We start from the raw sequence: 72,089 nt of genomic DNA, 5'->3' as shown, positions 1-72,089 counted from the left end.
TTGAGGGCAAAAGTGTTGCAGGATTCAGAATATTACAACGTCTGATCTCTATGTGTGGTTGAAATAATGTCAGTTCATATCCTGTCAGTCTTGCTACAGTCAAATGTTGTGTCTGTGTCCTGTTTAAGAGAACTTCCACTGCATGTGGTACACTAAAACATGTGGTCGCTAAAACTGGCGCTTGACATAATGCTCTTTTTAATTCCTCAAATGCCAAGGTATGTTCTTGTGTCCATGGGAGGACAGTCAAAGTGGCTGCCTCCTGTGTTGTCAATTGTATGAGTGGTTTGGCTAGATAGGCATACTGGGGAATCCATTGCCTACAGTATGAAGTGAGGCCAATGAAGGCCCGTACTTCTTTCTGTGTCTTGGGCTGTGAAAGGCTAGAAATTAACTGAATGAAAGGTTTGTGTTAGCTGTATACCCTCCTTGGAAAGTAAGTGTCCAAGGTACACCACTTGCTTTTCACAGAATTGCAACTTGGAAGGGGACACCCTGTGCCCCTTGTCAGCCAGAAAGTGTATAACTGTCAGTGATGCATTTGCGCATTCTGGTTCTGAACGTGCTGTAATTAGGATGTCATCTACGTACTGTAGTAGGGCAGTGTTGGGAGGCATATAAATACTGTCTGCGTAATGAGACTGAGCGTGTGTGAGACCGCACTACAGGACGCACGGCTGTAACTGAGTGAGCTGCAGAGCGGGGGGGCGAGACTGATGCACCTCACACAGGGCTCTAACTGAGACTGAGCTCCAGGGCTGAAGGGTGTGTGAGACTGGGCTGCAGGGCCCTGGCTGTCTTTTTAATGCCTGACTGTAAATGCTAGGACTCATTGCAAGAGCGAAACTCCCGCCAATTATTCTGTTTACACTACTAGGGAAAAACTATTCATTTGCAAGCATGCTCTTATCTGAAGTCAATGAAGCTTTCAGTGCTGGCTGTAAGGAAGAGCAACTTGACCCCCACCTTTTATAAACATTCTCTCCGCGGCTCATCAAGTTTTTTCTCTACACTGCCTTCCCCTTCACCATGATGTCACCCACAGGGCGGTTCCTCCACCCTTTCAAAACTCGGAGAGCTAAGAACAGCTGCCAAGTGTCCGCGAAAAAGAATTGGAGTATGGCCAATGAGAACAAGACAGGCACTGCTCGGAGCTCCAAGAGGGAAAAGCCCTCCCTTTACAAAATATCTTTCCCTGCGAGTCAGGCAACCTCAAGGTCGAAAAACACATTCTCTGTAATTCAAAACATATCTGTACCCAGGCTAGGGAGCTAATCAACATTCTCTAACTTAACTGAAGCAAATTAAAAACGTGATAAAAAGCATCCTAAAATCAGTAATTAATAAGGACATATTTTTTTCTTATGTAACCTAGACACATGCTAGCATTTGAAAATAATTATATCATAAAATATTGTTACTAGCTGCACAGGAAAAAAAAAAGGAAACAGAACATGACATGGAAACACATCACATTTTAATTTTTGAAAATAACATGTGAAAACTCCATAATTTTGCATTGCAGAACCAGGATTTTCATAATTAAATGTGCAAGCTCTTCTATACTACCTATTAAAAGGGCCAGATTCATCATTTTTCAAAGAACCATGTTTTCTAATTGAGGTTAAAAAAAACCATGTTGTCTAATTGAGTGGATTAACTGTCACACGCTATTCTAAAGGGCAGCTTGCATTGGGAAAAAACTAATAATGTATATTTTGTAGAACAAATTTTAATTAAAAAAAAAAACACACGGTTGCATTACACTAATTAAAAGCACATTCTATGATGGGTCTGTTTTATATTTCCTTCTCAACCGTGAAAACATTAAAGCACCCTCCGTGCAAACCCTTATCTCAATCCGACTGGTTTACTTTCCATGCAAGATGTTACCATTCAGTCAGCAAACTGACAAAGCACATAGGCAGACCCAGCAACCACTGAAAAAGTTAAATCAAACCATCAATCAACTAAAACACTTACTGACATTTAGTGTCAGCTCACATAACCATGCATGTTAAACAGCCATGAAATCGTGCCAAAACGCACTTCCAAACTACGCCAAAAAGACATCTTCCCCTCCACCAATTTCCTTCAAACTACTTTGCCGCAAAACTAGACACTCCCAAGTTTCAGCCGATCCCGCAGACTCAGTTAAGAACTACTTAGCACACCACGAAATCTCGGCCTAAAAGCACGCACAAATCAAAACAGCTCCATTTTCCAAAAATACACATTAGCCAAACACACCCTTCCGCCCAAGCCAAAAATCCCCAAAATTCAGCACACCTGGCCATCCACCTCCTCTACCGCTGATCCAACCCCCAGGCCTCTAGCGCACCTGGAACACCCCCAAAATTATTTCTCAATTTTCAGAAAAACGCCCATTGGATAACATGGCAAATCGCACCTCCGGACAAAACATGCTTTTTCCACCACTTCCACAGCTCAGATCCTTTTCAAATTTGGCATCACAGTAGTCCAAGCAATTCCCTAAATCCTCACCAAAAAGCAACCAAATCCATCCACTGGAACGGGTACGAATTTCCGCTCAAAAACACGCCCCCCGCAAACACCCAAAAACGCCAAAATCCCTCAACACCTTGTTAAACAGCATGTTAAAACAAATACTGCCCTCTCAATACAAGAAACCAACTCTTTGGCAGCTGAACGTAGACACTGAAGGCTGAAGCACAATCATTCCCCAATGACTGCAGTACATGGGAAAGTCATGAACTCGTCTCTCCACGTTATCACATAACACGTACGCACATCTTCAAAACGTTTTCTCCAATCACTTGAAAGAGATCCAGCTCTCTCCTGCCTAACGTAATGATAACAAGCTCTGCACAAACCATAACCACATGGCGCTATTCACAAGCCATATTCACAAGAAACTCAACAAGTTATAATAATGACATGCTCTCCATAAACCATATTTACAAGGAGCTATTTACAAGGAACTCTGATGCTGTTAGCTTCTTTCTACATACTCTAAAGGGTACAGGTGGTGGCGTTCGCGACCTGCTGGGTGTTTCTGAGGAGGTCACTCTAGCTAGTTCTTTTTCTTTCGCTTTTTCCGCTGCTTGTTTAGTTCTCTCTACTTTGTTCAATTCTTTTTCTGTTCTCCTATGTGACTCTTTGCGCCACAATTCAATGGAATCTTTCTGAGAGGGTCTTGATTTCTTTTTCCATAGCGATTCCTCTACTCTCATAATGCATTCAGAATCCCATGTTCCTGAGATAGGCCATCTATACTTTTCCTCCAGGTCCTTTGTATAGTCTACCCATAAATCTAAAAACAAGATGGCGTCTAATCCATGCTTATTATACATATAATGACCAGGTGTGTCTCTAGGCGGGATGTTAACTGACTCTTCTAGTATACCTTTTCTGGTCCCTATCTGACGTAATTTCGAAAACAGTGGCATGTTGAAACCAACACAATGGAAATACAATACACAAAAATAGACTGAAACAATCAACAATCATTCACACTAAAACATCATAACATTAAAACAAACATGATCTAAACCAATACAGAGAACTAAACATGTACTTGAAAAACTATATGCACTGGAATACAGTACAACCATACCGGTCTCAAAAATGAGACACGTCTTGACCGTGCCCACGTTTACCATGGACCCGTCTTGACCGTGAACCTGTGAATGGACACGTCTTGACCGTGCTCATATAAATGAGACACGTCTTTACCGTTTTCACGAATAACGTGAACCCGTCTTGACCGTTTCGACGAATAACGTGGATCCGTCTTGACCGTGTTCATATAAAATGAACACGTCTTGAAACTTTATGCATTCCCCATAGTGGTACTCACCGGGAAGCAGAACTTGAAGGCCTCGGAAACTTGATACTGGATACTTCTACTTCTACGCATGCGCCTTGGAACAGGTGGACCTCTGGAGACCTCGGACCTTGCTCTCTCACGGGTTGGGCTCTGGTTGGGATGATCCGCGATCCTCACCGCCTCGTGTGGACGCCTGGTCGCAGTCCGTCTCCTCCGTCGGCCTGAGGGAGTAAGCAGGAAATCCCGCTGCGTGCACTTCGGAGTCCGTCACGGCTGTAGAAGGGGGCAAAGCTGGACCTACATCGCCGGCGCGTGGGGAAAGGGATAGTCCCCGTTCGGGCGCCAAATTAATGTGGTAAATAAAATAATTACCCTGGCATAATTTCTAGGCATTAACAATTAGCATGTATCAAATGAGAGGCAGAGAGTCCGTGGTGTCCAAGTTAAAAGGGCTTTATTCCAATAACTCGAGTTAAGGGAGAATCTGTTCCATCAGAGGAACGCTCGAGGCATAGCAGAGAAAAAAAACAGATAAGAGCATATGGGCGTACATGTGGGTGTACACTTTATGAGTCATAGGTAGGTGATAGGTAGGTGTTATAGGTGGGTGGTACACAGAGGAGGAGTTTGCATGACCAGCTGGAACTTTGCCCTACTTGTGTGCAACTTGGTCATGACGTGCAATTGACGTGTAACTGGGAGGAGAGCTGGCTTTAAGTCTACTAGGGAGACCTTCAGTGTCAGGGCGACCAGCACGTCTTGTACTATCTGATATCTTAGAGATATCTAGAGTCGGGGATGTATTATCTGAAGTAAAGGTTGCTCGTCACTAGGAATCAGAAAAAGCATATATTTCTTCGTTCATTGCATGGGGGCTGTGAGCTTTTTACAGATGCAAGTACTGTAATTTCATTTAACCAGAGACAGAAAAGCTGGGCCCTATCTCAGCAGACGGGTTCTGTTTACCTTTTTCACCGGGCATGCAGATAACTGTTAAGCAAAATATACTGTCTTGGCAGCCCTTGCTGGATTTCTTTCGGCTGAGCTAGAAGCATGCGAGGTCAGAGATACGTAATTGCAGCTTTCAGTGTGTCAGGAGTCATGAAAAACCCTTATTTCAGAAAGTGGCTCAGCTGAACCACAAAAAAGGTTTCATCGTGATTTATTTAAAAGTGCACAATGTAAATATATGGGCCTTCATGTTAGCTTAATATTTCTTACATGGGAGACTTGATTTCTGGCATCCTAAAGCAGGACGTGATTGCAGAGGCCTCTTTGTTCAGACCACTGAAAGAAATATGCATGGGTGACATGCACATATATGTAACACACATGTAACATAGGGTACACGTAGGGGACACATTGGTCAGGCAAAATTTCATTTTCCTCACACTCACACACCGAGACACTCATTAATCCATTCACAGACCTACTCATATACTCACACACTACCTCACAGACCCACACAAATACTTACCCACACACTCACATAACCGTACAGCCACTGTTACGTTCACACTTCCTCTTTTACATTAAAGTTGGGAAATTCACTGAACAAATACAGGTTACAGGGTTGTAACCAGAATTTAAAATCCCATAGAAATTCACTGAAAAAGACAAAGTTTAAAGGGACGTTATATTTTGGAAATAGCATTATAAAAAACCTTAGAAATTCCTTGAAAAAATAAAGGTTACAGTGATGTTATAGTGAGGCTCAGATTTCATTTGTACAAAACCATTAAAATTCAGCAGTTATAGTTACCTAAGCTAACTATAACGTATGTCCCTGCAATGCACTGCTTAAGACCTCACATATTAAATCAATTATGACATGGGCAGTGATATAAATGATGACATCATTGGATAAGTTAAATTACTATTCCTTTTGTACTACTATTGAGTGATGCTGTTTCTAATATATGTCATCCCAGTGGCACTATGACTGTCTGTATCAGTGTGGGAGTGGGTGTCTGAGTGGCTGTAAGGGTGTGTGAGTGGGTGTTTTGTGGCTGTATGGGTGAATACGTGGGTGTGTGAGCAGTTGTATGGGTGTGTGAGTAACTCTGTGCGTGGATGAATGAGTGGGTAAGTGGGGCACCCCAGGACATAGCAGGAGCTAACCCTGGGGGGTAGCAGTCCCCAAGGCCATTATCGGCTCAAGGAAGGGGCCTCGCAGCCCCCCTCCTTCCACTTTCATGGGCTTTCCCCTGAGAGATGATTGTCCTCGGGGCCAAATGGTCTCCCTCCTTCTTTAAAAAAAGGCCAGTGAAAGTGGTGGTCCCCGGGGCGTGGGGGTCTGTGCGGCCCCCACTCCATAATTAAGTTATAAATGGGTGGTGGGGTTCTCCGGGGGTCAGGGGAGACTATGCATCCCCTAAGCATTTTTTTAATGCCCCAGGGAGGTAGTGGTCCCCAGTGCCTGTTGGGTCAGTGCATTTTGTAATGCCCCGTGGAGGTGGGGGTCCCTGGGGTTTAAAAAGCCTCAGGAGGGAATCCCCAAGTAATTCCTCCTTTTTTAAAAATAAATTGCCCCCGGGACCTGGCCCAGGTGGGGTCCCTTTTCATGGAAAGTGGAAAATCGAAAGTTAAAGGGTGATCCATGAAGTGAGAGAGAGAAAGGGAAGTGGTAAAAAAAAGTGTGTTTCCCATGTTAATTCCCATAGAGTCTTTATAGACGGCTGCAACCCAAACCACAGACAGAAAGATAGATTTTGTTCCGCAGATCTCGTTTTTGTTATTTATTGTAAATCTATTCAGTAGTTTTGAGAAACTAAAGGAATTTCAAATATATATATCTGGGCGAAGCCTAAGCACGGACCTCATGGTGAAATATGATTGGCTGTCAGCACTTCACCAAGAAAGTAATGGCAGCCATCTTGGGACTAATATATATGATAGGACCACATTGAAATGCATTGTAGTGAATTTCAGGTTTTGAGGATCACAAAAAATAGAACGTATCAAGGATGATTACAGATTTTCGTTCAAATTGAAACCCTTTGTTGCTAAGGTGATTTTAGCCTGTGAAAAAACGTTCTGCTGGGATTTAAAGAATCATCTTTCGAAGCATTTTTGTCATGATTTTCTATTAGAGGTTAAAGAAGGTGTTCCAGAAGCTAAAATGAGATCAAATTTTCTGTAAATTCCAGGCCTGGGAGTAGTTCACAGAGTTTTGCTACACGGAACTCTGTGAAGTTACAAAAAAACTCAGCAAAGCTCCGCGAGTGGCGGAGTGCAGTGCGAACTGCAGCTTGTGCTGGTATTTCTGCAGAACGGGTAAAAATTCTACCAGAGCGGCAGATCATGCCTGCGAACTTACCGCTCGCGATCGCAAACTTACTGTTCCTGGTCCCGAGTGGAGGAAAAAACTCCACTGCACATCTCTCCACTGAACTTTCTGCACTCCGCAAACTCCTCAGAGTCCATCATCTCTTTCTTTCTTATATAGTCTCCCATGCTTTTTGGGGTGTTTCTGCGGCTGATTCATGCATCAGTTCTGCTTTTTAAGTTCTTGATCATATGTCCAGAGTTTTTGCCATTGTTAATTCCAATTATTTGTCATTGTTTACATATTTTGTTCTTTTCAATCAACTTTATTGATAATGACAATTTCCTCGAATATCAAACTCTCAGTGAGTATATTCTTTTATTGTTATTATTCATTGGCATGCATGTCATTTTGTTATTGTATCTGGTTGTATAGAGCTTAATGCTCTCAGCTGGTATATTCTTTTATTCTTATTATTCATTGACCTGCATGTCATTTTGTCATTGTCTCTGGTTGTATAGAGCTCAGTGCTCTCTCTTTTATAGTTGTTATTAACAACATTCTCTTTTCTTATGGCTTCTCTGGGATCCCAATTCTTTATTTCCTTACAGTTTCTCGACCTTCCTGGTTTGTCATAGATGACAGTACAGTTCTTCATCCCCGTTCATTCCGAAAGGGATTTTAGTCCTGAATCTTATTATCATGCGTGATTCCAATCTTTGCAGTTTCAAGGTTCTATTCCCTTCTCGCTCATTCTTTGGTACCGTTGTCAAGCCAAAATATTTGATGTTTTTTCTTTCTTTTACAATGGCGTAATTTGTGTCTTCATTCTGTATCGCCCGCAGATGTTTACAGAATTCTCTTTTTCAAGGGGCATATGGTACTGCTTATGTACCAAAGCCCGCAGTAGCATACAATCACATATACCACATATATTGACTCGCACGTAATTCGGTCTGTAATTTTGAACGTTCTTCCCATGAAGTCCTTCACCTCCTTCATATGTACTCCACATTTGCATGCTTTGCACTTATTGCAATGCACAAATCCAGTTTGTTGACTCTGCAGCCAATTCCTTTTGTCGTTCTTCGTCGATGTCAAATGACTGTGTACCAATTTATCTCTTAGGGAGGACGCTTTGCAATAGGAACTATTCGGTCTATCACCTATTTTTGGTCCAATATCCATATCTTTCTTTAGAATATTCCAGTGTTTTTGTAAGATGTTGATTATTTCATAGTTCTCTTTACTGTAAGTACCATACGAATTGTTGTTTCTTCCACACTTTTCTCCTTTCTTTCCAAAGTTTTCGATCTTTGGACCGATCTTGCCCTCTCCGCTCCCATTTTGAGATCCTTTTCCAGGTAGCTTCTTTCCCTAAATTGGTTTGCGGTTTCCACAAAGGTCTTCTCCATTTGTTCATCATCTGAGCAATTCCGTCTCATGCGCTAAAATTCACCATATGGAATACTTTTCTTTAGTTGGGGAGGGTGAAAACTGGTTCCATGCAAAATGCTGTTTGCTGAGGTGGGTTTTCTATAAATCTTTGTTTTCAGTTCATTGTTCTCAATGTATACCGTTACATCCAAGAACTGGATTTCCTAATTGCTGATGTTAAACGTGAATTGCAAGCCAATATCATTGTTATTCAGCGCGTCCATATATATCCGACAAATTCCTTCCGGCTGCCACTCCAGATGATGAATAAGTCGTCAATGCAACACAGCCAGATCTCTGTTTTAGCTGTGTGCCTCTCATTTTCGTCTCTCCAAGCTACTGTTTTCTCCCACCAACCAATGGTGAGGTTGGCGAAGCTTGGAGAGAACGAAACTCCCACCACTGTACCACATTGTTGGGAGTAGATCTGGCCATTAAAGATGAATACATTGTTGTAGAGACACAGTTCCACCATTTTCAACAACATCCTAGTTTGTTTCAATTGAGAGATATTTCGCTGTCTGAGGAAATATTCTATGGCTTTTAGTCCTACCTCATGACTGATCGAGGGGTATAGGGAAACTACGTCGATTGTAGCCAAAAAGAACCCTTTTGCCAACCAGTGTTCGAAAGGATTCTTAAAAATTCTCCTGTATCTTGTATGTAGGATGTAAGGTTCATGACTATAGGTGCCAAAAAATAGTCTATGTAGTCTGACAGGTGGTTGGAGGACTGCATGGGTGGTACACAGGAAATGTAGCACTGCATGTGTTAGTGCTTGGATCATTGCATGACTGCATGGGTAGTGGCTGGATGATTAGTGTACTGCAAGGAGAGTGCACAGTGGATATGTAAGTGCTTGGGTTTTGGCGCAGTGATTGGAAAAGGACATAGGACTGGCTGGGTGATTGGAGGACTGCATAGGTGGTACCAGGAAGATAACTGGATCCTCAATGGATTGCTGTAGTGCATGTGCTAGTGACTGGGCCATGCCATGAGTACATGGGTACTGACTGGAAGATTTGAGTACTGCAAGGTGAGTGCATGGTGAATTTACAATTGCTTGGGTTTTGGTGGAGTGATTGGATAAGTACATGGTGCTGGCTGGGTGATTGAAGAAGTGCATGGGTACTGACAGGGCGGTGGCTGGACTGCATGGGTAGTGCTCAGTGTATTGTAGCAATGCATGAGTTAGTGCATTAGTCATTGTATGAGTGCATGGGTACTGACTGGATGATTAGAGTACTGAAAGGAGATAGCATGGTGAATTTATAAGTGCTTGGGTTTTGGCAGAGTGATTGGATAAGTACACACATGTCACATTAGTCCCACCCCTTCCCTTCAACACTGTGCAAACGCGCCCACTGGTAGGTTTTACATTTGGGGATTCATTCCCCCAACTTAAAACCTTCCTGGGGTTAGGTCCCTGTGGGCCTACTAGCCTACCAGGTACCTCCAGTAAGCGCCACAGAGCTGCGTTGCAGAGAGGTGGTCCAAGACCACGCCCCTTTTTACACCTCTCTGCAAACGCAACTCTGTGGCGCTTACTGGAGATACCTGGTGGACTAGTTGTCCCCTTGAATCCTGAGGGTCCCTGGGGGCCTACTAGCCTACCAGGTAGCGCCAGTAGGTGCCACAGAGCTGCATTGCAGAGAGGTGGTCCGAGGCCATGCTCCTTTTTTCACCTCTCTGCAATGCAACACTGTTGTGCTTACTGAAGGTACCTGGTGGGCTAGAGGGGACTTAGTCCCCCAACTTAAAACACGCCACAGAGCGCATTTGCACACTTGTCGCATCAGGTCCCGACCCTGCTCGTTTTAAGTTGGTTGGATTAAGTCCCCCAACTCCACTACGGTCCCTGCCAGCTCCCCGCCTCCTGCGAGAGCCGGCGTTGCTTTTGGTCACGGGGAGCTGCTAACATGCAGCTCCCCTTGCCCAAAAGCAATCCTGCTTTGCTTCATTAGAGCGAGAGCAGGTTTTTCTGCTCTCGCTTCAATGAAGCAAAGCAGTGTTTGCTATGGCACAGCAGGAGCCATGCTCCCACCCTGCCATAGCAAATGGCAATGTCCCGGGGGTGGGCACCCTGGGACATTGCAGGAGCCTGCCCTGGGGGATGGCAGGCCCCAGGGCCATGAAGGGCTCCAGGAGGGGGGCCATGCGGTCCCCTCCCTTCCAGTGCAAAGCCCCGGGGAGGTGGTGGTCCCCGGGGCCCGGAGGTCTGTAACGGACCCCAACATTTGCATACATAGTGCCCCAGGGGAGGAGGTGGAGCGTGAGTCGTGTGGGGGCTCAGGCCCCCCACACAGGTCCTTAATTTAAAATGTGAGAGCCCCTGGGAGGTGCTGGTCCCCAGGGCTGCGGGGGGCTGTGTGCCCCCGCGTATTTATTGGCAAAGCCCTGGGGAGGTGGTTGTCCCCAGGGCATGTGGGGGGCTGGACCCCCCCACACAAGTTTTTTTCAAACAAGAGAGCCCTCGGGAGGTTGTGGTCCCCTGGGCTCAGGGGGGTTGCGTGCCCCTCCACAAATGAGTCACTGACCATGTCATGAATGTAATATGTTATGGCATAAAACAAGGACCCCCTGAGTGAGATCAAAATCCTGGATCAGGGCAAAGCAATTTTTAGCAACAAAATATATCCAGGCATTGACAAAGTAGACAACTGGCACAAATTAAATATATCACATGAAACACAAGTAAAGAATACTAACAAATAATCATGATATCGTAAAATTTAATGATACTGATAAAAATAATGAGCATATTCAATTACACACTCAAAATGATAAAAGATGCAAAGGATAATAAAAAGAGAATATCATATTCAATTATTATGTTCTCTATAGGTTAGTGAGGAGAAATGAGTTGTAATAATTTCCCCAGCTGATTGAAAAGATTGATGTCTGTCTGCCGGACGGACATCAATCTTTTCAATCAGCTGGGGAAATTATTACAACTCAGTTTGTAACCGTGATCAAGGACAGTTTACCTGTCTGAAACGCGTAGGTGGGGTACCTACAAGAAATAAATGAAAAAGTCACATAATTGAGGTGGTGTGCGGCGTCTTCTTTTGAAGAAACTTTGCTGTATTCATTGTTTTGCGAGGGTGTCCCGAACCTCGCCGCCAGCACCAGCTTTTTGCTGCTCCTCTCATATTGGGACATTTGCTGTAACAATATATATATATATATATATATATATATATATATATATATATATATATATATATGTATATATATATATATGTATATATATATATATATATATATATATATTACCTACTGGCGGTCGCCAGTAGGTATATATAGTTAGGATTTTTTCTCTATGGGATTTTTGAAAATTCTATGTCTAATAACTTTGGCGTTTGTGGACGGAATTGGCTGAAATTTTCAGGAAAATGGCACATTTTGTTTCTGAGCAGCCCTTGAAAATTTGGGGGGGTTCGTCAAGGGGGGGCCGAGAAAAAAGGGGGGTCCCAAAACGTGTTTTTAACATTGAGTTTTCCATAGGGCGGTTGGCCTCACTTTTAGCCAGAACGGCTGAATGGATTTGCACGAAACTTGGCAAAATTGTAGGGACTGGTAGCCCGATGTGCCTTTGCTAGGTCTCAATATATGTGCTCCAGTGGATTTTGAGAAATTAACGTTCAAAAAAAGATATATATCTGTAACAGCGGACCGGGCAGCGCTCCGGTTCGCGGACTTTTCGCGGTACGGAACTTTGTGAAGCGAAGCTGATTGGTTCTCCGGCGTCTGTGAACATTCCAAACAGTCCATAGCGGCCGCCATCTTGTCTCTCGGTAGGATCGAGAGACAAGAGGAGGCCAAAGCGAAGGGGCAAATGACCATAAGGGGGCATAGTAGATCCTCGCTGACCCCCTAGGTTTGATGTGGAGGTTTTAAAAGGGCCCCGCGGGGCAAAAAAAATAAATAATAATAATAATCGAACGGCTGAATGGATTTGCACGAAACTTGGTAAAATATTAGGGACTGGTAGCCCGATGTGCCTTTGCTAGGTCTCAATATATGTGCTCCAGTGGATTTTGAGAAATTAACGTTCAAAAAAAGATATATATCTGTAACAGCGCTCCGCTTCGCGTAACGGAGGTTTGCGAAGCTGATTGGTTCTCCGGCGTCTGTAAACATTCCAAACAGTCCGTAGCGGCCTCCATCTTGTCTCTCGGTAGGATCGAGAGACAAGAGGAGGCCAAAGCGAAGGGGCAAATGACCATAAGGGGGCATAGTAGATCCTCCCTGACCTCTTAGGTTTGATGTACCTAAGAAGGTAAATATCGCTTAACTTTGGTAATATGCCCCAACGTCTGTTAACGTTCGATTCGAAGGAAATCAGGAAGTGTTGAAAAACATTGTCTGCGCCATCTTGCCTTTTTTCAAATGCCACACTTTTGTCGTGCACGGCAGTCATTTTAGATGCCTTGACCAGACCCACTCTCTGCACGCTGTCGATCCTTAGCATGGCTCCCCACCCTCGCAAGCATCTTCCCCAGGCACTGGTCACCCCCGCTCTCTGTCTTATGCATGGGCAATAAACCTCCCCCCATCTGCGCTGCTCTTTCCTGAGAATCACACTCTGTGCCCGCCCGACACCTCCCTTTCGCCCTATTCACTACCGCACCCTCTGACACTCCTCTTCCTCTGTGTCCGATTGTCCAGGCTATCAGCTAGCCCTGCAGATGTAGTTTATGGCTCCAGCTGTAAAGAATCACCCCTCTTCAAAGGAGTTATAGTAGATCAAGGCCCACACCCGATGAGATCCGTCACACCACACGTGTTCCTACTATCTGAAAACCATCCTGTATTGTGATTGGGGAGGGGACCGAGCCTGAAGCGGAAGATTCCAGGAATGACTCTTTGTACATCAAAGTTTTTACAATTATGTGTCACATTAAAAATATATAGCACTCTAACAAAGTAGTAGGAATATAAAACTTTAATAACATATAAATATATACAACAAAACAAAAACAGTAAAAACATTTAAACAACGAAGAGACCGTGGCAATTTCTTTTGAATTCCTGATGAGGACATGTTACTAGTTCTTTCAAATTATGAAAATTCAGAAGATGTTGCCTGGGGGTGGGTCGTCAGTAGCAGTCTGTTGTGCGAATAGTTCCAAGGCAGCAGAACGCGCTGAAATCTAGATGGCACGAAAGTGATGTCTAGTAAGTTGCCGCCCAGCAAATAACGGCGTGGGGCGCCGCGGGGGTGAGTGAGTCCAGTAGGCACCACAGCTATTCTTACCGGCATTGCAGAATTACTGCTGGGGACAATGCCTGTGCTGTAGCAGGGTCACAGCAGAAACAAAAAGGATTCTGTTGAAGATGTTGTTGGTTTTCAATTTGAAAACAGTTCTGGTGTCAACTGCTATGGTAATGTAGTGGTTAATGTTTTGTTTTCTCTAGAAAATGTAAAAGAGGGGGAGGCAGTCCAAAGTTCCGTTAAAAGGGCAAAGGAAAGGATCGGTGGTTTGAACTATCACTCAAAAAGGGGAGGGGGTGCAACAATATTTCCTACCGGGTCACACTGTGCTTTCACCGGAACTGAGGTCTGCAGGATTCTAGTAATTCAAAGTGAGGCTGGTGCCAGCATGGGAGCGCCGACATCCCGTGGATACAGTTTCGTCACTCCACGGGCGATCATGGCAGTCATTCCCCATCGGGGGTCGGAGACTCCTGCGGCTCCTCTAGAATCTTCAAGGTCGTGGAGGACTACGGTGGTGGAGTCAACCAGTGACCGGGCCATTTCTTCATGCTGGGCCCGCTCTTGCCAGGTCGATCGCCATTTTGAGAGTTCGGCAGCTACCGGCGATCGCGGGGTCACATGAGCGGACGGGCTCCACCCTGCCGGGCGAGACGTTGCAGCATCGCCACAGTGGACGAACCCTTTTCGGGGCGCCTGGAGCGCTGAGGGTGCAGCTGGGAAGCCTTCACCTGAGGAGGCGGGAGAGGCCTGTTCGCACCGTCTCTCCCTCCCAGTGCACCCCACGGCGCCGCGCTTGACATTTGTTATGGCCGGTGGCGATGAGGACGGGGGGGGGGGTCGGAGGCATGTGCAAGACATCCCCCCCAGTGTTGTCAAAGCCATTTTTGAAGAAAGAAGTGGTGCCTGGCGTGTTGCCGCTGCTATTACGAAGGAGAAAAGAAAAAATGTCCCGTCCGTCTTTGGGCCGGGCTTCCGGTGGATGTCGGCCGGACGCCCCTGGCTCTGGCCCCATGAACGGGTTCCTTGGTTTATCGGCTGCAGCCGGATCCCGTCGGCCTCGGCCCCCCGACCGTTGGTGGCCGGACCGGAAGAGCATGTGGCGGGACTACCTGAAACTCTCAAGGGCCACCGCGGCCGGACTGGGAGAGAGAGGGGAGGGTCGAGGAGACATTCCCCCCCCTGCAACTCTTCAGCGTTGTAAAGGCAATCCCCTGGCCGGGTCCCGCTGGCCTCGGCCTCTCCTCCGGCTACACCCTACGTTAGGATCTCCTGGCCGAGGCGTGGCAGCAGGACCCGCCTTATATGGGCTGCTCCCGGCTGGGCGTAGCCGCAACCCTGCCCCACCTTGGAAGTTTCCAGAGTGGGGGCGGATGTTCTACTGACTTGCATTTTCCCTAGTCTATCGATTTTTTTGGCGTGGCAGGCGGTGGGACAGCGAGGGGTGATTTGGTTTCTCTTACTGTTTTTCTGGTCTCTCACCACTGGCATATTTCTAACATTTTCTTGTTTCTAGGACATTAATAGGTTTTATCATTACGTTATGTTATCGTTTCTTTGTTCGTTGTTTAATAAAAGTTCATGTTCATCAGTGGCCTACTGATTTTCGTTTTCCTATTCTTTTCTTTCCAGGTTGTTTCATGCTAAAGTTTCTGTTAACAGGATACAGTGATCACTTCGTTATTATTGCATATGTCCTTTTCACTAGGGGTGCTCTCTGGTCGGGCCAGATGACGTATCTCTAGTAAATGGTCCGGGTGAAACAGGTGCATCAATCAGTGGGGAGTAGATAGGCATGACAGATTACAACGGGGGAGAAAGGTCCGCATTACGTACCCTTTCACTATTTGCAAAGATTTTCCTACGTATATTTGCAAACAGGGAATACCTCCAAAAAGAACCAATTCCCAAAACAGTCAATGTTTGGGGAAACAATCAATCAATGAGGAACGAAATAGGCACGACGTGTTAAAGGTTTGCGTTACCTACCCTTCACTATCTGCAAAGGGAGAGAGAATATTCCTATTCTTCCTCGTTTGCAGGCAGAGAAGATTCTTAAGAGAACCAACTTCGAACAATTCAATGCTCGATTCAAACAATCAACAAGGGGTACTGTGAACACAAATGAACGCCGCTTATGTACATACACATTGGTATTATCAACAGGTTGTTCCTAATGTTTCTATTTTAGGGAGGTCAAAAAGAGATCCCATTAGTGGCCTACTGATTTTGCTCGATTCCTTTTGTTTTTTTACACGATTTTTCGCTATCTGCAAAGACTAAACAGAGTATTGCGACTCTGTGCTTGTTTGTAAATAGAGAATGAACCAAAGAGAACAATCAATCAAATGGAGAGAGAAGCAGGCACGACGGATTACAACGGGGGCAAAGGCCTGCGTTAACTACCCTTCACTATCTGCAAAGAGAGAGTACTCCTAATAGAAATGAGGGGTGGGGGGCAGCATTCAAAGCAGATCAGTGTGCATAAACACGAAAATGTTTTTACTTACCACGTACTTGACATTCGACAGCTTATGATATTTGCTATTAAAAAACCATTGAAATTCACTGAAAAAACCATAGGTTATAGACCATATATAGTTAGGAATTAGCATTTACAAAACCTTGAAAATTCACTGAAAAAACCATAGGTTATAGACCATATATAGTTAGGAATTAGCATTTAAAAAACCTTATTTTACTCACACAAAACCATTGAAATTCCATATATAGTTAGTTGCACTAACTATATATCGCGCACCCACAATCCACTGCTGATCATGTCACATATTACATCATTCATGACATGGTCAGTGACATCACTGATGACATCACTGATGACATCTCAAATGACATCACTGATGACATCACTGATGACATCTCATTTGACATCATTCTTGTGCTAATACGATAAACCTCTTCAGACTCTAATATAACCTTAGATACACTCAGTGTATACAGACACTCACACACTGCCACTCATCCATGGAGTTACTCACACACCCAGTCAGTCATGCAAAGAAACAATCTCACCTCCATTTCTTCAACTATACAGTTATACACACCTTACTTATTGAAACATATACTAACACATATTTACTCTCTTATACAATCCCTGATACAAGTTCACAATGATCGATACAACCACTCACTCATTCAGTGGCTCTCATGCACAGTTATTTATATATGCCAACTCTCACATGTACTGTGTTTTACATATGTACTTATTATGACATGTAGCATTGAGATATCCATTCACTCATCAATACACTCATGCACACAGTCAACTGCCCATGTAGCTGTTTCCACATGCACTCTTGAACTCATACACCTAGTGAATAAACTGCTCAAGCATCTATGCACAGAGTCACACACCTTCCAGCCACCCCCACACAAACTCAATCTCCCATAGAAATACTTGGGCAACCAATTAATAACACATATAGCCTCTCGTATAGCTAATGATCAACACATGCAGCAGTTTACATCACAACAGACATAATGATGCACAAATTAAGACAGTTTAGTCACTAACCCATGCATTCAGTGAGACACATTTAATCACTCACTCATACAGTCAGTCACGCACCTACTAAATCCTTCATCCAGACACTTATACATCCACTCATTCTTCAATATGTAAGACATATTTTAACTTTACAGAAACATACAGTCACTGGATGTTGTCATCAGTGATGTCATCAGTGATGTCATTTGAGATGTCATCAGTGATGTCATCAGTGATGTCACTGACCATGTCATGAATGATGTAATATGTGACATGATCAGCAGTGGATTGCGGGTGCGCAATATATAGTTAGTGCAACTAACTATATATGGAATTTCAATGGTTTTGTGTGAGTAAAATAAGGTTTTTTAAATGCTAATTCCTAACTATATATGGTCTATAACCTATGGTTTTTTCAGTGAATATATATATATATATATATATATATATATATATATATATATATATATATATATATATATATATATATATATATATATATATATATGTTTTTCTACTGGTGGGCAGTGAGGTATCTCATGCCCATGATCCAGTGGTTTTAGTATTTGTTTTGGCTCCCTTTGATGCAGCCTTTGTACACTTTGCCTTAGATACTAAAACCAGTGGATCATGGGCATTAGATACCTCACTGCCCACCAGTAGAAAAACATAAACATATATATATATATATATATATATATATACATATATATATATATATATATATATATATATATATATATATATATATATATATATATATATATATATATATATATATATATATATATATATATATATATATGTATATATATATATATATATATGTTTTTCTACTGGTGGGCAGTGAGGTATCTAATGCCCATGATCCAGTGGTTTTAGTATCTAAGGCAAAGTGTACAAAGGCTGCATCAAAGGGAGCCAAAACAACTACCGCCCCAAATCTTTAAATCACAATTGCAACTAGCAACTGCTAAATTTATGAAGATAAGCATTTTCAAAAGAATAGCGTGTGCACACCTTCCCTTATTTTTCTTTAATTACTTTTACAATTTTTGGGCTTTAAATGGTTGCGTGCAAAACAGAACTGTGTTTGTCCCAACACAGAAATCTAATCATAGAAAAGGAAAGGGTTCGCTTGTTCGCGTCCCCATCTGCTGCACTGCTTGAATAAGGAAACATTCCTCGTCCATAAGGTCATTCTGTCTTGAATTTATCACCATACTCCATAGTACTCCGTAAACTTTTCATCATTCTCATGCTGCACTTGTGTATCAAAGGTAAATCACTCCGGAGACAGCCAGATAGAACTTGAATGTTTTTATTTTTGCATTTTCAAATGTCTAATGATGCCGAAGCTTTTTCACAGACATGTGCTTCCAACATTCAGACGAACGAACAAAGCCAGTTTTAAAACCCAATGCATTTCGAACTTATCGTTAGTTCTTCTTCAGGGGTACTGGAAAAAATAGATAAAGGGCCACATCAAACAAAAATTACAAAATAAAGCTTTCATTACATTAAAAAATACAGAGTCATCACCGCTACCTCCTTTCTTATTCGTGATCCACCCAAGTGCGTGAACTGCCTCTCCTTTCCCACAATGACCGTTTCCCAATTTACAAATAAATCACATGGTGTCCGCATCAACCCCTTACAACTTAAGCTCACCCTTCGCCAGTCCTCATTACTAAGTGAAAAGTCATAATCCGTATCTTACTCTCCCCACACCCCTAACTGGTCTTAGCTTAAAGCCACTGTATAAAGATATTAAATGTACCTGGTTATGTAAACAAAAGCCAGCAGCTGTCTCCGGAGTGATTTACCTTTGATACACAAGTGCAGCATGAGAATGATGAAAAGTTTACGGAGTACTATGGAGTATGGTGATAAATTCAAGACAGAATGACCTTATGGACGAGGAATGTTTCCTTATTCAAGCAGTGCAGCAGATGGGGACGCGAACAAGCGAACCCTTTCCTTTTCCAAAATTTATGAAGATGAAAGGAATGGTTCCCTGAGAAAATGCTAATATTTATGTTATATAATCAAATAAATAAATTTGATTATGTAACCTAAATATTTTGCATTTGTATGTATATATATGGTTTTGTGTGAGTAAAATAAGGTTTTGTAAATGCTAATCCCTAACTATATATGGTCTATAACCTATGGTTTTTTCAGTGAATTTTCAAGGTTTTGTAAATGCTAATTCCTAACTATATATGGTCTATAACCTATGGTTTTTTCAGTGAATTTCAATGGTTTTTTAATAGCAAATATCAAAACCTTTACAATGTATTCTTCTTTAAATCGAAAAATATTTTTTACATGTTTTTAATACAATTTTTTTTTATTATTTTTATTGTTTCGCTCCCGGTACGCGAACCGGTTAGCTTCCCGTTAGCTCAATTCGGAGCCGCGACCCGGTCCGCGAACCGGTAAACGTTCCGTTTGCGCACCTCTCGCGTTAGAAAACAACATCGTGACGCGTCGCGTCAGCATGACGTTTCGCGTTCTCGCGTGATACGTCATATGACGTGCTACGTTCGCGTACCCGGAAGCGCAGCGGTACGCGAACCGGAAGCGATCCGCGGCGCGGCGCCGACCGCGCAACGTAAACACAGCAGGTCATGTGACTCGGTAATAACACTTTTCATTGGTTCATTTCACTTTTGGTTTCCTAATGATGTAATACTAGGTCATGTGATCTAAAATGAACACTTTTCATTGGTTTAGAACTTTTGCTTTTCCCAAATGATGAAAACCCCTCCTTCTTTCCTCACTCTGACTTTCATCTTGGTGAGAGAAAGACCCTTTATTTACACTTTGACATGGCTTCATTAGTAGCTTCAGCTGGTTCTAACCCACCACCTCCACCAACTCCAAATAAGAGAGGACCACCTGCTGAAGTAATTTTGCAAGAAGAGGAAGAACAGGAAGAGGAGGAAGAGGAGGAAGAGCCAAGGTTTTTGCCAGAGGAGCCCAGGAGGTACAATCGAAAAGAGAATTACATTTGGCAATTCTATAGATTTCCTGAGGGGCAAAAAAAAGTGAATGCACGCTACGTGTTTTGCCGTATATGCGGTGATAGATTGTCAAGGGGAACTGAAAAAAAATACAGTTACGGCAATCACACTATGCATCGGCATATGAGTAGGTGGCACCCAAATAATTATAGTGCTGCCCAGCTACGTGATGAGCAACAAAATCCCCTCCCAATGGCAAGAAGATCGGTTGTTCCAGAGGTGTCGGGACCAGAGGCGAGGGAGATGATCCCAAACATTCAAATGTTGTTTGGGCACGTGAAGCAAGTGTGCGTGCACTGCGGCGATTTCATCTGCTACAGGGAAAGTAGCATCATTTTGATTATGAGAGCTATTCAGAATCATGTTAATGTTTGTCCGAGACGCCCCAAAAAATAAATTCTTTTTTTTTTGTTGCTCCTGTTGAGCCCTTTACAATGGATCGTTTTTGTTTCCCCCCCCCAAAAAAAACCCCAAAAAAATATAAAAACGTTCAGAAAATACAAAAAAAGTAAAAAAATGTTCAAAAAATACTAAAAAAAATATAAAACAACAAAAACATTAAAAAAAAAGTTCTTTTCAGAACTACCTCCCCGTTATAAAAAAATTGGTAGAATATTTGGAACTCTGCCAACCTCTATATCTCTTAGTTCGCTCCCCGGAGCGCTACCCGGTACGCGTACCGGAAGCTAACCAAAAAAAATATTTTTTAAAAAAAAGAACAGTAAGTATAAGGTAAGCAAACAGACAGTTATGTGAAAAGAAAGACAGCTCTAGGGAGTAAACAAGAGATACTGTTACCTACAATCCACTGCTGATGATGTCACATATTACATCATTCATGACATGGTCAGTAACATCATCAGCAGTGGATTGCGGGTAACAGTATCCTTAGTTTACTCCCTATAGCTGTCTTTCTTTTAACATAACTGTCTGTTTCCTTCCCTTATAGTTACTGTTCTTTTTTTTTAAAACATTTTTTGATCAGTCAGAAACAGTGACATTAATAGAAACAGAGAGAGTGAACAAGAGTGAAGAACTATGGTCCTCCTCAGCCACCCTCAGAAAACCAAGGGGGTCAAGATACATCTACCGTGCCCCCTTCTACCCATTCTGAACATTATTTGCCCTCCATCTTGTATCTTGATTCGACCGAAACACAAAATGGTGGACTCCCGTAACGCTGCTGGTTTGCGAACCGGGCCACTTCCCGGGAAGCGGTCCAAAAAAAAAGGTGGGAAAGTAATTCACAGACACTAAGAGTAATAGAGACGGAGTGAGTGAACAAGACTGAGGAACTATGAGAACAGAGGGACTGAGAAAAAGAGTGGAAGGAGTTGAGTAAGTAGGTAATAGAGAAAGGAATGAGGAAAGTAGCAAAGGCAGGAAACTGAGGGTTAAAGAAGTGAAGCAGTGGATCTAATAGTAGGTGAATGTGATAGAAATGTAACGAAAAGAGTACAACTATTTACCTTATAATTGCCGTTAAATTACTCACTTTTTATTTTTATACTTTCAATCTGTGAAAGAGAGAACCAACATTTGAAAAATATTAAAACATGTATTTAAAAATTACAAAAGACAAGGGAAAAGATTGAAGGACAAATAGTTTTTCAACAACTTTGACACTGACAGAAGCTTCTGCTTCTCCAGGTCCCCTACACAGTCCTAAAGATATACATTTTAAACTAACAGTATCTTGATACACATGAAGTGAGGCCTATCTTAAAACATGGTGCATCTTTTTCATTGCTCTTGTTTCAGAAAAGTGTCGCTTCAGGATTCCAATAACATGTCTCCTATCCAGAGGTTTGTTTGAGGTGAGGCCTACTCAGAGTTCAAGATGAGATTTACACTTGTTGAAGTGTACAGAGGAGATAATATCTGTGAAAGTCTACCAATGAAGTGAGTCATGTCCACTGCACTCTTCAACAAAGTAGAAACCTCCTATGTTTCCCTGGACAGACCTAAACTTGATCTGCACAATGTGATTCGTAATGATAGGAAACACAGGTGATGTAATTGAAATACGTGCAATTTATTTTGCTCATTTCTCAATCACATCACTTGCGTTTCCTTTGCTTAGGTATCTCATTGTGCAGATGTAGTCTAGCATATGAAAGAATACGCAGAAGTGCAGCACTGCATGCAACAACTTTGACACTTACAGAAGCCTCACCTTCTCCATGCCTCCTACTCAGTTCTACATATACATCATAAATGCAAACAGTACAGAATTAATTATACATGTTAAATGGTTTATTTTTGCCGTTCTCAGAATGTATCAAAATTCACTAAAAACAGTGACTTGAAAGTATTCATCATGTAACAGCGGGGAAAAAAAACCACAATCAAAATGATTGTGTTTAAAAAACCCATACAACAACAGAAATCAAAATTCAGAACTCCTTAAAGTTAACTTACTTTCCATGACGTCCAAGGATGTCCTATGAACAGCTTACACTCTTTTGTGCTGTTATTACTTTCAGCCCGCCACTTTCTGAAAGAAAATCTCCTTCGTTTTTAAAAACACGTTACATGCAATAAATGACTTCTTGCTCTCTACCACATTTTTCCACAAGGCCAAATCTTGTCAGAGCCATTGATAACTCTTGGATTTCTTGTAAGCCAATCCCGTCATTTGGCATTTCCGCAACTTTCAGAATTAAAATGTTGAAGATCATTTTCACAATCCTGGAATAGTAATATCTTCCCCTTCTTGCTCAGTCATGTTCTACTTTTCCTATGACACTGATACAAGCAGACTTACACTACCCCTATGACTACTACAATTATTTAATTCTCTACATCACTTTTAATCACAAAGCAATGTAAAACAGTAGACAGCATTGTAGACTTACATTCCCTCTACTCCATGTTTTGATTGGCTGCTTCAATTAGTTTATAAAAAGAAACAGTTTTTCTGAACTCATTCAAAGTGCACGTATTTCTCCATAATGTCCAGTCCTATGGTTAGAAGTTATGTCTCTGAACTACACTTATCCTCAAGGCCAAATTGTGTAGGAGCCATTAGAACTTCTTGAAATTCCACAGAGCACATCCCGAGATTCTTTCCCTAAAATTTTGGTTTTAAAAACACCAGGTAAGAGTTTTTAAGGTCATACGGCAATTTTTTTTTGAAAATTAAAACAGAATCATTGCAAAATGACCAGCCATTTCTAGACTTTAAATAAGCTGTGTAATGTCCTGATGTTGTTGAAGGACCGTCATGATATATAATTGCTGCAGTTACAAAAGTCCTTCCTGATATTGACAACTGTGAAGCCACAAAATTTTTAATTAAAGTTGTCAATTTTGTTCCATCAGGCCTACATCGTTGGAACATTAAAATGACATACTGGCCATATGTTCGTATAAATAATGTGGACATCATTTCAGATTTACATTGGCTACACTCCATGTTGTGATCAGCTGCTTTTACTAGCTTATTAAAAGAGACTGATTTACTGTCTGGCAAAGTTAAATATATAAATCTTTCTGAGTCTACACTAGTAGTACTTGATACCATACAGTTCTCGCAGTCATGCTGCCATTGATAAGAAAGCCCAAACAGCTGATCTACATCTACACCTTCAGCATGTAATACATCAAGCATATACATTAAAAACTCCTGACAATCTTGCTGAATATTTTGAGAGAATTGTGTTTGGCCTGAACATCTGTCTAACAGATTTCGAATTTCAGACACACTTTCTATGTTTCTTCTATCAGTGGTACATTTCTCAAACACAGAAGTTAACAAACTGCAAAATCTTTGATCAGAATTGACCACAATCTCTTCTTTTACATTTTTTAGAGAAAATAAAACATTTACCACTACATTAGCATAGCAGTTGACACCAGAACTGTTTTCAAACTGAAAACCAACAACATCTTCAACAGAATCATTTTTGTTTCTGCTTGTAATTTTAGGTTCATTGACTTTTTGTCTTTTTGCTACAACCTCCCCAGTATTGTTCTCATTTCTTCGTTTCCGGCCTACCACACGTTTCTCAAACAAAGGATACTGAGGCAAATGTGGCGCATACTCTCTTCTTAACCTATTGTATTCCTTAACACAATCTAGATCCGCACAAATGTTTGTGACATCACACTCAATCAAGTACAATCCCGATAAAGTTCTAACTCGTGACAATGCCACATATGCCATACCCTCCTTGAACACAGAACTGCCAATATTCACCAATGCACTGTCTACGCTTAAACCTTGCGATTTATGAATTGTCACCGCATATGCCAAGCAAACAGGAAACTGCTTACGGCGAACATATAAGTCTTTTACAAGCAAAAATCTAGCAGAACAACGAGCAATTAGCTGTACTTCCTCAATGCCATCAAATTTAATTTTAAAAAATTCAATTCCATCTCTATTTCTGTATTTCACAAAATCAACAACATTACCCATTGATCCATTTACCAGACCTCTTTCAACATGTAAATTCCTTCTTAAAATTATACGGCAGTTCAAGCACACATTCAGAGTCTTTTCAAAACCTGCAGTTTTAGATATACTCTTCTCTAATGAATCCAATTTTGTTTTCAGATTCTCAGACAAAATAATTGTTGATCCCATATGCTCTACTCTATCAATAGCTTCCAGTTTCACAATCTCTTGCTTTTCTAAATGCAACATTTTGTTGTTAAATTTGGCACATTCTGCAAGAGTTGGCATCAAACATATTCCAGATTTCTTCTCAGTAATTTTCTGAAAAATATTCTCAGGCACAACATCTTGTTCTGGATATAAATTTGACAGTAATCGTGCATGTAAAGCTTCTTTCCCATGCTCGGTCACTTTTCCAATTCTAACATCTTGTAGAATAGTCTTGTAAACTTCATCCTTCGCCTGACGCATATTTTCATGCAGTTCAGCATAATTGAAGTTTAACCATATATTGACGTTGCCAATGCTGCCTAGGCACTTCCTGGTATCTTCATGCGTGAGCATTTTGAACACAGGTTGCCCTTTCACTGGTGTCAGCTGCAAAAGATCTCCGAAAACAATGATGTGTTTGCCACCAAATAACACATCATACTCTGTTTTGAGAACTTCTTGCATCCTCAAATGCACAAAAGCAAGCATGACATTGGAAACCATGCTTACTTCGTCAATGATAAGAAGTTTCATTTTCCTCAAGATTCTTGAAACTTCAAAACAAGCATCTCCAGATAGCTTGTGATATTGTAATTTGTTGTCATGCTCCACTGGCAGCATCAGTAAACGATGTAAAGTAATCCCTTTAATATTATGTGCTGCCAGTCCAGTTGGAGCAGTGACAACACAAGACAGCGATGACTCTGTCCTTTCCTGCAAATAGCATGAAATTGCTTTAATGAGGAAACTTTTTCCAGTTCCCGCTTCTCCACTCACGTACAGTCGGACAGGCTTCAATGACGTACATGAGCACTCTTTCTTATCATGACTTAATCCATGATCAATTTGCATGGTAACTTCGTCATATATTTTCCTCTGCTCAACGTTAAGTTGTCTTTCCAACTCTTCTAAGTTAACCGCATCCTCCTGAGCATGTGCCATGGCTCTTTCCACTTCATTCATAGCAGTGGCAGCTTCATTTTCAATAACAGGTCCTCCTAGTGGATCCTGACTCAATGAAGCAGAACTCTGACTGTCCTGAGAACTGTCTCTGGCAATCTCGGCTGCAATCGTTGCTTCCTGCTCAATTTCCGCATTCAACATTTCTACATATTTGGGAAAAGCAGGACATTCTATGGTCTCCTTGGCGGCATTGAAAGAGTCTTCGTAACAGAGGAAATCTCCAAGCAGTTCCTCTTCTGCACGCCAAGGCTTGAAAAGTTGCAAAAGTGCTAAATAGAAAAACTCCTTTTTTTCAGGAGATTCGCCACTCAATTTTCGATGGTTTACCAAGTGGCATTTTCTTTGCTTGACCAGACATCCCTCACTTCCTATTACAGCATACACTCCTTTCTCAGTATCTTCTTTGATGTTCCTCTTGAATATGTAATTTTGCAGAACCTCATACAGACAAACATTCTCGAGGTGACTGCTTCGATTTGGATAATATGTATCCAACATGTTTGTCTTCAAAATGTCGGTACTGTTTGGCTCCTTTTCCGCCAAATACTCAATTTCCCGCACAGGTTTGAGAACTCGATTACGCGTTGCAGCAAGACCAAGACTCGCCCAAACGATACTCCTGGACTTGGCATAGAGACTTGCTGAAGACAACCGGTCAGAACATTCGTACGCTCCGATTTCTCGATGCGACAACATCTTCAGACTGAAACTGTACAACTTCTTGCTGAGGCTCTTTTCATGGGAAATGTCCTCCCACATATCCTTCAATTCTGTCTTCTCTTTTTTGGTGATGTAAGACGTCACATACCGAGCCACAGCCATACAGTTATCAGCCACAAACTGTATATCCATGTTAGCATTCCACATGGACAAAATCACCGGGTTGTAGTCGTTGATGTACTTGGACTCTTCGTTCCTCTTCAAATTGTAAGTGTTTTTAGGTGATTTCTTCATGACATTGTGTCGCAGCGAAGACATCAAACTGTTTACTCTTCCTTTATAAATCACCGGTCGTGGAAAGCCGAAACGACATTTAGTGTAGAACTTGTCCTTGTTTCGGAATTTACGACGGCAGTACTTTCCACATCGATGGCTTTGGAAACGCAGAACTTTTTCTCCTAGGCTTTTCTTCTCCTTTGCATTTGGAACAGCACACGTAGAATACTGTTGGATGAAACTCATCACTGAGTCTTCTGGATCCGTTCCAAATTTAGGTGCATCCTTGATCCACAGCAACATATGTATATGAGGAGCACCTCTTGCTTGGTACTCTTTTCTCCAGAAGAAATCCAACACCTCTCCAAGAGGTGGATTCTTCTTATTCATGATGAAAGACATCATAGCTTCAAATCTATGATTGAAGTACCTACATACATTGACTGGATCCAAAGAGCACAGTTCTCCGGGTGTCTTGAATTCGATGTTATCTACGTTAGCATTTGCCTCTCGTAGAAATTCAAGTAAGTCTTCCCAGCCATACTCGGCACAGCTCAGAGTGAGGAACCATGTGGGAGTACCTAAGTTCCTCAGCATACATTTTAAATCACCATGACGACGGTACCAGTACTCATTAGTACCACGCTGACACGCCATGAGATTAATCAGGTGAGAATCCAAAATACTGTCTTGGACATTGACTTTATCCATAAAGTCACTTGCCGAGATGTTTTGCATGTGTATACCACTTTTCAAGATGTGGTTCACTGCATATGACAGTCCAGACAGATCGCTTTCAAACAGGAGATGAAACAAATAAGGAATGCATTGTCGAAACCTAGCATCTCCTGCATACAATCGCAAAGTCCGGTATTCAGAAGCAGGAATTTGATGAGGTCGCTCATCATATCTTCCTCCCTGACCTGTTGGAAAAAGCTGTGGGAAACACCGAGCTTCCAAACTTTCCTCCCAAACACTAATGGGACTCCCTTTGGCTTGTTTCATTTGAAACAACTCAATAGCATTCCCCATGACTTCCTTGGAATGCAAAGGATGAACACTATAATGTTCATATATTTCTTCACTAGTAGAGGGTTCTACTTTCTCAATTTGACCAGCACACAAATCGCTATCCTCTTCCTCACTTACTTCCTCTTCTGCAACATATACATTCTTATAGTATTTATTATTTTTTTTCAAATACAATGTTGCCTTTTTAACTTTCCTAACATCTACTAAATCTTGCCATATTTTCTTATTCTTTGTCGGAACCCCATTAACTAAGATAACCAGAGGTTCCTCTTCCACTTTTTCTACTCCAATTGTGTTAATGTTTTTCTTCAAATCTAGAGGCAAATAAACAACTCTTCCCTTTAATCCTCTCTGTAAATCTGATGGAGGCAATTTCCCTGTCTTTGGCTCCATTCTTACAATAGCCTGAAAGGGATGGATACTTTGAATCAAAATAGATTCATAAGTATTTAAATCCTTCAATTCAGAAGGAATCTCAACCAATTCCAGATTATTATGAACTGCTCTAGCAGGCATCTGGTTTTGATTTAATTTGCAAGAACAGTAAGTACACACACGTTGATCCAATCCCAAATCAAAACAATTTTCTACCATCAAGTATGTTGCAAAATCCTTCCATTCACTATTATTTTCCCTTTCACTTTTTGCATATAAATCCACTAACTTAGTCTGATTCTTATAATAAGTGCGTCGACAACACACACAAGTGAAATTCGGCCTCTCACTTGATTTCACCTCAAACGTCGCAATTTCCCTCTGGAAATTATCTGTACTGGAAACATGTACACTATCTTCCACAAGACCCTCTTCTTCTTGGTCAATTTCAACATTCTCCTCTTTACTTCCAAAGTAACAAAACTCAATTTCTTCACATATATTCTTCACATCTATTTCAGAACCATGCAAAAGAGCAGCGCATAATTGTTTAAGCATAATTGCTGGACTCTTAGCATAATACAACATTCTAACTAATTTCCTCACTTTGTTATGATGCACTGCTAGCATCCTGAAATGATGAAAAACACTCTGGCATACTCTCCTGGAAAGACAAGCCAGTGAATGTCCATGCAAACCTGTCACTTCTCTTACTCTGCAAGGATCTAATTCTTGCAACAACATCATTTTCTGCTTCAAACTTTTCTTATTAAATGACCGTACAAAATCAGAAAGCAAATTGATGGAATCCTGTCGCACACTGCAAATACTACTACACTTCCAGGTGTACACAGGACCCTTAGCACGTCTTCCTAAAACCTCATTACCTAACACCTCTTCTGCCTCTGTTGTCACAAGTTTTTCTTTTTCAACTGGACAACCATCTTTCACTTCATAAGCACGACCACTGGTGTCAACTGCATGCACCAAATCATTATCCTGGAAATAACTCTCCTCATTAAAAAATGCCTCACAGCTTGAACTATGCATCCATTCTCCAGAAAAAACTTCACAAAAATGACTACGATTAACTATTCTCTTCCATCTACTATTTCTTTTGAAATCAAAAATTGCCTTGTTTAGCTTCCTAATTCTATTGATTATCAAAATAAATAACTTACGTTTAATTTCAAATGCCTGATCAATAACTTTCTCAACTTTTTTTTTGTCTTATAAAAAACTAGTTTATGTTGACCTTTCTTAATATTTTTTAACAAATTGCCAATTATCCTGTTCCGGAACATTCGTTTACGAATCTCCCTAAACTGTTGTTTCCTTCTACTATCATGCACAGAGTTATCTCTTGCTCTAGCAGTAACATTTTTCATTGGCCTTTCTTTTCCATTTGATTTCCTTCTCGTTTTATGGACTGAAACATTTTCTGTAGTAATATTTTTTTTATTACACATATTTCTTATAAAGTGTTTTGTGCTCTTACCCGGTGCTTTCTTCGTGACTTGACAAATCTTTTTGTTAGAGGACTGCTGCGTATTATTTTTCACCTGCTGTCTTTGACAATTTGCAGCCTTTCTCTGTCTTTCTATTGTAGGCATGGTGAAATCTTGAAATGATCTGCAGTTGAATCTGTGGAAAAATATAATAAATAATGTTATTAACCATTATTACCAAACAGTAAATCAGTAACAGTGATAAAAAACTTAACACACTACTTGACATTTTAATTAGAAGATTTTTTAGTCGTTGGCAAATTTACAATACAGAAATACCAGAAAAGAAATGACATTTATATTTATGTTACCTATGCTATTTTATATGTGAATCTGATCTAATTTTATGAGCATATTTTAATATTTTATTGAAGACACTACACATAACCTGCTTTTGAAGGTGTCTTTATTTTTAAATTAAACGGTTTACTTTTTACTTTTTATTAATTATAAATTTTAAAAATAAATGTTTATATTTCCAAAGGCTCAAGCAGGTCAGCTTCCCATCCTATATCATATAATTCGGACAAATCTGCATCCTCATCACGCTCTTCTTCATCCTCAGGATTTAAATCATCCAATGGATCAACATCCACTGATGTTTCAATTACAAGTTCAATGATGAGGTCAAAATCAACTGATTGCAGATTGTCGCTCATGTTGAGGTTGTCTTTATCTTTAAAGAAAGATAACAACAATGAGATGTTGCAGAGTAAGAGACAAATCTCACAGATTATAATAGTAAAATTGTTTAACAAGAGTAACATTTTGCAGCTATTATTTAGCCATGTCCAGCGATGCTGAGCAGGTGAAGCCTATGTCTAATTTTTCACTGAACAGGACTCATCTGTTCTTAACCTTGGATAAGCCTCACCGACTCTGTGTCCCCTGCACATACTTAAATGTAAAGGGGCAGATTTATGTTAAATGGCACATCCCCAGGCATGCACCAGTTAACGTGCACCACTGCTCTGCCACCCATGGTGTGCCGCATTTACAATCAGATAGGAGAAACCTGTGTCAAAACCCTGCACCTGCTTGAAGCAGGCATAGGTCTTGACGCAACATTGTGGAGATGGTGCACCCCTGAGCCTTGCTGGAGCTGCATCGCACTTGCGATACAACTCCAGCAATGCGCCACCTTAACGGCACAGATGCGTCAAGCATCTGTGCCGTTTTTGCCCCATGCTGCGCCGCATTGTAAATGCAGCACACCATGGGTGGCGGAACAGCGGCGCAAGATGACTGGCACATCCCTGGTGATGCACCAGTCATCATAAATCTATCCCTAAGCTTCTTATCTTGTTAGATATGAACTGCCATATGTATCATCAAAATATTTTGCATTTCCTAAATAGCGAATTTTAAGGAATAAATAGCGATTCTTTACCATACCTAATTTGCGATGGGCAAATTGCTAATTGCAAGTTACCCATTCATTTCCATGGGCTAGGAGGCTCATAGGAATGAAGGTTTAATTTGCGATTAGCAATTTGCTCATCACAAATTAGGAATTTTTCCAAGGGTGCAGGGGTGTCTCAAGAACACCCTGCTGCACCCCTGAAAAAGAAATTTGGGGGCATATGGCACACATACATGCCCTAAGGGCATGTGTTGGCGTCATATGGGACCTTTTGTTTTTTTTAAAAAAAGCTTTTTGAAAAGAATTCACAAATTACCACCAATTTACCACAATAGTTTCCAAATCCTTAATGTCATTTTTTACATATTTTTTGTTTGATACATTGCATTTAAGTAGTCACAAAATTTGCAAATCCTTCAGTGCAATTGCAAAATAAGGAATAGCAAATTTTGCTACTCCTTATTTTGCATCAAACTTGTTTGATACATACCATTTGTCTAATTAACATTCGCAAAGGCCAAAATTCGTAGAATTTTGATCTTTGCGAATGCTAATTAGCTTGATACATATGGCCCCAAGTGAGGCCTGTCTTACGACATGGTGCATCTTTTGCATCACTGCTGCATCGGTTTCATGTGGTACGTTTTTTTTACACCATGACATATCTGCCTAAATGCATCAATTTGTAATTTTGTCGCCTCATAGCAAATCTTTTGCACCACCGCTGCATCATAAAAGTGACGCACAGTGGCACAAAAGAGGCATAAACCTATCATAAATCTGTCCCTAGCATTTTAAATGATTAATCCAGGATGACGATAAAGTGTGGCCTATCCAGAGGTTTGTTTAAGGTGAGGCCTACTCAGGATTGCAGATTAAAGTTACGCTTGATGAAGAATACAGAGGAGATAATACATGTAAAGGCCTACCAATGAAGTAAGTAATGTGCACTTTATTGCGCCAGTCATCATAAATGTATCACTAAGCTTCTTATCTTGTTACAGATCAACCACCATATCTACCATCAAACTATTTTGCATTTCCTAAATAGCAAATTTTAAGGAATAAATAGGAATTCTTTACTATTCCTAATTTGCAATGAGCAAATTGCTAATTGCAAATTACCCATTCATTTCCATGGGCTAGGAGGCTCATAGGAATGAAGGTTGCAATTTGCGATTAGCAATTAGCTCATCACAAAATAGGAATTTTTTCAAGCGTGCAGGGGTATCTCAAGAACACCCTGCTGCACCCCTGAAAAATAAATTTGGGGGCATATGGCACACCTACATGCCCTAAGGGCATGTATGGGCGTCATATGGGACCTTTTGTTTTTTGGAAAAAATGCTTTTTGAAAAGAATTCGCAAATTACCACAAACTAGAAGTTGGTGGTAGTTTCCAAATCCTTAATATCATTTTTTACATATTTTTTGTTTGATACATTGCATTTAAGGAATCGCACATTTTGAATTAAGGACATTTTAAGTCATTTCCACATGTGCAGTGTTTTCAAATTATGATTTGAAAATCGTTTTTGGGGAAAAGTAATGGTTTGCAAATTTATGACAAGGACATAATGGTGTATGCTTCTCTATAAGGCATTTCAGTGTCTCTGATGTCATTTTTCCCATATTACATTATAAGACCTTTCCCCATGGAGCACATTCCTTGTAAATATGCTCCCACCTGTGCATGGCGAATTTAGATTTTGACTGTTTGAGTCACATAGCCATGTTAAAAGTGACCCAAAAAAATTGCAAACGTTTTAAAAAAACACATTCATGTGTCTTAAGGACATTTTAAGTCATTTCCCCATTGACAATGTTTTCTAAGTGGCGCAAAAGAGGCATACAGCTATCATAAATCTGTCCCTAGCATTTTAAATGATTAAATCAAGATAACAACAAGATGTGGCCTATCCAGAGGTTTGTTTAAAGTGAGGCCTACTCAGGATTGCAGATTAAAGTTACGCTTGATGAAGAATAAAGAGGAGATAATACATGTAAAGCTCTACCAATGAAGTAAGTGATTTCTACTTCATTGCGCCAGTCATCATAAATGTATGCCTAAGCTTCTTATCTTGTTAGACATCAACCGCCATATGTATCATATAACTATATTGCATTTCCAAAAAAGCGAATTTTAAGGAATAAATAGCGATTCTTTACCATTCCAAATTTGCGATGAGAAAATTGCTAATTGCAAATTACCCATTCATTTCCATGGGCTAGGAGGCTCATATAAATGAAGGTGCAATTTGCGATTAACAATGTGCTCATCACAAATTAGGAATTTTTCCAAAGCTGCAGGGGTGTCTCAATAACACCCTGCTGCACCCCTGAAAAATAAATTTGGGGGCATATGGCGCACATAAATTTTAACAACATTCCTTTACCTCAAAAACGATTTTCAAATCATAATTTCAAAACACTACACATGGGAAAATTACTTAAAATGTCCTTAAGACACATAAAAGCGTTTTTTGATTGCCTTTCCTGCATGGTTGGGTCACTTTTAACATGGCTATGTAACACAAACATTCAAAATCTAAATTTTCCATTCACATGTGGGAGCATGTTTACAAGCAATTTGCGCCACAGAGAAAGGTCTTACACTAAAATGAGAAAAATAACATCAGGGACAGTCAATTGCCTTATAAAGAAGCATACACCATTATGTCCTTGAATTTAAAAACAATTCCTTTACCCCAAAAACGATTTTCAATTCATAATTTCAAAACACTGCACATGGGAAAATTACTTAAAATGTCCTTAAGACACATAAAAGCGTTTTTTGATTGCCTTTCCTGCATGGTTGGGTCACTTTTAACATGGCTATGTAACACAAACATTCAAAATCTAAATTTTCCATGCACAGGTGGGAGCATATTTACAAGCAATTTGCGCCACATAATTCATAATTTTCTCCTTAAAGCACACTATTCTCTATCTAACTTAAAGAAATATTTTCTCACCTTAGCAAATACTTTGAGTTTGAAAACAGTCTCAGAAACACACCAATTTGTCTTCAGCAGAGCAAAAGGTATGCACTCCAGAGTCTGCAGCTATCAAAAGCACAGAAATGCTGTAATTCTTCACACATATTTCTCATGTCACCCAATCAAAACTCTTCCCTCACTTTTTTCAAATGAAAACCCTTCCCCCCTCTGCCCTTTCTGTCTTTTCTGCATGGCAACCACCTCATTGGAAGACTTCTGGTGTTTGCAAGTTCACACAACTTTGTTGCAATTGAACTCTGAACTCTCAGTGCACCTGCATATCCAGTGCATTCTTTCATTTAATGATTTTTTATTGACCATTCAAAATACATCTTTCAAAGAACACATCCGTGCACCCTAACTTTCTGTTTTCAGCAATCAAAATCCACCAATCACTGTTACTGCTTCATGAACACAGAAACTCCACAGTTTTTTTCATTTTAAACTCTCATTTTTTCAACTGCCATTTCATTGCCACACTTCATCTGACTGCAGGAGAACCTTCTCTCACCATGTTTTCTGTCTGGATTGTTGGACATAGTTATATTCACTGGGCTCAAAGGTACGTTGAAAACAGGAAATTACCTAACCTCAATTTACAAGATGTGGAAATTAAGTGGTTTGGCCACAGAGGATTAAAATGTCACCAATTGATACCATTGGTGAAAACCTTTATGCATTTTCCCAAACCTGACCTGTTAATTGTGCACTGTGGAGGTAATGACTTGGGCACTTTGACTGGTGTAGGTCTGGAAATGCTTTTAAAGGACACCTTTGAGCAATTAATGGCACTTTTTCCTCAGACTGCCTTGGTATATTCAAATATATGCCAAAGACAGAAATGGAGGTGGTCAAACCAATTTTGTCCACAAATTGAGAAGTCGAGGAAGCATGTAAACAAATCTGTTTCAGCTTACATGAGAGACCATGGAATGGGCTCCCTGTACAACAATAACTTGCGATACTACATGCAAGATATCTACAGAGGAGATGGAGTTCACTTCTCAGATGAGGGCAACAGAGTTTTCACTCTGAATTTAAGAATGTGCATTGGTACCTACTTATAAGTACCTAAATGTACCATAAACCCAAAAGCTCTTCTCAGAGCTACCCTACATCTAATCACTCACAATTATTATTTTACTCTAACATTTTCACTAATTTTCAACAAAGTACGCTCCCCGGGGTGCTACCCGGTACGCGAACCGGGAGCTAACCTCGCGAAATTTTTAAAAAAAATGTTTTTTTTTCGCACATATGGGCCTCCTCAGCCACCCTCACAAAACCTAGGGGGTCAAGATAAGTCTACCGTGCCCCCTTCTACCCATTCTGAACATTATTTGCCCTCCATCTTGTATCTAAATTCGACCGAAACACAAAATGGTGGACTCCCGGAACGCTTAAGGTTCGCGAACCGGGGCGCTCAACGGTTCGCGTACCGGGTCGCTCCCTGGGAAGCGCACCATCAAAAAAGGTGGGAAAGTAGTTCACAGAAAAGCCACTGGAGACAATTTCACCAAATATAGATTAGCTCATACTACATACCAATCCCTACCATTTTCACAAATTTGATTGGAATTCCATTTAGTCATTTAGCCTGTAGACCTCTCTAAATACCCTGAGGTAAATTACTTCACAAAACACATCTGAAGTGTTGGAATTGACAACCAATGAAAATGTTACTTTCATTTTCTATTTTTTTTACCTGACATTTCATTGGTTATATACCTGAATATATATAAAGGAAGAGAAGAAAACACAGCCATTTTGACTACTACTTCTTGCTGTACATTTCAATAGTATTTTCACTAATTCCTTCAACTTCTTTCTAAAGGTAAGTTTTTATTTTTAAAACTGAAGTATATTGTGCACTATAAGTTAATATGGTAAACTTTTTCTGATAGATATATACTATCCCTCTGTAGTAGTTATAGATTTAGAGAGACTTCTCTGTTATAGTTAAGGATGGAGTTAGGCTTCTCTTGTATAATTATGAATTTACTTACGTTAAATCACATACACATTTTTATATTCCTACTTCCACTCTGATACTATACACTGCCCAAAGATAAATTCACTGATAAAAAATGCCTATCTAAAATTATTCCCAACATTGCCCTATCTCTACTAATATATATTTTTTTAATTCAAATTTCAGGCAAAATGGAAGGCGAAAACCAAGTTTCTTTTGAAATGGACCTGCAAGACAGCAGCCAAGAATTGATTGATACAATTGATCAAATTGACATTGAATTTTTCGATGAAACTTGGGACAATGAACTACTGCAATGTGTACAAGCAGTAGATAACCTCCTTGCAAATGAGGACATTTTACACCCTCAGAGACTACAATGTATATTCCATGATAATTATGAAATTTCTGACAATGAAATGTTAGAAAGTTTAATAAATTATGAAACACAATCACATTAAAAAAAAATGCTTAAAAAATAAAGAAAATAAAAAATAATCAACAAAAACAACAATCAATTAACATACAGCATTTGAAAAGTCTATCATTCATTTTTCATTGCAGTACGCTGCCCAGAACGCTTCCCGGTTCGCGGACCAGGCGCTCCCCACGCAAAAAAATAAAACATTTTTTTTTGGTTTTTTTGCCCCGCGGGGCCCTTTTAAAACCTCCACATTAAACCTAGGGGGTCAGGGAGGATCTAGTATGCCCCCTTATGGTCATTTTCGCCTTTGTTTTGGCCTCCTCTTGTCTCTCAATCCTACCGAGAGACAAGATGGCGGCCGCTCCGGACTGTTTAGAATGTTGACAGACACCGGAGAGCCAATCAGCTTAGCTACGCGAAGTTCCGGTACGCTTAAGGTCCGCGGACCGGAGCGCTGCCCAGAGCGCGCTTACAGATATATATCTTTTTTTAAACGTTAATTTCTCAAAATCCACTGGAGCACATATATTGAGACCTAGAAAAGGCACATCGGGCTACCAGTCCCTACAATTTTGCCAAGTTTCGTGCAAATCCATTCAGCCGTTCGGGCTAAAAGTGAGGCCAACCGCCCTATGGAAAACTCAATGTTAAAAACACGTTTTGGGACCCCCCTTTTTTCTCGGCCCCCCCTGGACGAACCCCCCCCAAATTTCCAGGGGCTGCTCAGAAACAAAATGTTCCATTTTCCAGAAAATTTCAGCCAATTCCGTCCACAAACGCCAAAGTTATTAGACATAGAATTTTCAAAAATCCCATAGGGAAAAAATCCTAACTATATATACCTACTGGCGACCGCCAGTAGGTAATATATATATATATATATTATATTTTATTTCTTTTTTTTAAATTGTGAATAATTTTCAATTTGGAAAACTATATTCATATTTTTTTTTATATTACACAATAGTCGCTCACCCTTTGTGCATCCTGCACGATGGCTACGCGCATTCCGGTATCCGTTTTGAAAAATCACACCGGGGTCGCGACTTTGCCGGAATTTGTTAATTATCCATAAAACTTTTAGTTTGAGTGTTTGTCTAAAATTAATTATAAATTATTTGTAAAATATTATTTGTAATATAATTTTGACGAGTAAAGATACAAAATTTGCGGTGTAGGCGCGTACTGTACCCAGACTCTCCATGCATGTGTTTCCAGGATCGAGCCGCGATCGTGCCAACATGGCGCCCAAGTCGCAAATTCGGCGTAATTTTAAAGTTGAAAAAAAACTATTGAAAGTTAGAATATGATATTATGGAAAAATGTTTTGCTAATATACTTGTTAAAGGTTTATAGAAATTTCTATTTAAAGTATATAACGGTATATATATGTTTCGCGGGTCCGTGACGGGTGCGCACACTGTATGCGACGTCATGTCAGCAAGAGAAAAAAAGAATCTGATTGGTTTAAATCAAATCAATAATGAGAGAATAAGGATCCAACCTTCTAATATTCCCTTATTCTTTGAACTTCATAGAGAAAAGACCTGTTTGTTTATTCTCTATATAAGCATAGTTTTTTTGTGTGTTTCTTTATTTTGAATGCACTATGGCAGAAGTGGATGCACTTGCAGTGCAGGAGGAGGAACAGAGACTGCAGAAGAGGAAGAGAAAAGAGAGTATTAGTTGGGCTTTTTTTAGTGTATGCTACAAAAGTAACATGCATAATTTGCTAAAGAGTGCTGTCCAGAGGGTCTGAAATAGAAGTACTCTTGAGGAACAAGTAGCATGAAAAAACACATGCACATGGAATGCTCATGGTCAACAGGACACCCTCAACTTCTGCGACTCCACCTGCAGCAAGGCCTCAGGACCCCAGTACACCTTCTACTTCCATGACTCTACCTGCAGAAAGGCCTCATATTACAGTTTTTAAATGCAAATGTCAGCTGCATTAAGTGTGTCACTGAGCTCTTCTTGGGTGAACAATGTATAGACGTGATCTCTGCAGCTCTGAAAGCGCATACATGTTTTAAAAAAATGTATAATGTGCGTTTGTTTTTCTTGAAGAAACCATTTTTTGTTGTTCGTTTTTCATAGTTGTTTTTAAAATAAAAAAACACACCAAAAAAGTTAAAAAGGTTAGAAAAATACAATAAAAATGTAAAATTGTTCTAAAAGTAAACGGTTCTTACTGAACCACATCTACTGGTTAAAAAAAGAAAAATTATCAGAGTGATTGCATGACAGTATGGACTGTATAAATAGTGTACGGTGAATTTGCAAGTGCTTGGGTTTTGGCGGAGTGATTGGATAAGTATAGGGTACTGGCTGGGTGACTGGAGGGGTGCATGGGGAGTGACAGTGTGTTTGCTGGACTGCATGGATAGTACCTGGGTGAATGAAGGTGGGAATAAGTAGCATGTAGGTGGTTAGAGGACTACATGGATAGTGCACATGTTATTGTAGCAGTGCATGTAGTAGGGTGAGAGGCATTGCATGAGTACATGGGTAGTGACTGGATGATTAGCGTACTGCAGAAGAGTGTACGGTGAATTTATAAGTGCTTCAGTATTGCCAGAGTGATATGATAAGAAGATAGTGATCGATGGGTAATTGGAGAAGTGCGTGGGACTGACACAAGGATTGCTAGGCTGCATGGGTACTACCTTAGTACTTACAAGACTGTTCCAATAGTATGTACCTGGTTTGCATTCATTCTGCACAAAATATTGTAGGTGTACTTTTCTTAGTGGCTAGGCCCTTCCATAAGTACATCACTAGTAATTGGAATGATTACAGTGCTGTAAACAGTGTGCATGGTCAATTTATAAGTGCTTAGGTATTGACTTAGTGATAGGATAAGAAGATAGTGCTGGATGAGTGATTGGAGAATTGCATGGGATTGACAGGAGGATTTCTAGGCTGCATGGGTAGTACCTTAGTATTTACAAGAGTGTTCCAAAAGTATGTATGTGGTTTGAGGTCTGCATGCATAGTGCATAGGATGTTGTGTATGTAAACTTTTGTTAGGTGCTAGATCATTCTATAAGTACATGACTAGTACTGGAGTGATTATAGTGCTACAAACAGAGTGCCTGGTTAATTTAATAGTGCTTAGGTATCAGCATAGTGATAGGATAAGTAGATTGTGCTGGAGGTATGATTGGAGAAGTGCATTGCATTGACACTGCAATAGTACTACCTAAGTTATTGCAGGAGCGAATCAGGAGTCTGCAGGGGGTTAGGGGACTGCATCCGTAGAGGACGGACTATGTAACAAACATTTTACTGTTTTGAGTGATTTTAATTTTTACTAACCCTGGGTGAAGGACTTCCCTACGCCCACGAAGTAGTGTTGCCTACTTCGCCCTTTGCAAAGTAGGCGAAGCAGGCAACACTACGCCCATTTACTAAATTTAGGTATGTAGGGGAGGGGGCATGCGGCGCGTAGTGGGGCTACGCGAAGTGCGTGGGTGGGCGTAGTTTCTCGCCCACTTTGCGTAGCTTCGCGTAGCCCCACTACGCACACTACGCCCAGGGTTAATTTTTACCTCGAAGACCTGCTGGATTCAGACAATGTGAAATTTCAGCAAATCTTTAATGGTGGCGATCTTAGGCAGTTAGTTCATGATCCTACTCACTCTGCTGGTCACACGCTGGATGGCATATTTTCTAATAATCCAAATGTAACTTGCATCGAGGCAAAAAAACTCACTTGGACGGATCATCTGGCGGTAATATTTCAGCTCAATTATGCTAAGCATGGTCCATCTCCACCCTTTACCGGGGCAGCTCTTATGTTTAGGGATTGGAAGAACATCGACTATGCTGCTTTAAATAACATGCTAAAAAATTCCCTACCCACACACTCCTATGAGGTAGAAACTGCAACAAATAATTACACAGAGTGGGTGGACTCTGCCTTTAAGGCATTGGCACCAAACAAGCAGTGTATTTCTAAGCGATCAGCGCCTTCAAAACCCCTTGTACTCCAAATGCGCTAAAAAATCATAAACTTGAGTGCAAAAAATTGGAGAGAGCCTGGCGGAGCGAGTATAAGATCTCCGACAGAGTGGCATATAAACAGGGCTCGCAGGTTACAAGAAGGCTCTCAGTGAATCAAGAAAGGTCTGTTTTGGTGAAAAAATTAAAATGGCTAGTTCATTGTCTAAAGCCTTGTTTAAAACAATTTCTGTGCTTACAATGGCCCCCATCCCTAAGACTGAGGGCAATACTGAACTGTGCGAGACCCTGGCTACTTTCTTCTCTCAAAAGGTGTAAAATATTTTTTCCTTATTCACTCTCACCCCCAATGAGGTGCGGTCCTCAGCAAGTGTTGCCCAGAGGGGTTGCTTCCCCAGATTCGATCATTTTACTCCACTAGAACAGCAGGGAGTAATTAAATTGATCTCTGAGATCCGGTCTGGTTCTCCTTTGGACCCTTGCCCAGTCTCGGTACTGAAAGCAGTACCAGAAATTGTGGGGGAAGCTCTTATTCCACTGTTTGCTTCTATCTTTTACTCAGGTCATTTTCCTGGCCCTTGGAAGATAGCTTCTATTTTGCCGTTATTAAAAAAATCTAACCTGGACCCCACAGACCCGAGTAGTTATAGACCTATCTCTCGTCTTCCCTTCCCGGGTAAGATGATTGAGAGGGCCATGAACGGTCAACTTAGTCGCTTTCTTCAGTCCAATGCCCTGCTTGACAACACGCAGTTGGGTTTCCGTTCGGAGCACAGCACTGAGCTGGCGCTAATAAAATCTACCGACGAGATCAGACAGGCCTTGGATCAGGGTAAGGCAGCCATACTCATCATGCTGGACCTCTCAGCCGCTTTTGATACGGTCCATCATAAAGTGTTGATGGATCGTTTATCAGCGGTCGAAGTCCATGGCAAGGCCTGGACCCTTCTGAAGTCTTTTTTGACAAACAGAACACAAACAATGGATCTGGGCAGGGAAAGTTCCAAGCCTTTTTTGCTTCCCTGTGGAGTCCCGCAGGGCTCCTCGCTCAGCCCGACACTGTTTAATGTGTATGTCGCTCCATTGGCACCAATAATCAGATAATTTGGCTTCCAGCTAACCTCATATGCCGATGATACACAAATTGTGTTATCTATTAAAAAAGGCACTGAGGCAGAGACTGGTGTAAACTGCCATAACTGCATGCAGGCCATTGCCGCATGGATGACAGCAAACTGCCTTAAGCTTAATGCAGCGAAGACCGAGGTTATTATCTTTGGGAATTCTGCCCATTTGTGGACACCTGATTGGTGGCCAGATACAATGGGCACACTTCCAATTAAGATGGACAGGGCGAAGAATCTTGGAGTGATTGTTGACTTGAAGCTGGCGTATTGCGATCAAGTCAGTGGGGTTGTTTCCTCCTGTTTTTTTGTTCTGCTCATTCTGCGTAAGATCAAATCTCTCCTGAAAACAGCAGTCAATGCACTCCTTCTCTCGCGTCTGGATTATTGCAATGCTCTTTGTATTAACATCCAGAAAGGGCAGCTGGCAAGACTCCAGATGGTGCAGAATGCGGCAGCTAGACTGCTTGCTAGAATTCCCAAATTCGCCTCAGTTAGGGCAGAACTTAGAGCCCTTCACTGGCTCCCTGTTGACTCCTGGATTCAGTTTAAGGTTTTGTGCCTGGTATTTAAAGCCCTAAACAGTATTGGCCCTGATTTCCTGAAGCATTCTTTTCAATGGTATGTTCCTGGAAGGGCCCTTCGGTCCACGTAAGCCAAACTAGTCTCTCTCCCCCGTGTGGCAAAACAGAGCTGGGGTGGAAGGAGTTTTGGCTCCTATGCTGCTAAGGCTTGGAATAGTCTCCCTTTTTCCTTAAGGAACTCGACAGAACTGCTTTTGTTTCGCAAGGGATTGAAAATCTGGCTTTTCAGATAAACTGCTCCTGCCCATTATGTTGGTCACAGCTTTGTCTCGGATGGTAGTGCACAGCGCCAGGACACCTCCGGGTAGCAGAGCGCTTTAAAAATGTTATTAACATTAACATTAACATTTGACTGGATAGTAACACTGCTGGTAGTTGATAACAGAATGAGTTCATAAGTGCTAGTGTTTCAGCACATAGATTAGATAAGGACATACTTTTATCAGGATGATTGCAGGAGTGGATAGAGATTGACAGTGTGATTGCTGAACTGCTTGAGTAATTGAATGTTTGCAGGTGTGAATCAGTAGTCTACAGACTGTTAGGAGACTGCATAGGTTATGCACATTTGGCTGTACCACTGCATCTATTAAAGCCTAAGTCATTGTACAAGTGTATGAACAATCACTGGATAGTTAGAGTCCTGGTAGATGACAGCAGGGTGAGTTTATAAGTGCTTGTGTTTTGGCACAGTGATTAGATAAGGACATACTTCTGGTGAATGATTAGAGCATTGCAAGGAGATCACCTGAGGAAATACATACCTGCTTGGGTATTGACAGAAGTATTTAATTAGTACATGCTAGTAGTAAATGACTGGAAAAACTGCATTATTATGAGAAAAGTGTGACTGCTGCACTGTATGTTAGTACCTGAGATATTTTGGACATTAATAAGCAGTGAGTATTTGTTTAAAGGTGCGTATGGATAGTGGACAGCTGAATGTAGTAGTGGATGGACAAGTGTTTGGATTACTTAACCTTACCTTTACAGTAGTACATATCAATTTATTGTAAACATTTTTTGCAGTTTGTTTATATTTAAAAGTTTAAAAACTTTCAAAGTTTAGAATTAGGATCTATAAAAGAGAAGAAAAAAACAGTTATAATATAGAATATTATAATTTTTACACACAACATAATTTTAGCATTATATAAATGATTTAGTTTGCCTTTTTTGCTGTTCTTGGAATATATTGAATATGACTATAGATAATGATTTCAATGTTACTCATCACATAACAGCAGGCAAAAAAAAAACAATAAGATTTTTTAAGAAACACAAAATCTGAGTCAAAAATATTTTCAACATAATCAACTATCACTTCATATTGCATAAAAATAACATCCTCAATAACATTGCAAAAAATACAAATCTCACATATATAAAATGCTTCTTTCTAATAGAATTTTGTCACTGCAATATGAAAGAACAGAAACAATAATTCAATTAACAATTCTTTATAATTTCCATATACTCTAAGTTATGTCCTTTAAAAAATTTCGCTGTCAGAAAATCCCTGAAAAACTGCTTAATTAATGGTAATATCTTTCCTATAGGCCAAAGGATATTCCTGAAATCCTTCATTCTACAATTGTCCAAAGTAATTGTATTAATTCATATTAACGTAATCCCAATAGGCCGAATTATGTTCTTAGAACTTTGGCTTAAAAATACTAGGTATGAATTTGGTAATTTGTAGGCCTGGGCGGTAAATTCTGTTCCATTTGTGGAATTTGCAGAATTTGAGTAATTTCGCGTTCCGCGGAGAATGCGAAATTGCCCAAAATTCGCGCGACTTCACGAAATTTTTTGCTTGTTCATGTTCTCAAATGCGTGTTCGCTAAATAATTCCCCCCGAGCATGCAAGCAGCAATTGCGAACAGTGAAAAAGCATCGTGAACAAGCAATTCTGCTTGTTCGCGGAGATTTTTTATCGTTTTGCGGAGATTTGCGTAACGCGATTATGCAAATTCCGCCCACCCCTACCCTAGGTATTTGTTAGGCAAACGATATTTGAAAACCAAATGAGTATCATTACAATATGTCCATCCTTTATTACATTTAAAATAAACAGTGTAATGTCCAGATGTTGTAGAAGGACCATTGTGGAAAATAATTGCTACTGCTACAAAAGTTCTTCCTGATATTGATAGTTGACTTGCTAGAACATTTTTAATTAAAGTTTCCAATTTACTTCCATCAGTTGTACAATGTTGTATCATTAAAATTATATACTGTCCAAATCTTTCTATAAATAATGTTGACAACATTTCTGATTTGCATTGGCTACACTCCATGTTTTGATTTGCTGTTTTAACTAATTTCTTGAAAGGCACTGTTTTACAGTCTGGTATTGTTAAATTTATTAATCTTTCAGTGTCTATGTTAGTAGTAGAAGTAAACATTCAATTTTCACATTCATGTTCCCATTTATAACAAAGTCCAAATAGATTTTCAATATGTATTCCCTCATCTTCTAATAATGCAAGCATATACATTAAAAATTCCTGAGCATCTAGTTGCACATTCTGTGTAAATTGTGTTGAACCAGAACATGTATATAGAAGATTCCGAATATCAGAAACACTTTGGATTTTACTTTTATCAGTTCTCAATTTATGAAAAATTGAATGCAACAAGGAACAAAACCTTTTTTCTCGATTCTTCATAATTTGCTGTTGCAAATTTTCTAGAAAAAATACAACATTTACCACTACAATAGCATAGCAGTTGATACCTAAACTATTTTCTAACTGATATCCAACAATCTCTTCAATAGTGTCCTTTTTCTTTTTGCTTAAAATCTCAACATTATCTTGATTTTTTTCTTCTCTTTAAGTTCACTACAGATATTCTCATATCTTCTTTTTTGACCTAATTCACGCTTTTCCTATACAGGATATTCACCAAAATTGGGAGGATACAATCTTCTTAATCGATTATACTCTCTTACACAATTTGCATCTGCACTAATCTTTCTCTCATCAAAATCAATCAAATGCAATCCAGATAAAGTTCTGACTCGGGACAAAGCAACATATGCCATACCCTCTTTGAATACGGTACTTCCAATGTTTTCAAAAGCACTTTCTACACTTAAACCTTGAGATTTATGAATAGTCACCGCATATGCTAAAGAAAAAGGAAACTGATTTCTACAAACATACAAATCATTAACATGCAAACAACTAACTGAACAACGACCAATTTGTTTTACTTCTTCAATTTAATCAAATTTGATAATTAACAAAATCAACAACTTTACCCATTGGTTAATTTACTAAACCTTTTTCTACATCCAAATTACACCGTAAACGTACCCGACAGTTTACACATAGATATAAATTCTTTTCTAAACCAGCAGTTTTAGATACAGATTTTTCTAAAGAATTCAATTTTGTTTTTAATTTTTCTATCAAAATAATAGTGATTCCTTCATGCTCTATTTTATCAATAGCTTCCCTTGTTTATTATTTGTTCATTTTCCAGCTTTTAAAGTTCTTCATTGAATGGAGAACACTTGTGCAGTGTTGGCATTAAGCAGATTATAGATTTATTTTATGAAATATTTTGTATATTTTTTCAGAAACTATATTTTCATTTGGAAACAAGTTTGTAAGTAGTCGACTTTGCAAAGCTTGTTTGCCATGTTCTGTCAATACTCAAATTCTTATATCGTGAAGAATAGTTCCATAATCAACATCATTTGCCTGTCGCATATTTTTAATGAGTTCTTTGTATTCGAAATATGACCAAATATTAACATTTCCTACACTTCCCAAAGACTTTCTGGTGTCTTCATGCAAAAGCATTTTAAATACTGGTTGCCCTTTTACAGGAGTTGCAGTAGATCACCAAAAATGATCACATGTTTTCCTCCAAATAAGACATCGTATTCTGTTTTTAGAATGTGCTGCATTCTTAAATGCACAAAGGCAAGCATTAAGTTCGTGACCATCCTTACCTCATCAATAATCAGAAGTTTTCATTTTCTTTAGCACTCTTGAAACTTCATAACAAGCTTCTCCAGATAGCTTGTGATATTCCAATTTGTTTTCATGTTCTACAGGTAGCATTAGTAAACAATTTAATGTAATTCCTTTAATGTTGTGTGCTGCCAATCGAGTTGGAGCAGTTACAACACAAAACAAATATGAGTCAGTTATTTTCTGTAGATAACTGGTCAAAACTGTAATTAAGAAACTTTTTGCTGTACCAGCTTGACCACTGAGATACATTCAGGTAGGTTGACATGATGTGCATGTGCATTCTTTCTTTTCATGAAGAAAACCATGGTTGATCTCTTGTCTCACTTGCTGATATATTTATTTTTGTTCAATATTTAGTTGTTCTTCCAAGTTTCCTAAGTCCATAATATCTTCTTGAGCTTGATACATTGCTGTTTCCACTTGATTCATGGCGATTGTTGCTTCATTTTCAAGAATTGGTTGTCCTAGTGTATCTTGACTCAGTAGAGCAGAACTTTGACTATCTTGAGAACTGTTTCTAGCAATCTCAGCTGCAATAGTAGCTTCTTGATCAAATTTCTTCATTCAACATTTTTAGATAATTTGCAAAAACTGTGCATTTAATGCTATCTTTACATGCATTGAAAGAATCTTCAGAGCACTGAAAATCTTCATGTAATTCCAATTCTGTACGCCAAGGCTTGAAGAGTTGCAAAAGTGCTAAATAGTAAAATCCTCTACCATCCGGAGTATCACAACTCAGTTTTCTGTGATTAATCAGATTTCCTTTGCTTTGTTTTACCAAAAATCCTTCTGAACCAATTACTGCATATTTTCCTTAATTTATGATTTCTGTAGTATTTTTCTTAAAACTGTAATATTGCAGCACTTCATAGAGACAAATGTTTTCAAGATGAGGACTTCTATTTGGATAGTATGTATCCAACATGTTTATTTTGACAATATCTGTACTTTCTGGTTCATTTACTGCTAAATATTTAATTTCTTGTAAAGATTTAAGTACTCAATTTCGCGTTGCAACAAGACCTAGACTCACCCAAATGATTCCTCTAGACTTTGAGTATAAAATTGCAGATGAAAACCGATCCGAGCATTTGCACGCTCCAATCTCTCAATGGGCTAACATATTCAAACTAAAACTGTACAATTTCTTACCAAGACTCTTCTCGTGGGAAATTTCTTCCCACATTTCTCTTTCACTCCGTCTTTTCCGATTTTGTTATGTAAGATGTCACATACCGGGCAACAGCAATGGAATTATCTGCAACATACTCGATATCCATATTAGCATTCCACATTGAGAAAATAACTGGATTAGAATTATTGATATACTTTGATATTCACAGTAAACAACGGCAAACAACGATGCTGCTTGTGCTGTGCACTTGTGCGCTGCTTATGCGCTGTGGGTGAAGACTCAAATCAGGGGTAGCCAATAATTTTGCACACACTTGCCTCTATACTAGTGTTGGCTCAATGGTGGGTTTATGATGTAATCAGGCCATTTTCTCGTCTGGGACAAATCAAAACCGGTAGACAGATCGCCATCTTAACACCAGGTAGTGTCGAGAGATAGTGGGACCTCTCCGCGTGCCTGGAATGTGGTTTTTACCTCCATGTGGTGGAGTTGTGGAGATGTGGGCACCACCTTCGAGATTAAACTCTGCTCAGCGCTGTAGTAAGGGGTGTTGGGCTGCAGGCAGAAACTCATTGTCCTCGTGCATATGTGGCAACGCCATTTTGAGGTCAGGCAAACAGAGCTCGCATTTAGAGTGTTCCTCCCGACCTCGCGGAGCCTGAACCAAGCGTTGCCGCAGTGTCTTTCTTTGTTGCTCGTGCTCACCTCTGTAGGGAATGGCTGTCGTGGAAGAAGATAGTAGGCTGGATCCTCAGCTGGATCCTCAGCTCACGACAGCACGAAGTCCGCGGCTCTAAGATGGCGGGCGAACCGCGATTTATCCAGGCATATCATCGATCTTCAGGCCCGACCGTCATTGCCAGGTATTTCGTGAATATAATCATAACAACGTGTGCGCCAGTTAATGCGGCCGCTGGAAACTCCGTCAGGGCATAATTTCGGGGTCTGAATCACCTTGTTTTTGCTGCAAATCTATGTCCCATGCAGCGCGAAGACAGACTAGGCGGCCATTCTCCCTGCCGTCCAAGCCACGCTCCCCACAAATTGCACATATTTTTGAGAGATTTTCTTGTGATGAAACTGTTTACTATACCTTTGGATATTATTATACGTGGAAATCCAAAACGACATTTGGTATAAAACTTTTCTTTGGACTTGTACTTTCGCCGACAGTATTTGCCACATTGATGACTTTGGAATTGTAACACTTGTTGCCTTAAAGTGTTTTTTCTGTTCTTTTTGGTATAGCACATGTAACATAATCTTCAATAAAAGATAAAACACTTTCATCTGAATCAGTTCCAAATTTGGGTGCATCCTTGATCCATAACAGCATATGTATGTGAGGAGCACCTCTAGCTTGATATTCCTTTCTCCAAAAGAAATCAAAAACTTCTCCAAGTGGAGGATTCTTTTATATTGCAGATAAAAGACATCATAGCTTCAAACCTATGATTGAAATATCTGCATATATTTACAGGATCCAAAGAACAAAATTCTCCAGGTGTCTTGTATTCAATATTTTTAATATTTTAATTTGCTTCCCGAAGAAATTCAAGTGTGTGTGGATGGCGAAACTGAGCGCTTGAAGGCATTTTAGTTACATTTTAATTGTTTTTAAACTCTGTCCTCTGAATTTGTACAATTGTAATTTGCACAGAAATCCAGCGCACTTTGAAAAATTGTCGTTTTTATAAATTACACAGTGTCCTGAGGCGGAAAGCCGGGACCTACACTTAAACGTTGTTAGCAAATTTTAAAACGATATCAGGGTTTTAAAGGCATTTCCACTTTGTCACTAACCCGATTGTAGCCGAGGAAGGGCTACTCGGGGCCGCCATTTTGGGTGAGGAGAAGGTTGGAGGGCTAGCATACTAGCGCTAAGCCCCTCCCGCACTCCCGCCCTCGGTAGGATAAAATGCCACCCTTATACAGGAGGCGCAGCGGACGGGCGCAGCGGGGGCGCCGGCGGGGCGCCAAAGGCGCGCCAAAGGCAAGCCCGTCTGCGCCCGTCCGCGACAGGCCGGGACCAAGGGCCACTCTCCCTGTCCTATTACCTACAGTGGGTACTAGCCGCATTACCTCGTACTCCAGCAGCGACCTCAGGAGTCTCAACTGCTTAGGGGTAAGAAATATCTCAGAATGTGCCCGAATGGGCCCACTTAATACTATGGGCCCTTTTTGTTGTCGGAATTGCCGATGGGAAAGTGACACAGGGACAGAAATCAGTCCGACAGATACCCCAAACCTGGCTCTTAAATGCATTTACCTCAATGCTAGATCCCTACCCAAACACGCGACGGAGCTATGGGACATTTTGACCAACGACAAACCTGATCTGGCTTTTATAACTGAGACCTGGCTTGACACCCACAGTACACCAGATATCACGATAGCCCTTCCAGCGGAGTACAAAATACTTAATTTGAATAGAATGAAGAAAAGAGGCGGAGGAGTAGCTTTGCTATTTAGGGAATCCCTCACCTGCAGACAAGAAGTGATCACACAGGCTAACAGTCATGAAGCAATGGCCTTTTCTGTATCCATAAACACCAATATCCTATATGGTGGAGTGATCATTTATAATCCGCCTGCCAGCACATTAGACTTCAGCGCCCAACTCTTTTCCCAAATTTTACCGGTCTGTCTTAAAAATAAGAATATTCTGCTGATAGGGGACTTCAATGTACATTTTGATAGTAGTAATAACCCCTTAATTAAACAGCTAGTGGAGGACATGGAAATTCTACAGCTGACACAGAGAATTAATCAGCCAACACATAGGGCAGGACACATTTTGGATCTCCTGTTTTCCAATATAGGAACTATCGATATTGATGAGATTAAACCTATGATATGGACTGACCATTCTATGATCGCGTTCACCATCAATATGTCTACCAAACATTCCAAACCTTTGGTTTCAGCAGCAGCTCCCACAAGGAGCTGGAAAACAATTTCGGTAGAAAAATTCCAGCAATATTTTACTTATGCACCAGCAGGGAAAACTAACATTCATGTTGAAATAGAACAGCTACAGAATAACATCAGGAGCGCACTGGAACATTGCTCAGCTCCACATTCTAAACACAAACGTAGAGGCACAGTCTCAGAGAAATGGTATGGACCGGAATTAAAATCTCTAAAAAGGAGATGTACATCTTGTGAACATAAGTGGAGACTTACTAAAACCCAAGAAACGAGAGCCATATACAAAAAAGATCTTGCGCTTTACAATAAAGCTATCAGGAAAGCAAAGAAAGAATATTTCTCACGGAGGATAACAGAAAGTAAAAATTCATCGAAAGAACTATTTAAAATAGTCAAGGAATTTGCAGCCCTGCGAGTCTTTCACTGGATCTTATTCCCTCACAAGAGGGCTGTAATAAAATTAATGAATACTTCTGTGAAAAAATAGATACGATCTATGCCTCCTTTTCCAACACTGAATCGAAACAACCACACACCCTTGTACCACCCCTAGCACAGGCTAGCTGTCCTAGATTTGGCCCATTCTCAGAGGAGGAGGTGGCCAATGCTATGTTGGAAGTAAAATCAGGCTCTCCATTGGACCCATGCCCGCACCATATTTTCTCACAATTAATACCAATAATCTGCCCGGCTGTAACCAAAGTTTTTAATTCTTCGCTGAATTCTGCTGTAATCCCGAAGACCTGGAAAAGCACCATAGTCACACCTCTACTAAAAAAAGCAGGGTCTGATATTAACAATCCAGCAAACTATCAGCTTATTTCTCAATTACCATATCTGTCTAAAGTGATGGAGAAATTAGTCAACAGGCAGCTATCCAATTTCTTAGAAACCAACGACTTATTGGATACTTCCCAAACAGGGTTTCGGGCTAATATCTGCACCGAGACAACACTCCTGGCAGTGATGGACAACATAAGAACCAAGGTAGATCAGGGAAAAACAGTCGCCCTAATTTTACTGGATCTCTCGGCGGCATTGATACCGTTCCACACCATCGACTCCTAGAAATTCTTGCCGCCAAGGGTATCCGGGAAAATGCACTAGGGGGGCTGCAGTCTTTTCTGCAAGACAGAACACAGTCAGTACGGATGGGTGATTTTGTTTCTCCTCCCCGGAATATCAAGTATGGGGTCCCACAGGGGGCCTCAGTGAGTCCAACCCTATTTAATGTGTTTGTCTCTTCACTTGCTGAGATAGGGAGAAAGTGGGGTGTCGAGATCTGTTCTTACGCAGACGACACCCAGCTGATGATCACATTGGACGAAGAAGATGACCCTAAGGATAGGTTATTGAACTGTTTAACTGAACTAGCCAACTGGATGCACAATCATTGCCTTAAGCTAAATGCAGATAAATCTGAAGTTCTGTTGTTTGGTAGACATGCACAGCTATGGGACGACAGCTGGTGGCCCACGGCTCTGGGCACCGCTCCCAGTCCAGCAACAATGGCTAAGAATTTAGGCGTGACTTTAGATAACACCTTGAGCATGAAGGCCCATGTATCAACAATCTGTGGCAAAGGCTTTGCTATACTCAAGATGCTCCGGCGAGTTTTCCCATGGATCCCTATTGAGTGTAGGAAAATTCTGGTCCAATCCTTATTAATGAGCAGGCTGGATTATGGGAACTCTCTGTTCGTGGGAATGGCTGACTACCTCTTTTCTAAACTACAAATTGTACAGAACGCTGCGGTGAAGGCAATCTGTAATAAAAAAGGTATGATCCAGCCAAAAGCTGCCTGCGTGAGCTTCACTGGCTACCAATGAGGCAGAGAGCCACGTTTAGGCTGCTGTGCATAACGCATAGAGCTTTACACAATACTGGCCCTCACATCCTAAAAAATAAAATCAGATTTTATGCTCCTTCCAGGAACCTGTGATCCCGCACGGCAGCTAGAGCAAGAAATACTCGTGTGAAAACAGCTAGGATGAGTGGACGAGCGTTCTCCCACCTTGCGGCAAATAGCTGGAATGAGTTGCCTATGGAGCTTAGATTAACTGACTGCTATTTGTCCTTTAGAAGGCAATTAAAAACATTTCTTTTCCCTAAATCTGATTAAATTATAATTGTGACCCTGTTATTTGCCAACCACCCACTTCTGTCATGATAGCGCCGTGATATCCTATCTAGGATGATTGTTCGCGCTCTACAAGTACCTTTGACATTGACATTGACATTGACATTGACATCCCAAGCGTATTCAGCACAGCTTAGGGTAACAAACCACTTAGGCGTTCCTAAGTTCCTTAGCATGCATTTAAGTTCTCCATGACGACGATACCAGTACTCATCAGTACCACGCTGACATGCCATCAAATTAATCAGTTGAGATGCTAAATGATTTTGTCTCTGATGTACTTTATCCATAAATTCCTTTGCAGAAACATTTTGAAGATGGACTCCTGTTTTTAATATGTGGGTGACTGCATATGAAAGTCCAGACAAGTCACTCTCAAACAAAAGATGAAATATATATGGGATACATTGTTGAAATCTTGGATCTTCTGCATACAATCTTGTTGTTCGATATTCTGATGCAGGAATCTGCACTGATCGTTCGTCATATCGTCCACCTTTTCCAGTTGGGGACAGCTGCGGAAAACAACGAGCTTCCAAACTTTTTTCCCCTTACACTCATGGGAGTCACCTTCGCTTTCTTCATTTGGAATAACTCAGTAGTACTCCCCATCACTTATTTTGAATGAAGTGGATGCACACTATAATGTTCATAAATTTCTTCACTTTTGGACATGTCCACTTATTCAATTTGACCAGTTGACATTTCACTGTTATCTCCTAAAAGTATTTCTTCTTCTTCTACATACACATTTTTGTAGTAGTCATTGTTTTTATTAGATATAATGTTGCCTTTTGCACTTTCCTTACATCCACTAATTCCTGCCAGATTTATTTACTCTTAGTAGGAACACCATTAACAAGCATACCTAGTGGATTACTTTCTACATTCTCTACACCAATAGTTTCAATATTTTTCTTTAAATCTAGGTGTAAATATATAACTCTTCCTTTCAATCCTCTCTGTAAAAATGTAGGAGGCAATTTACCTGTTTAGGATCCATATGAACAATAGCCTGAAATGGGTGCACACATTGAATCAGAATAGACTCATACGTGTTTAAATCTATCAGTTCTGGAGGAATAGTTACCATCTCTAGATTATTATGGACAGCTCTAGCAGGCATTTGATTATCATCTAATTTGTTATAACAATATTTACAAATATGCTGATCAGAACACACATCAAAGCAATCCTATACCAACAAATAAGTTGAAAATTCCTTCCACTTTTCGTTATTTTCTTTTTCACTTTTTGATTATAGATCAACAGTCCTAGTTTGATTTCTATAGTGAGTTCGTTGGCAACAAATACAAGAATATTTTGGCCTTTCACATGAAATCCACTTATACTTTGTAATTTGTTCTTCAAACTTTTATGTAGTAATATGTGCCACATTTTCTTCAACATCTACTTTTATTAATGACTCACTTTCTCCACTCTCTTTTTCAAGACCAAAGTAACAAAACTCTACTTCATCACAAAAATGTTTTAACATATGACACTGACCCATGCAAAAGAGACTGTTTAACTCATTTAAAATCATTGCTGAACTTTTTGCGTAATACAATCTTCTGACTAACTTCCGCATTTGAAAATGATGTCCTGCTAACATTCTAAAATGATGAAAAACACTTTAACATATTTTTAGACAAGCGAGAGAATGACCTTGCAAACCAGTATTTTTTTCACTCTAAAAGGATCTAGTCCTTGCAACATCATAATGTTTTGTTTAACACTTTTTTTTTACTATACTCTCGTAAAAAATTGCAAAAAATATCAATCGATTCCTTTCGGATACTTCAAATACTACTACAATCCCAAGTATACACTGGAGCTTTAGGACATCTACCTAGAACTTCATCAGCCATCACTTCCTCTACATTTCTGGGAACCATCTTCTCTTTCTCAATTGGACAACCATTTCTAACCTCATAAGCTCACCCAATGGTATCAACTGCAAGCAATAATGTATTGGTTTGAAAATAACTCTCTTTATTACAAAAATGCTCTGAACTTGAACTATGTTTCCATTCAACCAAAACAAAATCACAAAAGTTACTTCTGTTAATTAGTCTCTTCTTCTTACTTTTGGTCTTCATAAAATGTACTAGCTTATCTATTGATCAAATTCTATTTAAAACTAAAATGAATAATGTTCTTTTAAATTCAAAAGCCTTCTCAACAATAGTTTCAATTTGTTTTTTCTTTTTATAAAATGCTGATCTTCTTTTGTATTTCTTTCAACAAATTAAAGACAACTCTATTGTAAAACATTTTCTTTCTAATTTCTTCATACTGACTCTTCCTCCTTTTACCATACATTCTTTCTTTTGATTGTGATTTCCCATTATGTACGTTTCTTTTCTTCTTTTTCTTTTTTGTTGTTGAGGCATTCTTTGTACTTTCCACAATGTGCACACTGTTTCTATGCTTTGAATTTTTTTAAATAAATTATTTTGTTTCCTCTTTTCAGTTTTTCTAGCCATGATAAGTTTATTTTAATGTTGATGAACAATAACTGTAAAAAATAAATATATATATTATTATTTAAATACATCTATAAAATATACCATTCTATTACTAAACAAACACATTCTACATAAAAACAACATTTAAACACTTTCTTTTAAAATCACAATTAATGTATTGAAGTACACAGATACTAATTGAATAATTGTTGGAATGAATAAGTGTTATACAAATGCAAAGACAGTGAATGAGTACCTAGAGTACTGGTACTTAACAGCATGGTGACTTTATAAGTGCCTATGTTTCAGCAGAGTGATTAGATCAGGACATGCTTCTGTCAGGATGATTGTAGGAGTTGACACAGACTCACATTTTGATTCCAGACATGCATGACTATTACCGGGATTTTTGCAGGACTGACTCAATAGTCTCTAGGGGGTTACGGGACTGCATACATTGCGCATATTTGATTGTACCACTGCTTGCCTTAATGCTTGAGTCATTGCGAAAGTGCATAGACAGTGACTGGGTACCTAGAGGGCTAGTTGTTGACAGCAGGATAAGTTTAAAAGTGCCTATGTTTCAGCAGAGTGATTAGATAAGGACATGCTTCTGTCAGGATGATTGCAGGAGTGCACAGAGAATCACAGTGTGATTCCATACAAGCATGACTATTACCTGGATTTTTGCAGGACTGACTTAGTAGTATTTAGGGGGTTAGCGGAGCGCATACCTTGTGAAAATTTGACTGTACCACTGCTTGTCTCAATGCCTGAGTCATTGTGAAAGTACATGGACAGTCACTGGGTACCTGGAGTGCCAGTAGTTGACAACAAGGTGACTTTATAAGTACTTATGTTTTAGCAGTGATTAGATAAGGACATGCTACTGTCAGGATGATTATAGGAGTGGACACAGATTAACCGTGTGAGTCTTGACTTGCATGACTATTACCTCGATTTTTGCTAGACTGAATCAGTAGTCTGCAGGGACATAGAGGACCGCATACATTGGGCACATTTGACTATACCACTGCTTATCTGAATGCCTGAGTCATTGTGCAAGTGCATGGATAGTGACTGGGTACCTAGAGTGCTAGTAGTTGACAGCAGGATCAGTTTAAAAGTGCCTGTGTTTCAGCAGAGTGATTAGATAAGGATATGCTTCTGTCAGGATGATTGTCGGAGTCGACAGAGACTCACAGTGTGATTCCAGGGAAGCCTAACTATTACCCGGATTTTTGCAGGACTGAATTAGTGGTCTGTGGGGGGTTAGGGGACCGCATACATTGTGCACATTTTACTGTACCACTGCTTGTCTCAATGCCTGAGTCATTGTGCAAGTGAATAGACAGTGACTGGGTACCTAGAGTGCTAGTAGTTGACGATTGGGGCGATTTCCAGCGCTTGGTGATCAAGCGTTTGGCTGTTATGAATCCCAGGTCCAGGAACCATGTGGCAGCTCTATATTTCTTGTTTCTGCTGAAAAGGTGTAATATATGAGCTTCCCAAGTCTGGGGGATGGTGCGGGAGGTGCAGGAGGAAAGAGTGACTGTCACAGTGCTCCAGTAGTCATTCAGAACCGAACAACCCCACAGCATATGAAGTATGTCAGCATCTAATTGCCGACAGCGGGAACAGGCCACGTCTAAGTGGAAGAAGTACCTTTGATTCAGTCAGGGGTAAGGTAGGCCTGATGTAGTAGAAAAAAATTTATCTGCTTAAAACGCTGGTTACAGGGGATGTGGGTCGGGCTGCCCACTCTCTATCTGTGAACACCCTCCCTAAGGCTCCCTCCCAGTGAAGTCAAAGTCGGGTGAGGTCCACCTCTGTGTGTTGTCGAAGTGAAGATGCAAACCAGCGTGTGAGATGTCCTCCTGTCCCCTTCACGTGGAGGTATTGTTAAGTGTGGCGCATGGGAGGCTCTTGATCAAGTGTACCCCATACGGACGACAATGAGGCTATGAGTGTTCTGTGTAAAAGAAACTGCCCAGGATGTAAGTTCTCCTCCGCTTTGAGTTCCCGGAACGGGATAAGAGTGCCCTCCTGAAAGAGGTCTCTCCCATCCTGTATCCCCTCCGAGGTCTAGTGATACTATTTTATAGGCATCCCCTAGTGGAGTTCTCTGCAGTGGGATAGCTGGCGCGTATGCGGTGGTGGTTCTAGTTAGGAAAAGACACCTACGGTGGCACTTGTACGCTACAGTAAGGAGAAGAGTATCGGGAGGTCTGAGTTTGGAGCAGGGATGGAAAATTTGTAAAAAGGGTATTCAGCCGCAATGGAGGCTGCCCAGAGGCTGTGTCTGGTAAGTAGCGGGAGGACAGCCACCTGGTGATCCATTGCAGTTGGGAGGCAAGGCCATAATCCTCGAAGTTGGGTCCTGCAAAGCCAACCAGCTTGGTAGGCAGATAAAGTTTTCCCATGGATACTCTATGGCGTGACACCCCCCATACGAAGTCCCGCACCACCTTTTCCCATTGCTTGAAAGATGTGGGGGAGAGATGACAAGAGGCAGAGTGGTAAAATAATATAGGAGACGGGGGTAGCACCACCATTTTGATAGGGCAATTCTATCACTGATCGCCAATGGGAGAGTCTTCCAGAAACCGATCTGAGACCAAATCGCCATGGCAACCCGGAGGGCATTCCCATCAAAGAGGTTGGCTTTAGTGCAATAAACTCGGACTACCAAGTACCGAAAGGGCCGAACTGCCAGGTCACTGGTAGTCCCCCTAGTGAGTAGCCCGGATCAAGAACGTACCCCAAGAATGGAGATAGTATGAATTTTGCCGTATTTATTAGCAATCCCGAGGCTCGCAAAATGGTTAAGGGCCTGATCAAGAGAGGGGGGAATGTCGTGAAGGTCCTGAGCATAAAGCAGCAAGTCATCTATATAGAGCGAGATGATGTGAGTGCCGTCGCCTAATGCAATCCCCATATTGACATGCACATGGATGTGGGCAGCCAGTGGCTCCACAGCTCAGCAAGCAAAATCTTTATAGGATAAAACTACTGCATAAATCTCTACTGCTACATTACCCGTCCACAACTACTTTTAATATTACACGTAGCCAACTGCAAAGCAGAAACCATTCACATTTTCTCTACTATAAGTCTCACCATATCACTGAAAAACATAAATGACTATCTCTCTACAGAACACTATCTACACCACATAAATTCACAATACAAGCTTCAAATTGAAACCAAACACCAAAAATGATGTTGCATATTTTAACTATACCTCTTTAGAGACTTATAAAAACCACTCACATCACTAATTCCTTGACTCGACATATACATTTCCAATTTGAAATCAACACCTAAAATTATGCACTATACTACTAATGTACATATCTACACATTACATCAGTCATAATCAGCAATCCCTATTCCAAAACACACATAATACTATGCAAAGTGCATATTAAACAACATTTAAACACATTACAAAAAACTGCAATAAATATTTCTTCATTACAAAATATATGACTAAATTCAAATTTTATGAATTATATTTTATGTTTAAAAACAAAGGCACCACATAGTACACCTCACACATTTATAACTCACCTTTCAAATTGATTTGTAGATTATGAAGTATCTGAATCACACACCAGATTTTCTTATGCACACAATGAATATAGTACACTTCCCTCTCATTCTGCACACATATACATGTAAATATCAAATCACATTGGTTCCCAGATTAATTCAAAATCTAAGACACATTTCTGTTGGTTACACATATCAACCCTTGCCAACTGACCTCTAACTGAACTGAAATTGCTTCTGGAATTTTTTGGAGTCGCGCCTGGTTCGTGCACCGTAAGCGATGGAACCGCGGATCCAGACAAGACTTCAAAAGTATATTACAAATAATTTTACCATTTATTTTCATAACACACTACTTTTAACTATAAAAGTGACTTGGTAAATCTCACTGCAATTACATATTACTTTACTATTGATAAGAAATACACATTTTAATGCCACACATAACTTCCAACCCCAAATCTGCTTAATGCCTGTTTCCATAGCAACAGTTCATGGAACACTCAACTAAACTCACAGGTCACAAGTTCAGCAAAAAAGGTTGCAAATTCAAACAGCAAGTGTGCTTGACTTTTCAAAATATTAGCTTATCCTTCTAATGTACCTTTCAAACATTTTTTACTAACCAGTAAGAAACATGATTTTTAAACACAGAACAATGAACCCTATTTTTCACTCTATAATGTTCGCAAACAGCCAACCACTTCTCTTCTTTTTTTAAAACTGCATCTTGTCAACCATTTTAGAGACGTCTTATTTTCTACTTCAACTACAGACATCTTTTATGTGCATCCAGACTTCCCTTCAAGAGGCTTAGAGTGTGGATTGTGGGACACAGCTATATTTGCTGGAGCAAAAGGTATGCTGAAAGCAGAGGTATTGACAAAGACCTAGCTTTGCAAAATGTAGATATTAAATGGATTGGACAGAGAGGATTTAAGTGGCACCATTTGGTTAAATCCATTTTGAATCTCCTAAACCCTGACATCATAATTGTGCACTATGGTGGCAATGACCTAGGCACATTGACTGGGAAAGGTCTGGAAATGCAAATAAAGAACCCCTTTGCAGAATTGATGTTACTTTTTCCCCAAACTGCCTTTGCCTTCTCTAACATATACCAAATACAGAAATGGAACTGGTCCAATGAATTTTGCCCACAGATTCAGAAAGCTAGGAAAAATTTCCATAAAGCTGTTTCTGTTTATCTCAGAGATTTTAGTATGGGGTCCATATACAACAATAATCCGCATTTTAATATGGATGGCGTCTACAGGAGAGATGATGTACATTTCACAGATGAGTCTTTCTCAACAACTTTAGACTCTGCATAGGCACTTACATGTAGTTAACCAAAATCTCCCAATAAATACAAGGGCTCTTTTTGGAGCCACCCAAGATCCAAACATATAACCTAGATTTATAATTAAAAAAAGTAAATTTTTTTGCTGGGAGACGCGCACCCAGCGCGACTAAGAGTCGTGCACCCCTCGTGTTCACACCAGGGGGCCGCGCTGAGAGTCGCGCACCCCTTACATTCACACCAGGTGTTGCGCTGGGAGTCTCGCACCCAGCGCGTTCACACCAGGGGGGGCGCGCTGAGCATCGCGCTAGGGTCACGACTCCAAATTTTTCGAAAAAATCCCAGCTCTTACCACTAATTTCTATTCGCCCCGGGGACCCCATCCCCGGGGCCTATCAACTTCGATAGGGACCGTGGGCGAGCCCCAATGCCCCCATGGTCCCGCTGGCTACCCACATCCTGCGAGAGCCGGAATTGCTTTTCCACATGGGGAGCTGCTAACATTCAGCTCCCAGTGTGGAAAAGCAATTCTGCTTAGGATTTTGCAAGAGAGAGCAGGTTTCCCTACTCTCTCTCATATACACAAAAAAGGACCTGTTCACTCAGTGTAATTTATCCTCAAATCCGCACCTCTATTCCCTAAATGTTCAAGGGGCAATGGTTTAATTATATACCATCTGTATTTACCAGATCTGGGTCACCACTTTTAGAACTATACACTTCGAGTTGCTGCGTTGCTACCAAATAGTGTTTTCCCCATGTTCTCCCTCCCCAAATTTGAGAAACAAGTAACAAGGAAATGTGTGAAAAAAGAAAAATTATGTGAGATGTTGGTGGTGCCTCACAGAAGTATCACCATGGGGTAAAATACACCATGCCGTTGTTTTAGGCAGAGTACCACTAATAATGGGGACATTTTGGCTTCATTTTCAATAATGTATTAGACTCCTGGGTTGGGAGCCGCTTGATACATCTGTGTCATGTGATGTTTCTAATTTATGTTCAGCTCCTCACTACAATATATGTGCAGTTATACTCCCTTGTTTGCATGAGAGATTCATGAGCCCATTTCGTTTGTTTACCTACTACCCATTACTGTGGAGTAATTACACACAATGTTTCCACTGCTTTTGGGATTTCAAAAAAGTTTTCCTAATATACATAGATACTAGGTTGATTGCCACTGCCCGGCGAGTGGGAGTCAAGAAGTCTGGCTACTTACAAGCCAGGAGCCCGATGCATACACTGGTGTATCCACCGCATCACTGTTATAGTGCATGATTATGTATTATTGTTTTTTCACCTATAAGCCTTTTTTGAAACATAGATATGTATCCCTACACATTTTGACATATATTGCGCAGGGTAAGCAATATTTGTTAACTTTATTAGAGAAGCTTTTTGCTCCAGGTTTGCTTGACGGTAGTTGGGCCACACCTAGATGACATATCTACTCCGGCAAATAATATACAATGTAAGATGGCGTCTTCACGGCCACAAAAGCGGTGAATACGTCACCGAACGAATGAACCACGTGACCGACGTCATGACGCCGCAAGCGGATTCTGGTAATAACGTCCATTGATGATTTAAATGTGCGGTGGCTGCGTCAAAATACATTACCGGCTGAATCACAGTAGGCATTGGCAAGTTTTCTTTAAGGCGCCCTCGTTTTCCTTTTGTTTCTTGACTGGGGGGATTGTATAGGGAACGAGATAGTTGGGCCGAGCTAATCAAACCCAGGTACCCAGCAAAACACGAGAAAATTGAGCTTGTTTTGTCGGTTGGGAGGGGAGCCATAGTTTGTCTTCTACCACAGTCCATCACTTTTACCAATATATGTATTGAAGAAGGACACTATCTAGGCCAACGAGAACGAAGTGTTGGGCCCTGATATAACTGTATAAGGTGGGATCATTAAATATAGGAATGGGAGAAAGGGATCTAATGACAATGATATAAAGATAATGACGTGCGGCGTGTAGTGACTGCTTTTGAAAGTGAAAATGGACATGATATTTTGCAGCGAAGGAAGGTCAGAATAACATAACCTTGCTTGGAAAAGAGTGATCTATATCACATAACGAATATGAGGCAATATTGTGATGTATTTCTTTTAATTCTCTTTTTTTTCTATAAAAAACACCATGTTTTTCAGACTGACGGTGGCAGTACAAGTGATAAGTAGTGCAAGAGTGACTTAGCACAGTCTTCCAGACGGGTACAGGTATGCCCGTAATAGGTTTTATCCCGGTAAATACTTATGACACCCTGTGGATTTTTAATACCAAGTTTTATAACAATGTGTCAACTGAAATTGTTGCGTTCTGTACCATTTATGTTTCCCCAGGAATACAAATATAAGAACTAAATTGGTGCAGGGTAAAGTGACAGTACCCACGCCCTGATGAAGTTGAAGTGAGTTTATTCTTGGGCAATGAAACATGTCGGCTTTTATTGGGGCAGACACACAGCACTGAATAAAGTACAAAAGCCAGTGTCTTCTAGCTCGGTCTTAATATAGTGGGGTTGAATCCTGCGGTACATTGAATTCACTACTGGTGTACTTGCAGTTTTCCACATCCTAGCACCATTGTTCACTATTTTTCTTTCTTTCTTACACTTCACACATTTTTGTTTAAGTTGGTGGTCGCTGATGATGAGAACCTGAGGTAGTAGGCGGATACCAGCCTACTTACCCCCATGGTGTTACTTCTGTGAGGCACCACCAAAATCTCACACAATTTTTCCTTTTTCACGCATTTCCTTGTTAATTGTTCCTCAAATTTGGGGATGGAGAACATGGGGAAAACACTATTTGGTAGCAACGCAGCAACTCGAAGTGTATAGTTTTTAAAGATAGAGGTCACATGGGAAGTGAAAGGAAATAGGCCTCGATGAGAGCTACGGAACAGCCCGGTTTCCAGTTATATTATGGGTGGCGGACCTGAAAGGGAGCACACCGAGCCACACAAGTGTAATTCATTAACACAAGTAGAAAGAATGTTGTGCCGTGATTGGTTAGGTGTTGCTTTAAAAAGAACGAATCAGGAAGCAACCTCGCACTCGGGATTTATCGGACCTGGAGATGCGTACTTAAGGAAAGAATTAGATTTTTCAAACGGTGAGTGAATATTTGGAAAGTTAGTTAGCACGCATTTTGGATTTGCCCGTGTCTAAGAATCAGTTTGTGATAGATATATTTTTTCGTAACAGATTACACAAAGAGAAATTGGAAGTGAAGGAGCTGACTTTTTTACATGGTGAAGTAATGAGAGATCGAGCATGTAATGTGGACTTTACTTTAAGGTAAAGCTACCCCCTTGCGAATAGAGTTCATTGACACAGTGTTATTGAAATATTTGCAATCAATGGGTAGACTTAGACAGAATTTTTTGTTCTTTTGTAGCCGATGGTTGGAGTATATTTTTTCGACAAGTGAATGATCGTAGGTTCGGCACGTACTAAAAGATCGTGAGAAGAGGGAGCACAGACTGATAAACGTAAGTGTAGTCAGAAAGTCCGATGTTAATAAATATCACAGGTATGTGGAATTGATGGGATAGAGGTTAATGCAGCCCCTTGCTTGACATCAGGGGTTAATAGAATAATGGAATTTTTTTGTTAAAACAGGGACATAACACTAGGGTAAATTAACTCAATTATTGTAACGCCCATGTAATCATCTACTGTGAGAGTTACAAATATGAAGTCAAAAGGAAGTTGTTAACGACTCGGTGCCGATGGGGGTAGGAAGAAATTAATTTCACGCCTGAGATTTTATATTTTTAGATAGAGCATCCACGTTACAAGCTGATTTTGGAGGCTCCTATAACATGAAGTTCCCAGTGAGGATTCGATAAGGAACTTATTCTCTTAATTTATAAGGTGAGCTAAACGGATAAAAATCTTCTATTATATGCAATGGATAAAAATCCAGTATGCCAAAACTCAAGGGGAGGGGGATAATTACAAATCAACATTGCCTCGCCCACGAACTCAGGATGAATTAAGGAATCCTTGATTAACCATATGAGATTCTGTAACTGATATGGATATAGTTGTCTCAAAACTGTTCTCCTTTTTGTCCTGGCTAACTGCCAAAGAGGTCATTTTATATATGATGAGAGATTCAGTCATTGATGTCTTGACAATGGATTAAGAATGATGGAGCCAGTATTTCTTTTCTCTTCTTTTTTGTTACTTGTGCTAATAAGGTTGTGATTATTTGTTACCAGCTAATAACAGTCAGAATACAACAAATAATGTATGTTGACGAATCTTAGTTTATGTATGTATTTTTTATGTATTTAGAGCCCTGATGACGTCCTATGTGTCAGGACGAAACGCGTCGGATGTTGGTACTGTCATGATCAATTGTTCAAGAAAATACTATTAAAGGATTTCTACAATTCAAGATTCATCTAAAGAATTCTCATTTATATGCATGTCATGTGTACCAAGATACATACATATGTTGATTAGACCTTTGGATTAATTGCATTTTTGTAATATATACACTTATGATTCAGCGCTCCTAGCTTTTTCAAGTTATAATTGTTGCATGTTCAGAGGTAGGACGATGCCTTTTTAGTTGGTAGAGCGAAGGTAGATTTTTGTTTACTATTAACAGAATTGCTCCTGAAGGTGCACCAATTTGTTTACCCCATCGTCAAACCAGTGTAGTGATAAATACAGATGGTGTATAATTAAACCACTGCCCCTCGAACATTTAGGGAATAGAGATGCGGATCTGAGGATAAATTACACTGAATGAACAGGTCCTTTTTTGCGTATATGATTATGAGTGGGGGATGACCTGTTCACTACCCCTATAGCTCCTTTGTGTACAAGGTTCCCTGCTCTCTCTTCCAAAATCCAAACCAGAGTTTGCTACAGTAGCGCGAGAGACGTGCTCATTTGAGATGTCATCAGTGATGTCACTGATTATGTAATGAATGATGTAATATGTGACATCATCAGCAGTGGATTGCGGATGCGCGAGTTATAGTTAGTACAACTAACTATAATGGAGACATTTCAATGATTTTGTACTCGTGAAATGTCCAGCTAACTATAACACCCCTGAAATCTACGTTTTTTTCAGTGAATTTCTAAGGTTTTTTAAATGTTAATTCCCAACTATAACATGTCTGAAACCTATGGTTTTTTCAGTGAATTTCAAAGGTTTTTTAAATGACAATTTTTAAATACAATTAATTTTATATTTCCTTTTTGGTACTGATTTTTTAATGGTTTTAATTATTTATCTTTACATATTTTATTTTTTAATTATATTATATATTTTTAACATAAATGGAATTTTTTTTAAATATTGAAACTAATGTTTTTTTATTTGTTTTATAATTAAAAAAAAATATATTTATATTATTTACTTTATTTTTATTTTATTTTTTTCCAATTATTTTTTTGGTCACGCACCCAAAGCGTACATTTCTCGATCACTGCGTGGAACCTAGCTGCCATTTTAGGATTGTTGTCTCGGATCCCTGTAGGATGTGCTAGGTACATATTTTCCGGTGTGATTGCTATGCGACCGGAAGCGACTCCAGGTGCATACGCGACACATACGTATTACTTTAAGCGTCGCTTGTGCGTGACGTCATATACATGTTGGACACGGTGGGTGCGCGACTCTCGCAAAAAAATGTAACCTCTAAAATTATATATATGTATTTAATATACATATTAGGTCAAGTCATCTGAGCTAATCATAAAAATAATATACTTTTACTTTTAATAAACCTATATTATTTTTAAATGCAATTTTGCGAAGTCGTTTTGGGTGCGTGCTGCCTGTGCGCACAGTGTGCTGACCCCATTTGACCTGAAAAAAAAGATTTGATTGGTTCATAACATTTCCTGTTGTAACTATTGAAGGACCCCACCCATTTCAATCATTCTTCTTAGACCTTCTTTGGAGGAACATGTGAGAGCTGAGAAGAACTTTTTTTGCTGATTGCACACTTGCTATTGCTTTACATTCTAAGACAATGGCTTCTGGACAGTAGCCACCATCAGACTCTGAACACTCTTCTGATGATGGATTTGTAGTGAACCTCCACGTCCTGAGAGGTACACATCAATCGTTTGGAAATTTTTTACATTTCCCGAAGGACAAAAAAAAGTCAATGCCACTAAAGTCACCTGTAAGATCTGCAAAAAAGTCCTGTCAAGAGGTGACCCCACCAAAAAGTACTCTTGCGGGACCGCAAGCATGCTGAAGCACCTGAAGACTGTGCACCCTGTGAGCCTTGCGAACGAGGAGGGCAGAAGACTGCGCGAAACCACTCCACCTGCAGTTGCAAGCACCTCTGGTACTGCGTCGTCGCCACAACATCTGGACATAGCTCCACAGTTTGCTTTAGTTCAAGGTGCACTGCATTAAGTGCAACGATTATTGTGTTACGGGAGCAGTCTGTGGATCATATCTGCAGAGCACAGGAAAACAATCGGTGCTAGACTCTTGTTTTTTTTTCTCCTGCAGTTGATTGTTTTGTTCCTCCTGTTCAATATTTTTTTATTGAAAAAATAAAATATCACAAACATGTTCAAAAAAGCACAAAAAAAATGTAAAACAAAAAAGAGTTATTTTCAGAACTAAATTCTCTGGTTAAAAAAAGAGCTATATTTGTATAATAGTGTGTGAAAATTTGGTTGAATGTACGCGTAGTGTATAATTGACTGAAAGTATGTATTAGTAGTATATGGTGAATGTATGAGTGCAGAACTATAAGGAAGTGCTGCAGCATGACACTGTAATATCTTTAGCTCCAGTGTGCTGTAGTGCTTCCGAAGTACAGGGATGCAACATATGTCCATAAATATGTTGCAAGTCTATGCTTCCCTTTGCACTGCTGCTTAAACTGCAGCCATGTGGTGACACAGGTACCCTTGCACCATGGTGCAAGGATATCTGTGTTGTGTGGAGTTTGATTTTGTACAGGAAGACACACCTTCCTGCACAAAAACAGTCAGTGAAGGCATTTTTCTACTTCAATGTATGATGTGCAATGCAGCATATATTGAAAGAGAAACAATGAGGAAAAATGAAAACAATTGAGCCTTGCTACACCAATTGGAGAATGGTGCAGCATTCACACACATGTTCAGATTTATGATTAATCTGGAGATGTGTGTTGTTCCATGAGTGTTCTGTGTAAACACCCACAGCAACACCTATAGTAAGCCCCATCAATGCAAAGTGGTGTGTATGATGAGGTTGTATTTACATGGAAAGGAAAAGATACACAAAGTGCCTTTTCCTCTACTTGTAAATATGAAAGAGTGTCTTGCGCCATCACTACCTTACAAAAAGTGACATATTGTTGGCACAGGATGCTTCTAAATTTGCCCCATAAGTGCTTAGGTATTGGCAGACGGTTACAATAAGAACATTTTGCTAATTCATTGTACGACAAATTGTATGAGAGTGACAGGAGGTAAGCACAGAGAAATATATCTCCAAAGATGCTCAAAGAAGAATGAGTGAAATGATTGCAGTCCTTCAATAGGTACAGTGGTAAATCTTATGAACCAATCAAATCTTTTTTTTTGTCAGGTTACATGGTATCCTATGACAGAGTGATTCTAAAACTACATAGGTATAAACTAGGATTTTGAAGACTGTATTAATACTTTGTAGCTTTAAATTGACTAGTAGGGTTAGTGGCTAGGCCAATCCTTAACTAGAGTAATTTCAGTATGCAAAGAGAGAACTAGATAACTTTATCAGTACTTAAGTTTTGGCAAAGTGATAGGACATGTTTATAGAATGTTGAAGAGAAGGGATGGGTCCTGATGTGACATGTGCAAACACACTCTGTGACGTGTTTTAACTTGAGGAATATAGTCTTTTTTAATCCCGAAAGTCCCTGGGTCCTACTATCCCACCATGTCTCTCTATTGAACACCATATAGCTGCGTTCCAGAAAGGTGGTCCGAAGCCATATCCCATTTTATACCTCTCTGCAATGCAACTCTTTGACACTTTCTGCACATATCTGGTGGGTTAGTTGGACCCCAGGGACACTCAGTATTCAAGGTAACTTTATCCCATAACTTATAATGCCCACCGAGCATCTTTCCACACATATCTACTCCGTCCATCCCCCCTTTCTTCACCAGTGTGCAAATACAGCCCATTGTGCATATTAATACTTAGCTAATCTTCCCTTAACAGTAATAGAAAGAAAAAACGCTACACATTTTTTTCAGTTGTTTTTTATAATTTAAATTTCTGAAAATTTCATATTTTAGAATTAAGATCAGGAAAAGAGAAGAAAAAATAGTTATAATATATAATATTATATTTTTTACAACACATAATGTTAACATTTTATAAATTATTTTCTTTGCCTTTTTTGCTGTTCTTAAAATATATTGAATTTCACTAGAAACAGTGATTTCAATCGTACTCATCAAATAACAGCAGGCAAAAAAAATAATCAATAAGATTGTTTTAAAAAAAAACAACTACATCAAACATATTTATCATATACCCAAATATTTCTGAACATTCCACAAAAACTACATCCCCAATAACAAACCTTATAATACAAATCACACATATGTAAAATGCTTTCTCCTGAGAGAAATTACTTAATTGAATATGAAAGAACTCAAATAATAATACGATGAACAGTTATTTTTAATTTTTATACACTGTAAATAATGTTCTTTAAAAATATATGCTGACAGAATGTGCAAGAAAAAGTCCCTAATTCAAATATATACTTTTCCTCTAGGCCAAATATTATTCTTGAAATCCTTTATATTGAAATTGTCCAAGAGTAATCGTATTAATACATATTAATAAATTCCTCAGAGGCCGAATTATGTTCCTAAAACTTTGGCTTTAAAGATATTAAGTAGGAATTGGTAATTCGCTTGGCAAACGTTGTTTAAAAACCAACTGATTATCAATAAAATATGTCCGTTCTTTATTTCATTTTAAATAGGCAGTGTAATGTCCAGATGTTGTAGAAGGACCATCATGGAAAATTATTATATGGTTGACCTGCTACTAAATGATTTATTAAAGTTTCCAATTTTCTTCCATCAGCTGTGCAACCTTGCATCATTAAAATTATATATTATCCATATCTTTCCATAAATAATGTTGATAACATTTCTGATTTGCATTGGCTACACTCCATGTTTTGATTTGCTAGTTTGTTGAAAGACACTGATTTACAGCCTGTTAATGTCAAATATATAAATCTTTCAGTGTCTATGTTAGTGCTACATGTAAACATTCACTTTTCACAGTGTTGTTCCCATTTATAACAAAGGCCAAAAAGATTTTCAGTTTCTATGCCTTCATTTTCCAATACGGTGAGCATATGCATTCAAAATTCCAGAGCATCTTGTTGGATATTCTACGTAAATAGCGTAGAACCATAACATTTATCCAGAAGATTAAGAATATCAGAAACGCTTTGCATTTTACTTTTATCAGTTCACAATGTTTCCTAAACAGAATGCAACAAGGAACAAAATCTTTTTTCCCAATTCTCCATAATTTGCTGTTGCAAAATTTCAAGAAAAAACCCAACAATGACAACTACATTAGCATAGCAGTTGATACCTGAACTATTTTCAAACTGATAATCATCAATCTCTTCAACCGTGTCCTTTATCTTTTTGCTTGCAAACACAACATTGTCTTGTTTGTTTTCCTTCTCTATACCTTCACTACAGATATTCTCACACCTTATTTTTCGACCGACCACACCCTTTTCAAATACAGGATATTGACCTAAATTGGGAGCATAGGCTCTTCTTAAACTATTATACTCTTTTACACAGTTTGCATCTGCAGTAACATTTGTGTCATCAAAATCAATCAAAAACAAACCAGATAAAGTTCTAACTCGGGACAAAGCAACATATGCCATACCCTCTTTAAACACGGTACTTCCAATGTTCGCCAAAGCACTGTCTACACTTAAACCTTGAGATTTATGAATAGTCACTGCATATGCCAGAGAAAGTGGAAACTGTTTTCTACGGACATATAAATCTTTAACAAGCATAAAACAAACTGAACAATGACCAATTTGTTTTACTTCTTCAATTTGATCAAATAAAATTTTTAAAAATTCAATTCCATCTTTATTCCGATAATTAACAAAATCCACAACTTTACCCATTGCTCCATTAACTAACCCTTTTTTCTACATCCAAATGACACCTCAAAATTACCTGACAGTTTATACGTGCTTATAGATTCTTTTCTAAACCAGCAGTTTTAGATATCAATTTTTCTAAAGAATCCAATTTTGTTTTACATTTTTCTGTCAAAATAATAGTGATTACTTCATGCTCTATTTTATCAATGGCTTCCATGTTTATTATTTCTTCATTTTCTAGCTTCAAAAGTTGTTCATTGAATATAGAACACTCGCACAGTGTTGGCATTAAGCAGATTATCGATTTAGTTTCTGCAATGTTCATACATATTTTCGCAGGAACTATATTTTCATTTGGAAACAAATTGGAAAGTAATCAACTCTGCAAAGTTTGTTTGCCATTTCTGTCAGTACTCCAATTCTTATATCTTGAAGAATAGTTCCGTAATCAGCATAATTTGCCTGTCGCATTTTTGTAATGAGTTCTTTGTATTCAAAATATGACCAAATATTAACGTTTCCAACACTACCCAAAGAATTTCTGGTGTCTTCATGCGCAAGTGTTTTAAATACTGGTTGTCCTTTTATGGGAGTAAGTTGCAGTAGATCTCCAAAAACTATGACATGTTTTCCTCCAAATAAGACATTGTACTCTGTTTTAAGAATTTGCTGCATTCTTAAATGCACAAAAGCAAGCATTATGTTTGAGACCATGCTTACCTCATCAATAATCAGAAGTTTCATTTTCTTTAGCACTCTTGAAACTTCATAACAAGCTTCTCCAGATAGCTTGTGATATTCCAATTTGTTTTCATGCTCTACAGGTAGCATAACTAAACAATGCAATGTAATTCTTTTAATGTTGTGTGCTGCCAACCCAGTTGGAGCAGTTACAACACAAGACACATGTGAGTCAGTTGTTTTCTGCAGATAACTGGTGATTACTTTAATTAGGAAACTTTTTTCCTGTTCCAGCTTGTGCACTCAATTACATTCGGATAGGTTGAAATTATGTGCATGTGCATTCTTTCAAGAAATCCATGGTCAATCTGTTGTCTCACTTGCTGATATATTTCTTTCTGTTCATCCTTTAGTTGTTCTTCCAAGTATGCTAAGTCCATAATATCTTCTTGAGTTTGATGCATTGCTGTTTCCACCTCATTCATGGCAATTGCTGCTTCATTTTCAACAATTGGTTGTCCTAGTGGATCTTGATTCAGTGGAGCAGAACTTTCACTGTCTTGAGAACTGTCTCTAGCAATCTCAGCTGCATTAGTAGCTTCTTGATCAATTTCATCGTTCAACATTTTCACATAATTAGCAAAAACAGTACATTCTATGGTATCTTTACAAACATTGAAGGAATCTTCATTGCTCTGAAGAACTCCAAGTAATTCCAATTCTGAACGCCATGGTTTGAACAGTTACAAAAGTCCTAAATAGTAAAATTCCCTTTTTATCATGAGTGTCGCAACTCAGTTTCCTGTGATCAATTAAATTTCCTTTCCTTTGTTTCACCAAACACCAAACATCCTTCGGTACCAATCACTGCATATTTTCCATCATTGATGTTTTCTGTAGTATTCCGTTTAAAAACGTAGTTTTGCAGCACCTCATAGAGACATATGTTATCAAGATGATGACTTCTATTATGATAATATGTGTCCAACATATTTGTTTTCACAATATCTGTACTTAGTTCCGGATCTTTTTCTGCTAAATATTCGATTTCTTGTACAGATTTAAGTACTCGATTTCGCGTTGCAGGAAGACCTAGACTCACCCAAATGATTTTTCTAGATTTGGAGTATAAACTTGCAGATGATAACCGATCTGAGCATTCGTACGCTCCAATTTCTTGATGGGATAACATATTCAAACTGAAACTGTAGAATTTCTTACTTAGACTTAATGTAGGAAGTTATCTACCGAGCAACAGCAATGGAATTATCCGCTACGTACTGAATATCCAAGTTAGCATTCCACATAGAGAGAAAAAACGGATTGTAATCATTTATGTATTTTGATTCTTCACATCTTCTCAAATTGTAAATTGTAAATTATACTTTTCTATTACTATACAAACACATTCTATATCAAAACCATTTAACCACTTTCTTTTGTAATCACTAATTAAAATTGTAATTCAAGGTGTATACATAACTGTATAGATGATTACAGGTCTGCATGTGTAACGGACAAGGGTTTGTACCAGTACATAGGAGTTTGAAGCAGTCCATGTGCTAAGGCCTGGTTCGCTATATGAGTACTTGGAT

This window comes from Lissotriton helveticus, chromosome 6 (assembly GCF_964261635.1).
Source record: "Lissotriton helveticus chromosome 6, aLisHel1.1, whole genome shotgun sequence".
In the NCBI taxonomy this organism is placed as follows: domain Eukaryota; kingdom Metazoa; phylum Chordata; class Amphibia; order Caudata; family Salamandridae; genus Lissotriton; species Lissotriton helveticus.
Note: the sequence above shows the minus strand (reverse complement) of the source record.